At 41.0% G+C, this 72,089-nt stretch overlaps 1 protein-coding gene and 1 long non-coding RNA gene across 3 annotated transcripts; one reads left to right on the top strand and one right to left on the bottom strand.

The window, feature by feature from the left end:
* Window positions 1-17,789: 17,789 nt before the first annotated feature.
* On the bottom strand, window positions 17,790-46,493 carry insig2 (insulin induced gene 2). Of its 2 annotated transcripts, none has more exons than XM_068035123.1 (6): window positions 46,208-46,493; window positions 41,032-41,387; window positions 36,799-36,923; window positions 36,218-36,384; window positions 26,225-26,324; window positions 17,790-20,157 (listed from the first exon to the last, which is right to left on the bottom strand). In XM_068035123.1, exons 2-6 carry the CDS (start codon window positions 41,279-41,281, stop codon window positions 20,116-20,118), a joined length of 684 nt encoding a protein of 227 aa, XP_067891224.1. In that variant the 5' UTR covers window positions 41,282-41,387; window positions 46,208-46,493; the 3' UTR covers window positions 17,790-20,115. The 2 variants fall into 2 exon arrangements, with proteins under 2 accessions (XP_067891224.1, XP_067891225.1); XM_068035124.1 differs by having other exon boundaries at window positions 41,161-41,387.
* On the top strand, window positions 44,780-67,666 carry LOC137371959 (uncharacterized). The gene is made up of 3 exons (XR_010975321.1): window positions 44,780-44,880; window positions 47,442-47,731; window positions 67,030-67,666. It is a non-coding gene; the product is annotated as an uncharacterized lncRNA (long non-coding RNA).
* Window positions 67,667-72,089: the final 4,423 nt, after the last annotated feature.

The following is a 72,089-nucleotide window of genomic DNA, read 5'->3' as shown; positions in this document are numbered from 1 at the left end:
ACCCTTCATCAGAACTGGCAAAAGTTAGAAATGTAACAGTCTTTGAGCAAGTGAAAGGGTGGGGGGGGAAGAAGAACAAATGACTGTGATAGGATGGAGGAGAGAGAAATTAAAGACAGAGATGTCATGGAGCAGAATGCAAATAGTTGTAGCGAAAGACAAAGCATGAGTCCAGAGAGAGTGCTAAAGGCAAGATAATGAATAGCTCTGTACGAAAGCAAAAACATGAAAAATAAGATTAAAATTAACACATGATTCAAAATAAATAATTAAAAAATAAAATATATGAAAATAAACATGAAATAAAATAAAAATAATAAAACAAAAAATAATGGGCCTCATGGTCTGCAATAATTAAACTCAATATTGAGTCCAGAAGGCCGTAGAGTGCCTAATCGGAAGATGAGGTGCTGTTCCTTGAGCTTGCGTCGATGTCCACTGGAAAACTGCAGCAGGCCAAGGACAGAAACGTGCGCATGAGAACAAGGTGGTGAATTAAAATGGCAAGCAGCCCGGAAGCTCAGGATTATGCTTGCGGACCAAGAGGAGGTGTTCTGCAAAGCGGTCACCCAATCTGCATTTGGTCTCCCCAATGTAGAGCAGACAGCACTGAGCAACGAATACAGTATAGTAAATTGAAAGAAATGCAAGTAAATCGCTGCTTCACCTGGAAGTACTGTTTTGGGCCTCGGATAGTGAGGAGAAAGGAGGTAATTATTATTTTACATATTTTTTCTTTTTAAATTATTTTTTAACCGTGTGCTATTCTTAAACTTATTTTTCATGTTTTTGCTTTCGTACAGAGCTGTCATTATTCTGCCATTAGCATTCTCTCTTGTCTTTGTCTTTTGCTACAACTATTTAGTACTCCATTTGTATTCTGTTCATGACATCTCTGTCATTTAATCTCTCCCCCCTCCTTTCCTATCACAGTCCTTTGTTCTTGTTCTTCTTCTCCCCCTCCCCCTTTCACTTGCTCAAAGACTGTTACATTTCTAACTTTTGCCAGTTCTGAAGGGTCACAGCCCTGAAACATTAACTCTGTTTCTCTCTACACAGATGCTGCCAAACCTGCTGAGTATTTCTGGCACTTTCTGTTCTGATATCCTCCTGAGGTCCTGGATTCTCTTAGTGCGCTGTCTCCAGGGTGGAAAGACCACACTCCTGCTGCTGACCTCCTCGTCACTTCCATCCATGCCTGTTTGGTTGGAGTGGCTGTCCTCATGCTCCTGACCTTGGGGCAGCTCAGCTCACTGCAGTCCTTCAGATCCCACAGCAGGACTTCCAGGTAAGAGTGAGACATCTGGGGAGCAGCCTTCCCAGGACTCCTTTCCATTCCTGTGGTTGTGGCAGCCTCAAAATTCCAAACGTTCTGAGCCATTCTAACTGATGTCATGGTCTGTTTAATTAGAAATCCTTCCTTTCACAGACCCATCAGGTCATCATCCCCACCCCCCATGATTGGTTGGGGAATCTGGAGGTGGGATGGTAATGCTGTGGCTCGGTGAAAGATCACAGAATCACCGAATCACAGAATCGTTACAGTGCAGAAGGTGGCCATTCGGCCCATCCTGTCTGCACTGGCTCTCTGAAAGACCAATTCCCTCAGTTCCATTCCCCTGCCTTCTCCCCATAAACCTGCACATTCTTCCTTTTCATATAACTGTCACGGAACTGTTTCTTCTCCTCTGTTTAAAACAGTATGCCTTTCAGACTGTTTAAAAACAGTGTGCCTTTAAGACTGAGCACAGTGTGCCAGCAGCTGCACCTGTTTCCTAGGCCACAGCAGGAGAGACAGAAGGTAATATGGTGTACTCTAACTTTTAACTGTGGATAAAGACAGATTTCAACTGGATTTGGACTAGAGTCCAGCGAAGCACGCTCTGAAGGAAGAAGCTGTCTATTTCTCTTAGTAGAAAAACTACATTGAGTTACAGGCTTTGTTATTGCCTAAGGAGAGAAAAAAAATCCCTGGGAAAATAATATTTGCCTTCAAGATTGACTCTCTGTCATTTGTTTGTGTTTGCTGGAATTTTCAGTAAAGTTTCTACTGAAAAACTACCAATTTTCAAATCCAAATAGATCTGTGGCTATACTCCTTGTTGAAAGAACTGTGCGATGCCTGCTGCAACTGAAGTGCTTTGAATGCCTATCTATTAAAAGACTGTTTCGTCAAATTCACCTGGAAACTTCGAGTGGCATCTGATTGTTCCAATCTGGGACACCTCACCAACTAGAAACGTAACTCCAAAGGACTTACAACCCAGCTACTTATTTTATTCCTGAGAAATACTATTTTTTACAACCAGTGAACCATTGATGTTTGTCTGTGTGTGTGCATTAGGCTTAAGAGAAAATAAGAAGTTATAAAGTCTTTCAACATAAGTTTATCTTAATAGTGTTAAGATTTAATGTATTAATACATAGTTAATTTGTTGTTGTTCAAAGATACCTGGTTTGGTCTGTTTTATTCTGGAGGTTACTAAAGTGTTTTAATTTGGCTAATTTCTGGTAGGTGGGAAAATTTTAATAATATGCTGCGATCTGTGGAGTATTGGAACTGAATTGACAGTGCATTTCTCCCACCTTGATCGTAACATATGAATTGGGGGCTCACTTCTTCCGGGATAAACCCAACGCTGACAACGTTCAATTCTAAGTGCGGTGTAATAATTTGAAAGAGAATAATAAAAGGAACCAGGTTTCTAGTATATAAGGGTAAAGGCTGTATCATCAGAATAGCATTAGCAGTTGCAGTAGAGTTTCTGGCAAAGGAGTATGTGTCCCTCAGTGACTTGACAACTTTAACTAAGCATAAACTGAACAATTTGGCAGCAAAATTGGGGTTAGAATTGAAATCAGGTGTCAAAAACCAGTGTTAATTGACATAATAAACCAACATCTGGAATTGGAAGAAGAAGATAGTAAGTCAGAGAGTGATGCAGTGGAATTGGCTAGAATTCAGTTAGAAATGAAAAAACCTAGGCTGAAAAAGAATTAACTAAACTTGAACAAGAAAAAGAAACAGCAATAGCAATAAGAAAGCTTGAACTTCAGAAAGAAAATGAAAGAGAAGAGAGGGAATTTAGGTTAAATGAGATAGAACTAAGACAAAGGGGTAGTCTTGAATCCAGGGAAAGTTCTGGTCAGGAAGAATCTGAATTCAGCCTAGGACCCAGCAAAAAGCTGTTTAAATTCATACAAACTCTTCCAACGTTTGAGGAAAGGGGTATAGAGGCATTTTTCATCTTTTGAAAAAAATAGTCAAACAAATGAAATGGCCGAAGGAAAGCTGGGCACTGCTTATGCAAAGCAGGTTGATAGGCAGAACTCATGAAGTTTATGCCATGCTTCCCAAAGAGGCTTCTGTAGAGTATGAGATGGCAAAAAAGGCTATTCTCGCTGCATATGAGTTAGTCCCTGAAGCTTACCATCAGAAGTTTCGGAATTTACAGAGATTGGCTGTGCAGACATATGTAGAATTTGAGAGGGTGAAGCAAATTAATTTTGACCATTGGATATGGGCATTAAAGATGGAAAGCAAATATGAGAACCTTCAAGAATTGATTCTCTTGGAAGAGTTTAAAAATTCCATTCCATCAGTAGTGAAAACTCAGGTAGATAATCTGAAAGTTTTGAAAACTGGGCAAGCTGTGGAAATTGCTGATGATTTTGAGCTTGTGAATAAGCCAAAATCTTTTGTCTATCACCCCCATAAACCTGGGAAGGATAGAAAGTGGGAGAGTGAAAGGAAGGCACATAGCTGTGGACAAGAAGGAACAGCTGGGAATGCCCCAGGATCACCTCCTCAGGTCAAAAAGGGAGGTGCTGATGGTAGAAGTGAGGTTTGCAAGCCGAAGTGTTATCATTGTCACAAAATGGGTCATCTTCATTCAGAATGCTGGAAGTTGCGAGGTAAACCCACAGGACTTGTTGGGGTACACAAAGCTAATGCTGAGAAAATAGCTCTGACTGAGAGTACAGCAGACCAGGCTGTAGCTTTAAAAGCAGCAGTAAGACCAGATACAAAAACTAAAGTGAGTGTAGAGGTTAAGAATAAGATACCCAAAAGTTATAATGAGTTTTTGTCAAAGGGGAAAGTAACTCCATATCCTTTAAGTGAGGCAGGAAAACCTATAATTATACTCAGGGATACAGGAGCAACCCAAGCACTCTTGCTGGGGAAAGATATAACTTTTCCACCAGTGAATGTCTTGAATGCTAGAGTTTTAGTTAATGGAATTGGCAGGGAGTATATACCTGTACCTTTATATAAAATATGCCCAGAGAATGACTAAATATCTGGGATGGTAACTGTGGGAGTTGCCCACAGTTTGCCAGTAGAGGGAATTGACATACTCCTAGGAAATGATTTGGCCAGGTCAAAAGTATCAGTTTCTCCTATAATTACAGAGGAACCAAGTGAAGTTAGAGAAATGGAACAATTACAGGAACAAGTTCCAGGAATATTTCCTGCGTGTGTAGTCACCCGAGCAATGGGGAAACAGGTTCCATTGTCAGAGGTAAATGTGGCACCACAAACAAATAGCCAAGTATCTTAAACCTTATTTGGGGATTTAGATAATCCAAATGAGATATTTAACAGATCTTTTATAATTGCAGCACAGCAAGCTGATCCAGAGTTAGACAGAATGGCACAGACAGCTCTGAAAGAAGCTGAGGCAAAAGGAGTTTCAGAAGGCTATGATATGGAAAACGGGATTTTGAGGAGGAAATGGAGACTACCTCATAGACCTGTGGATGAAGACTGGATAGTTGTTGAACAGATAGTGGCACCACCTAAATATCGCCAGGGATTATTAAGATTAGCAGATGACATTCCTTTTGCAGGACATTGGGGGATTCAGAAGATTAAATTACATATGAGCCAACATTACTACTGGCCAGGTCTTAGAGGATGTGAGACAATTTTGTAGGACATGCCATACATGCAGAATTGTGGGAAAACCACAAACTACCATAAAACTGGCACCACTAGTTCCCATACCAGTGATTGAGGAACCATTTAGCAGGGTATTGGTAGTGTTACGACCAGGTGAGAAAGGTGTCTAGGGATCCCTCTCAGCCTCGACCACTTGGTCTTACTGTAACAGGGTTCAATTTTAAACACACCATGTTTTTAGCTCCCCTTGGTGAATCCATGCTCACCACTTTCCAATTATAGGGCAAAGAAACCAGCACAAATAGGTTTTTCTTCGGTTTAAAGAAGAAAAGTTGAAATTTATTAAACTTGAACTTAAACTCTAATTCGATTGATACCTATGGATACACGACCCATTCATGCTAGCATGCATATGCGATACACACATGCAAACAGAGACAGAAAAGAGCAGAAGAAAAATAAAGTGGAAAGGTTTGAGGCAATATCTGAAGGGTTTTTGTTACGGTTCTTCAAGCTCACTGTAGAGTCCTTGATTGTAGGTAGATCTTGCTTTTCGTTGGGTCCCAGTATTCTTCTTAAACCTTGTTTGCTGTAGGAGACTTTTCTCTCCTGGGATTCATGTGTCTTCAATGGATTCAGAGGCTTGTGAGAAAGAGATGGGAGCAGACAGGAGAGATCTTCTCAGTCCAGGAGCAAACAGACACTCTTTGAGTTCAAACTGTTTGCACAATTCAGAAAAACCCAGGTTGCCAAGTAGATTAATCATGTGACTAACTGGTCTGACCATGTCTTGGATCGCATCACCTTAGCAATCTCTGGAATGCTCCTCTTACACACAATATCTGGTGATCAAGGTCCATTGTGGGTTGAATGTGTCAGGGAATGGTCCTTTGTCCTTCCAAGTACTGTCTGTTAATATGCAAATGTCTTTTCCAGCCACAGCTGATCCATTTAAGAAGTCCTCCTCTCACTCCAGTAACAGTTTAATATTAATGTTCATGACAAAATTACTATGCCTCATCTTTGGCCTAGCATGGCACCTCCACACCCAGTGGAATGAAATGAGATTTGAGAAAAGCCGCATTTCATTAAAAGGGTCGAGAGAAAATATAAGATTCAGAAAAGACCCAAGCATTTCTCTTATTCATTCACAAATCCTAAAACTTATTAAAATTGCCCCTTTTTTGGCATCCCAATAAACATGTGGTTCTTTTTTGGGGAAATTTCTCTTCCGTTTGCCCATTTCCGTGGCTGCCGAGGGTCTTTGTTCCTGCTGAGGTAATTGTTGTTTCAGGAGAGTCAGTAGTGGGCGGGTCTATCCTGAACTCTCTTTCAGTGCTTTGCTGAGTTATGCAAAGACTTTTGACTTTGGGGGATGGGTGGTTTTCTTTTTTCTGACTGCGGCGGAGGATTCTTTGCTAATCTCCCCTTTGTCCTCTGGAAAACTCCTGCCTGCAGGTATTTGTGCAGACTCTACTGCACACCCCTGCGGCTCTTCGACTAGGTGAGGCATCACCCTCACGGTTTCAGTGCCCCCACTCCCCCCAGAGGTCTTTCTTTGTCTTGGCAGGTTCCTGTATATGCTGTTCGCAACTCTGGTGGGGTGCAGCTGGAGTGTGCATTTACGTAGGAGGATGTGGGGGTCTAACTTTTCAAATTTTCAGGGGTTGGCTGACCGGGCAGCTGGGGTTTTCATCTGGGATTCCTCCCAAAATTCCGTTCATCTGCCCTTTTGGTCACATTTTCTCTTTCCCTTTCTAAACTTTTGCCAGCATTGTGCCTGTCGGTCCCCATTTGTTCTCAGCGGGGGTCTCTTACAGTTCATCAGCCCTCTGCTGAAGGGTCATCCTAACACTGGTACAGGACTTAGGGGTGCAGGTTTCACTATAGGATGGGGTATTCCCTCAACCTGGCACATGTGGCAACTCCTGCAGTACTCCACCATATCTTTGTGGCGTTTGGCCAGTCAAACTGCTGTCTTATACAGGCTTTGGTCTTTCGTATACCGGCATGATCAACCACTGTTGTCTTGTGGGCCCTTCTTAATATTTCTCTCTGGTACATCTGCAGAACCACTAATTGGTGAACCACTGTCCACTCCTTGCTCTCAGGTCTGTGAGGAGAACTCCATTTACTCATCAGTACCCCATTTCTTTAAATAGTAGCAATCAGGGACTCCCTCTGCTTCACTTTCAGACTGGGCAGCCTGTGCTAACTCTCACAATACTGGGTTGGCTTGCTGAGCCTCAGCTAGGGAAAATCCATTTAATTCATTCCCTGGGTCTCCTAACTCACCAAAGAAAGTCTCAGATGGACAGAACTGGTCATCTGCCTGCAGTGCCAATTCAGTCTCCTCTGGGGGAGCTGGTTTCATCATGGCCTGATCCACTACACATTCAGGGAAACTGCAGGGGTTGTCTCCTGCCACTGCCCTGTCTCTCTGACCTCCTGCGGTCTTTCTTTCACTACTGGGGTGGCTACCACCTTCACCCCTGCCAGGTCATTACCTAGGAGCAGGTCAACCCCATCCACAGGCAAACTAGGGACAATCCCGACAGTCACCGGTCCCAAAACTAGGTCGCACTCCAGGTGCACCCAGTGTACAAGTACAGGCATACACTGCTCTCCCATACCATTCACCACCATTCTGATGTTCACTGCGCTCTCTGGGGGAAAGGTCATGCCTTTTCCCAGTAAAAGGGATCTAGTAGCCCCTGTCTCCCTGAGAATTACTATGGACTTGTTTGCTCCACTCGAGGGGTATGGGGTTACTTTCCCTTCAAACACAAAACCCTGATAACCTTCAAGAATCCTATTAAATGTTCCTGCACTTACAGCCGTAAGCTTCCTGGTCTCACTCTTACTGCAGTTTAAGCCACAGCTTGTTCTGCTGTGCTTTCCATCAGTGCCCCTTCTTCACTGAGCGGGTGTGCCCTGATTAACCCTACAGGGTTTCCCTTTAGTTTACAGCAGTCAGCTTTTAAATGCCCTGCTTTATTACAATGGAAGCAGACAGATCTCCGGGTTTCACTCTTGCTCACAGCACCTTCCTTTTTGGCCAGAGGAGGGCCCCCTGTGTCTCCTGCTTTCCTTTCTCTCCCAGGACTGCTTGGGCTTCTATCACCTTCCCACCCTTTGTCCCTTTCAGATTTGTGGAGGTGACTAGGAAAGGTTCTCCTCTAGGAAACCAACTTAGAAATTAAAGCAAACTCATCAGGCAGAATGGCTGCTTGCCAGGCTCTCTGGACCTGCTGCTCCTCTACATGGCTCTTTATGGAGAGTGGGAGAGAGTGTTTAAATTCCTCTAACAGAATTACTTCTCTGAGATTCTCATAGCTGAACTGTACTTTAAGATCCCACAGCCACTGGTCAAAAGCTAGCTGCTTACTTCTTTCAAACTCAATTAAGTTTGATTAGCTTGCTTCTTGAGGGTTCTAAACTTTTGGCGATCGGCTTCGGGTACTAATTCATATGCGCCGAGGTTAGCACTTTTTATTAGTTCATAATTTGCTGAACTCTCATCCGGCAACAAGGAATAAACCTCATGGGCTGTTTCAGTTAGCTTGCTTTGTAGTAAAAGAGGCCAGGCCTCAGCTGGCCATTTTAGCTGCCTTGCCAGTTTCTCAAAGGACACAAAAAATACTTCTACATCTTCCTCATTGAATTTTGGAATTAGTTGAGCGAGTTTTAACAATTCTGTACCCAGCCCTGAATTACACTCCTCCATATTGGCTATGCTTTCACTGGGGTTACTCTGTCGCACCCCCCCCCCCCACCCCCACCCCCCGTTAACTGAAGCCGCTGCAGCTCTCTCTCTTCATATTCCTTCTGGAATATTCTTTCTCTTTCCCTCTCCTGCCTTTCATTTTCTTCATTTTCCTTCTGAAGGCTCTCTCTTGCTACCTCTCCTGCCTCTCTCTTTCTCTTTCTTCTAATTCAAGTTTCCTTTGTTACAATTGTATCTTTGCTGATAATAACCTGTTGGAGTCTGCTTCTAACCCTGTTTCTGCTTCTTCAGGTTCAAGGGAAAAATGGTTGGCTACTAGTCTTAGGAGTTCAGACTTCCTAGCCTTGCCACGTACAGTGATCCCACACTGCTCAGCCATTTTCCTCAACTCCTCCACAGACAGTGCTTTTAACTTATCCCAAGTTACTTCACCCTGGCTTGGAGAGCTACTAGCTTCAGTTGCAGGCATGTTAATGTTCTATCACACACAACCACAAGAAAACCTGTATTGAAATCTTGCTCTTTTTTTGATTGGGAACAATTTGGCTTCCCACTTCCAATTTCTCTCATTTGTCTGTGGGTCAATTCCAGAGGTTAGCACCCAAATTTCTGTTACGACCAGGTGAGAAAGGTGTCTAGGGGTCCCTCTCAGCCTTCACCTGGTCTTACTGTAACAGGGTTCAATTTTAAACACACTGTGTTTTTAGCTCCCCCTTGGTGAATCCTCGTTCACCACTTTCCAAAGAAACCAGCATAAACAGATTTTTCTTAAGTTTAAAGAAGAAAAGTTGAAATTTATTAAACTTGAACTTATACTCTAATTCAGTTGGCACCTACGGCTACATAACGTGCCCACACTAGCATGCACATGTGATACACACATGCAAATAGAGACAGAAAAGAGAAGAAAAGTAAAGCGGAAAAGTTTGAGGCAATATCTGAAGGGTTTTTGTTATGGTTCTTTGAGCTCACTGTAGAATCCTTGATTGTAGGTAGATCTTGCTTTTCGTTGGGTCCCAGTATTCTTCTTAAACCTTGTTCGCTGTAGGAGACTTTTCTCTCTTGGGGTTCATGTGTCTTCAATGGATTCAGAGGCTTGTGAGAAAGAGATGGGAGCAGACAAGAGAGATTTTCTCAGTCCGGGAGAAAATAGATACTCTCGGAGTTCAAACTGTTTATACAATTCAGAAAAACCCAGGTTGCCAAGCAGGTTAGTCGTGTGACTAACTAGTCTGACCACATCTTGGATTGTATCACCTTAGCAGTCTCTGGAATGGTCCTCTTACACAATATCTGGTGATCAAGGTCCATTGTGGGTTGAATGTGTCAGGGAATGGTCCTTTGTCCTTCCAAGCACCTTCTGTTAATATGCAGATGCCTTTTGCAGCCACGGCTGATCTGTTTAAGTCCTTTCTTCACTCCAGTAACAGTTTTAAATCAATGTTCATGACAAAATTAATGTGCCTCATTCTTGGTAGGTGGGGGCTTAGCATGACAGTAGACTGTTATAGGACCCTTTCCAAAAACAAAAGCAGGACATCAATACATATTTACTACCATGGATGTGGCTACTCGATTGCTAGAGGCCATTCCTTTGAGGTCAATTACTGCTAAAATAGTAGTGGAAAAATTAATCCAATTTTTTACCAGGTATGGGTTACCACCTGAAGTTCAATCAGATCAAGGTTCTAATTTCGGGTCTAAGATATTTCGAGAAATCATGGATAATTTGGGCATCAGACAGTTGAAATCTTCAGCATATCACCCACAGTCACAGGGATCTTTAGAGAGGGACCACCAAACTCTCAAAATTAGATTAGAACTTAGTCACGAATATCCACATGACTGGGATAAAGGACCAGACTTGCCACTAGAGACTCACTGATTTACGGACATGAAATAAGATGTGCTCTAAAATTCATAAAAGACAGATTCTTGGAACAAAGGAATGGATCTTCGATACTGGACTATGTATCTGTGTCTGGGACAGGCTCACAAAAGCTTGTAGTGTGGCTCAGGAACCTTAAAGCATCCCAAGCCAATATGAAAAAATGAGCAGACAAGAATGCAAAGACCTTCAATTTTCAACCAGAGGATGAGGTATTGGTGTTGTTACTGTTACGGGGGAACCATTAAAAGCACGGCTCAGTGGCCCATATAAAGTGATTAAAAGAGTGGTTAAGGTAGATTACTTGATTCACACCCCTGATCACCGGAAGAACCGATTGTGTCACATCAATATGTTAAAGCAATATTATTGCAGAGAGGAGGATAAGCCAGTACAGGTATGTCAGGTAATCGGGACTGTTGAGAAGGAAAAGGATAGTGAGGATGAGGCAGAAGGGGGCCTAGACAATTCTCAGACTGAACCTTCAACTATCAAGTTAGTAAATACAGAATGGCTAGGTAAATTGGACGACATGCTTTTGCACTTAGAGGCAAAACAATTGAAGACCTAACCAGGATTTTCAGAACATTTAAAAGAGTCTGTAGGGATAAGCCAAGATGTACAACAGCTTATATACAGTGGCGCTTGAGATGGCTTGGCCATGTGAGCCGCATGGAAGATGGCAGGATCCCCAAAGACATGTTGTACAGCGAGCTCGCCACTGGTATCAGACCCACCGGCCGTCCATGTCTCCGCTTTAAAGACGTCTGCAAACACGACATGAAATCCTGTGACATTGATCACAAGTCGTTGGAGTCAGTTGCCAGTGTTCGCCAGAGCTGGCGGGCAGCCATTAAGATGGGGCTAAAGTGTGGCGAGTCGAAGAGACTTAGTAGTTGGCAGGAAAACAGACAGAGGCGCAAGGGGAGAGCCAACTGTGTAACAGCCCCGACAAACAAATTTCTCTGCAGCACCTGTGGAAGAGCCTGTCAGTCTAGAATTGGCCTTTATAGCCACTCCAGGCACTGCTTCACAAACCACTGACCACCTCCAGGCGCTTATCCATTGTCTCTCGAGATAAGGAGGCCAAAGAAGAGAAGACAACCTTAACCACACATGATGTGGATATAGGGGAATCCGTTCCTTTAAAGCAACATCCTTACCACTTAAGTCCGGACAACCAGGCCCAAGTAAAAGAAGAAATCCAATACATGCTGGAAAACTTGATCGAACCAAATCAGAGCAGCTGGAGTTGACCAATAGTTCCAGTACCTAAACCTAATAGGTCAACCCGTTTTTGTATAGACGACAGAAAAGTCAATACAGTAATGAAGGCAGACTCCTACCCAATTCCGCATTTAGAACATTGCATCGACAGAGTGGACAGTGCTAGATTTCTTACCAAGATCGATTTGTTAAAGGGATACTGGCAAGTTCCTTTGACTCCTCAAACCACAGAGATATCAACTTTTGTAACATCTGACAGTCTTTATCAGTGCCGAGTGATGCCATTTGGGCTTTTCAAAGATTAATGAATCAAGTGATAGCCAGTGTTCCCAACTGTGTAGTGTATGTCAATGATGTACTAATTTACAGTAACACTTGGCAAGAACACTGACACCAGCTAAAAATTATATTTAAAAAACTACAAGCAGTGGACTTAGTGATAAATCTGTAAAAAAGCGAATTCGGAAAAGCAAGAGTAACTTAACTCGGACACATAGTGGGGCAAGGACAAGTATTGCCAAAGACAGCAAAAGTACAAGCCTTAGTAGAATTCCCTTTCCCTAAATCTAAATGTGAAATAATAAGGTTTTTGGGGATGTACAGTTGCTACGGGAAATTTATACAGAATTTTAGTACTGTGGCTGCGCCATTAATCGATTTGCTCCAAAAAAAGAAAAACAAGTAGTATGGTCAGATGAATGCCAGGCAGTTTTTGAAAAGCTAAAGGCAATCTTAACTAATGAACCAGTGTTGGCTGCTCCAAATTTTGCTGAACCCTTTAAAATAGCGATCCATGCTCGCAACCTGGGGGTTGGTGCAGATCTATTGCAGGATGATGAATCGGGCATAGAGAAGCTAGTAGGGTACTTTTCAAGAAAACAAAATTGCCATAAAAAAAAAAGTATTCTGTGGAAAAAGAAACATTAGGACTTTTGCTGGCTCTCAAACATTTCGAAGTAGATGTCTGCCAAGACTATAAAGAAATACTAATATACACTGATGTAATGAAGACCCCATCTGCCAAGAATGAGGAATATTAATTTCGTCATATGAAACATTAATTTTAAACTGTTGCTGGACTGAAGAGATAAATTGTTTAAAGAGATCAGCAGTGGCTGGAAAAATTTGCATACTAAGAGACAGTTGCCTGGAGAGACAATAGAACGACGCCCTGATCTAATTAACTCAAATGGATTTTGATCACCAGACATAGAATGGGGAACAAACCAGCATTCCATTCCCACCCCTCCACTGCGGGTGTCTACTGACATGAAAGAAATCCACAAAATCACAGGGGTTTGTTAAAGAAACAACTAGGCACATGACTAACCTACGAGCCCAGGTTTCGTTTTGAACTGCTCACTGAACAGATTGGATCAGACTGCAACTGAACTTGAAGAAAGAACCTCTCTCCTGCCTGGCTTTCTCTCTCTCTCTCGAATTTCCAGATCCACGGCCGTCACTTAAACCTCGAGACAGAGAAGACTCCTAAATCGAAACAAGTTTGAAAGCGTGCACTGGACTCCAATAAAACAGAAAGAGTTACCTGCAAACAAAGACTCTACATGGAACTCAAAGGATAGTAAAATAAACCCCAGCTTTTGCTTCAAACTTTTCCCCTTTATTCTTTCTACTTTTCTGTCTCTATCTGCGTGTGTGTTTATCGCGTATGCATGCGAGTGTGGTCGTGTCGCATATTCGTAGTAGTTTTAACCGAATTAGAGTTTTAAGATTAATAAACTTCCACCTTTCTTGTTTAATACTAAGAAAACCTGTCTGGTTGATTTCTTTGCCTTACACTTGAAGAGCAGTGAACAAGGATTCACTGAGGCGGAGCTAAAAACACAGTGTTTTCAAAATTAAACCCTGTTACGGTTAATTATTTATTTATTTATTTAGAGATACTGCACTGAAACAGGCCCTTTGGCCCACTGAGTCTGTGCCAACCAAGAACTCTTCTTTGGCCTCCTTATCTCGAGAGACAATGGATAAGCGCCTGGAGGTGGTCAGTGGTGTGTGGAGCAGCGCCTGGAGTGGCTATAAAGGCCAATTCTAGAGTGAGATGCTCTTCCAACAGGTGCCACAGAAATATTTGTTTGTCGGGGCTGTTACACAGTTGGCTCTCCCCTTGCGCCTCTGTCTTTTTTCTTGCCAACTGCTAAGTCTCTTCGACTCGCCACACTTTAGCCCCGCCTTTATGGCTGCCCGCCAGCTCTGGCAAACGCTGGCAACTGACTGCCACGACTTGTGATCAATGTCGCAGGACTTCATGTCGCGTTTGCAGACGTCTTTAAAGCGGAGATATGGACGGCCGGTGGATCTGATACCAGTGGCGAGCTCGCTGTACAACATGTCTTTGGGGATCCTGCCATCTTCCATGTGGCTCACATGACCAAGCCATCTCAAGCGCCGTTGACTCAGTAGTGTGTATAAGCTGGGGATGTTGGCCGCCTCGAGGACTTCTGCGTTGGAGATACGGTCCTGCCACCTGATGCCAAGTATTCTCCGGAGGCAACGAAGATGGAACGAATTGAGACGTTGCTCTTGGCTATTTACACTAACCCTACAGTAATCCCCTATTCCCTGCATACACTAGGGGCGATTTATAATGGCCAATTTACCTATCACCTGCAAGTCTTTGGCGGTGGGAGGAAACCGGAGCACCCGGCGGAAACCCACGCGGTCAAAGGGAGAACTTGCAAACTCCGCACAGGCAGTACCCAGAATTGAACCCGGGTCCCTGGAGCTGTGAGGCTGCGGTGCTAACCACTGCGCCAGGCAAAGGCTGAGAGGGAACCCCCTAGACCCCTTTCTCACCTGGTCGTAACACTGACCACAACCCATTATCGTTTGTGGAAAAATTTAAAAACCAAAATGCTAGAATATTTATATGGAGATTGTTATTATAGCCTCATCATTTGAAAATTGTACATATTTCGGGGAAAAACAATGTTATCACCAATGCTTTGTCATGAATTTAATCATGTTAAGTTACATGAATGGCAATGTTACAAAGAAAATTCTGTAAATTATCAGCAGAGTGAATGGGGCCATGAACGTGAAAAAGTGTTTCTTTTCAATTTCTATTTTTTGCATTGTGATGAAACGCATTTTAAAGAATGGATTTTCATTTTGCCAAGGGCGGAGGTGTCAAAGCAAGAACAAAGAAAATTACAGCACAGGAACAGGCCCTTCGGCCCTCCAAGCCTGCGCCAATCCAGATCCTCTATCTAAACATGTCGCCTATTTTCTAAGGGTCTGTATCTCTTTGCTTCCTGCCCATTCATGTATCTGTCTAGATACATCTTAAAAGAAGCTACCGTGCCCGCGTCTACCACCTCCACTGGCAACGTGTTCCAGGCACCCACCACCCTCTGCGTAAAGAACTTTCCACGCATATCCCCCCCTAAACTTTTCCCCTCTCACTTTGAACTCGTGACCCCTAGTAATTGAATCCCCCACTCTGGGGAAAAAACTTCTTGCTATCTACCCTGTCTATACCTCTCATGATTTTGTACACGGAACTTTTTCTCCTCTGTTTAAAAACAGTGTGCCTTTAAGATTGAGCATAGTGTGCCAGCAGCTGTACCATATTTCCTAAGCCACAGCAGGAGAGGGTTACATGGTGTACTGTAACTTTTAACTGTGGATAAAGACAGACTTCAACCGGTTTGAACTAGAGTCCAGTGAAGCATGCTCTGAAGGAAGAAGCTGTCTATTTTGCTTAGTAGAAAAACTAAATTGAGTTACAGGCTTTGTTATTGCCTAAGGAGAGAAAACAAAATCCTGGGAAAAGAACATTTGCCTTCAAGATTGACACACTGTCATTTGTTTGTGTTTGCTGGAATTCTCAGTAAAGTTTCTCCTGAAATACTACCAATTTTAAAATCAAATACATCAGTGGCTATACTCCTTGTTAAAAGAACTGTGACACGCCTGCTGCAACCAAAGTGCTGTGAATGCCTATCTAATAGAAGACTTTCGTCAAATTCACCTGGAGACTTCGAGTGGCATCTGATTGTTCCAGTCTGGGTCACCTCACCAACCAGGAACGTAACTCACCAGGACTTACAACCCAGCTACTTATTTTGTTCCGAAGGAATACTATTTTTTCAAACCAGTTAACCATTGATTTTTGAATTGGTATGTGTGCATTAGGATTGAGAGAAAATAAGTTATAAAGACTTTTGACACATGTTTATCTTAGTGTTACTAATTAGTTTAATAGTTAATTTGTTGTTTTAAGATATCTGGTTTAGTCTGTTCCATTTAGGGGGTTACTGAAGTGTTTTAATTTGGCTAATTTCCAGTAGATGGGAAAACTTTAATATGCTGCGACCTGTGGAGTATTGGGACAGAATTGACAGTGCATTACTCCTGCCTCGGTTGTAACATAACTATCCAATTCCCTTTTGAATGCTTCAGTTGAACCTGCCTCCACCACGTTCACAGGCAGCATATTCCAGACCTTAACTACTCGCTGCCTGAAAAAGTTTTCCTCATGTCACTTTTGCTTCTCTGACCAAATACTTCAAATCTGTGCCCACTCGTTCACGATCCTTTCACAAGTGGGACCAGTTTCTCTCCGTCTACTTGCTCCAGACCCCTCATGATTTTGAATTACTCTATCAAATCACTTTTCAGCCTTCTCTTCTCCAAAGAAAACAGTCCAAACTTCTCCAGTCTATCTTCATAACTGAAACTCCTTATCTCTGGAACCATTTTAGTGAATCTTTTCTGTACTCTCTCCAACGCCCTCATGTCTTTCCTCAAGTGCAGCACCCAGAACTGGACACAGTACTCCAGCTGAAGCCGAACCAACGTCTTATACAAGTTCAACATAACTTCATTGCTCTTGTACTCTATGCCCCTATTAATAAAGCCCAGGATACTGTCTGCTTTATTAACTGCTCTCTCAACCTGTCCTGCCACCTTCAATGACTGATGCACATATGCACCTAGGTCCCTCTGCTCCTGCACCCCCTTTAGAATTGTACCCTTCATTTTATATTGTCTCTCCATGTTCTTCCTACCAAAATGAATCACTTCACATTTCTCTGCATTGAACTTCATCTGCCACCTGCCTGCTCATTCCACCAAGTTGTCTATGTCCTTTTGAAGTTCTACACTACCCTTCTCACAGTTCGCAATGCTTCCAAGTTCCGTACCATCTGCAAACTTTGAAATTGTGCCCTGTACACCAAGGTCTAGGTCATTAATATATATCAGGAAAAGCAAGGGTCCCAACACTAATCCTTGAGGAACTCCACTACAAACCTTCCCGCAGCCCGAAAAACATCCATTAACCACTACTCTTTATTTCCTGTCACTCAGCCAATTTTGTATCCATGTTGCTATTGTCCCTTTTATTCCATGAGCTACAAGTTTGCTCACAAGTCTGTTCAGTGGCACTGTATCAAGCACCTTTTGAATGCCCATGTACACTGCATCAACAGCAATACCCTCATCAACCCTCTTTGTTACCTCCTCAAAAACTCCAGCAAGTTAGTTAAATATGATTTGCCCTTAAGAAATCCATAATGATCCTCAGCAATTCCCACTCCAGCTATCAATGGTTTCCTGACCCATATATGGTCCCACCATTTGGTCAGGAACTATGTTGGGATCAATTCTTGGCAAATACTGAGTTTGCTGATCTCACCAAGGAAAGCAATGGGGACACAAGTTGTCTCCGTGTGAATGAACCAGGAAAAGCACAGGGAAAACAAAAATTCAGTCAGAAATTTCACTCATGATTGGAAATTGTGAGAATGTCACTTTGGTAAAGTACTGGAGGCCTGCTAATGCTTTTAAAATTTGTACCGCAGCATGAATTAGTGCTGCCAGAAGAGAGATGTATATAGAATTAAAAGATACTGGGCGATTTGGTAATATGGAGGCAAATGGAAAGTCTGATGATGAATAGAGATTGAAGATTAGTCTCTGTACCCTCACCAGCATTATTAATGAAGTCAAACCTTAAGGCATGACCGTGTCTGTAATGTAAGCCAATACTACTACAAAACACAAAAATTTCTCCACACTTGCAGTATAAACTTTTATTGTGAAAAATATGACACCATTTTTTTTTTTTAAGTGATCAGAGTTTCCCCACAACTTCTATAACCAATGTAATATTACACTATAGCTATTACAGAATCCCTAGCTCTTTTTGCATACTGGTAAATAAAACTAAAAAAAACTAAAACACTGTTGAAGCATTTGCTGGTTATTATTTCACAGAGAACAAAAATACATACAAAATGCTTCAATATTTGTACCCTATATTCTACTTCAATTGATGAAATAAAATCCTAGCAGTCATAAATGATTACATGTTAAATAGCACATTGTAAAATTCCCACTTGCTCAGTGTTTCATTTAGCAAAATTTGATGGGCGTAACTTGTTAAAATTAACTATTTTGAAAAACTGCTGACCTAAAAAGTGAGTATGGGAAGGAAGCGCACTGCAGAACTGTGGCGACCTATTTGATCCCAAGTTAAAATGAATATATGTACTGCATTAATGTATCTGAAATCATATCAATTTTTACTTCAAAATTTGGTAATTGCCACAATGCAGGTTAAATGCACCAAAGTCATAGAGTTACAGCACTGAAACAGGCCCTTCGGCCCACTGAGTCTGTGCTGACCAACAACCATCCATTTATACTAATCCTACATTAATCCCATATTCCCTACCACATCCCCACCATTCTCCTACCACCTACCTACACTAGGGGCAATTTACAATGGCCAATTTACTTATCAACCTGCTGTGGGAGGAAACCAGAGCACCCGCCGGAAACCCATGCGGTTACAGGTAGAACTTGCAAACTCCACACAGGCAGTACCCAGAACTGAACACGGGTCGCTGCAGCTGTGAGGGTGCGGTGCTAACCACTGTGATTCTTATTTGTTGCAAATATAGCAAAATTACCATTTATAGATATGTAGGGATATCATTTATGTAGAGAATAATATACAGTTAAGAGTAAACAACAATGCCGGGCGTGTTTGAACTCATTCCACAATCCCATAGAAGTAGAAAGCTTTCCTGCTTGAATTTTGTCACTTGACCTTAATTTTCTATAATCACTGCCAATGACTATTGAAAGCATGTATAACTGGAAAAATTTTTAAAAATAAAATGTGTAATTTTGTCACAGGACTGGAGCAGGCAGCTTTACTGAAATATTTATTTTATTGGAAAATTCAGTATATATTTAATCAGAATAAATTAGTCTAAAATGCTCAAGAGGCCAAATGATTTTACCACACTTACGACTAAATGCCTTTGTTTGGAATGGACTGAAGGTTCCATGAAAGAAAAGCCTAAAATTGATAAATAAGAACAATTTGCATCATCATTCCTACACAAATGTCTTATTTCAACTGACAGATGTTAATTTAACATTCTTCTATACAAGATATCCTCACCACAAAATAAGATCTTATATTCTAAACAAAACACGTACAGTAGTACGCATTCTTAAATTTTGCCAGTCAACTGAAAATGCAGATCAGTCTTAGATATGCTGAAGGAGATATCTAAGTCCTGCTACAATAGTTAATCACAGAGCTCACAATGATTTGAAGTATCAATAGATAGTATATTGCTTCAAAAACATTACATGTTAGTGCAGATATATATCGGTAGAAGCAGTTTCATGCATCTGTAAATACTCTATTTCTATTGCTACAAGCAGGATTCCAAAAATGGGGATGAGCCAAAACTTCAGATATTACATTCCCTGTAAGGCAGCACCATGAAATATTACCCTTATACAAAATATATTCTAAGAAAGAAAAATACTAATTTCACACTTCATTCAAATAGTGTTGAATCTTCTGAACTTTAAAGATTTATAAACACATACATGCAAGCTGACACTGAGAAAAACTGCACAACTGCAACTTTAAGGTATTTAAAAATTGAGCTAGCTAAATAATTGCAGGATACTGTCCAATGACTATCTTAAATGAAGTATAAAATCTGAAACTTTTGTTCATCCAGATTAAAACAGAGCAATGAAATTATATACTTCTTTGGCACCACACATCTGTAGATAGGTTCCAAAATCTTTCCATGGGAATAAAATGAATGTTCTCCATGTACTAAGACTGAACCCACAGTTGCATATAGATGTATGGTCTTGCAAGTGTATTACCTAAACAATAATGCTCGAACAACACATTTTATACCAAGAGCAATCACAGATTGCATTTCATGTACAGAGTGAAAATAAAACTGCAGTTTCTGCAATTTTACAGCCGGAACCCTTATTTACAGCTTTTTACATTCATTTGGCATATCGTCCTTATTTCCAATTGTCTATCTGAAATCTTCAAATTTGCACAATATTACTTCAATCTTGATGCGGTTTCTCCGGTATAACTTTACACTCATACTGTAATCAGAAAATATAAAGAGATTATGGTTTGTAGGTTGCAGTACACGCGAAGAATGTTAATGACAAATATTTTGTTGTTTCTACACTCAAACTCATCCATAAACTAAATTGGAATATTAAAGCATAAAGCAAGAAAATTGGCAGAGTGACATAATCCCTTCCATAGATTCTACAACCTGCACTATTGTGGATTCTACTTCAACCATTTAATTTCCTGAAGAACCTCTATGCAAATAATCCAATTACAAAAATGAATGAAAAGTGCAGGAACGCATAGTATTTATCTTTCCTCACATTTCCACTTTCAAATCTGATCTGCTAGTCTCCCCAAAGAGAATCGCTTCAATCTATCCCACGCCACCGCCAACCCCTTTAGGGATTTGTGCTCTGTATGATAGGATGTGGCAAGTGGTCTTCCCCAGGGAAACTGGGGTCTCAGTTTTTCACCAATACTATTAGTGACTTGGATGAAGGAATCGAGAGTTTCTTTATCCAAGCTTGCTTAAGATGACACTAAGTTAGGAGGCACAGCATCTTCATGTCCAGTAAGATACAAAGAAACAATGACAGACCAGGTGAGTGAGCAAAACTATAGCAGATGCAAGTCATTGTAGGAAAGTGTGGGGTTATTCATTTTGAGAAAGACAGATCGAAATATTTTCTTAAATGTGAAAGGTTAAGAGCTATGGAGAAGCAATGGAATCTAAGTGTCCGTATACACAAATCACTAATAATACAAAAAGTAATTAAAAAGATTAATGTAATGTTGGCCTTTATCTCAAGGGATTGGAATTCAAAAATGGTCAGACCCCATCTGAAATCACAGGAAATATATTGTGGCCTTGGAAGGGGTACAATGCATATCTACCAGAACACTAGGAGTTAAATTATCAGGGCAGATTGCCTAAACTTGGTTTGTATTTGCTTAAGTTTAGGAGGTTGAGGGAAAGTATAAATGAGCTATTTAAAATGATAAAGCGATTCAGTAGGGTAGAAACAGAGAAACTATTTATTCTGATGCTGCAACCAAAATTAACAGGCCATAATAAAATTAAGAGCCAGAACATTCAGGAGTGGAACTCACTCCTTCAAAGGGCTGTGAATGCTGTGTCAATTGAAATTTTCAAGCTGAAGACCAATAAGCTTTTGTTAGATCTATCCAGCCTTCAATTTAATTTTCATTCACAGCTTTTGTTGAGTATCCACATGTCCACTGTTCTGGTGGTGTAGGTGGCGGGGGGGTGGGGGTTCGGGGGGCAGGGTAGGAATTCTAACACCTTCTCCCTTGAGGGGAGTTAATTTTAAACATATGACCTAGATGTTCAAGTATGACTTCCGTTTACATCAGGGGCGGGCAAGCTTTTCGACCTGAGGGCCACATCTGGGTATTGAAATTGTATGGAGAGCCATATACCTCATGGCACATTTTAAAAGAGATGCTACAAAATGCATCTGTAATCTGTTCCACATTTGTTAGCCAACACATTCCCAGTTTTCAATTTCCTCAAAGCACAAAACCCTAAAACCATACACTCTTCACTTTCTATTACATTCATCATCCTTCTTCTAAAAATCTAAACCTCAGCTGCACCTCTGGCAGGAACAGAAGATGCTTATTCAACTCTAATTTTGTGTAAACAACTAATCATTGAAATGCCCATCTCAAAATGTTAAATAAATCTTTGATGGCTCCCAGAGCATCACTTACTCACATGCCATCCAAAACAGCATTTGATGTTTTAATCTAATCAAGTATTTGAATTTATGGGTACTTAAATGCTATTTGCTGAGAAGGGTATTTAATCACTTGAATTCTGGAAAACACTGCCAAACATTTCATACTGCTACAGTATTTAGAAATACACCTCCAGCAATGTCAACTTAAGCATCAATTTTCATACTAATTGGATTTTTGACTTATTCATTATATTTACAGCACTTTAGAAAATGACTGCACATAAAATTGAAGTTTTTAAATAAATTCACATTACCTTACTAATAGGCCCATTTATGCATCATCATCAAGCAAAGCCAGGTTTTGATCTTTGAGGCCTAAAATTGGATGTCTGTAAGTAAACCCTTGCCCTCCCCATGTAATTCCTAATGAAATCAGACTAAATTGTCTATAAATTATTATAATGCAGACCATCAGTACCAGTCCAGCCCTGAATCACCTCCAGGCCATTTCCCTCTACAAACTACACCAAGTCAGCAAAAACCAGGGGGTTTACTTACATTCAGCTGCTCTCATTGCTCCTCCATGTGCAGTTAGTCCTCTCAAGAACTGCCTGATTTGGCTCTCGCCCAACCTCAGATTATACTACACCCACAGAGTAACATAAGAACATAAAAAATAGGAACAGGAGTGGACCATACGGCCCCTCAAGCCTGCTCCGCCATTCAATACAATCATGGCTGATCTTCAGCCTCAACTCCACTTTCCTACCTGATCCCCGCATTCCTCAATTCTGAGGAACCAAAAATCTGTCTATCTCAGCCTTCAACATATTCAACAATTGAGCATTCACAACCTCTGGGATAGAGAATTCTAAAGATTCACAACCCTTTGAGTGAAAAAATTTCTCCACATTTCAGTCCTAAACTAAAACATTCTACTTGACAGAAATATAACCAAGAACCACATGCCCTCAAAAGGAAGACATAAAAAATCTCAAAGCACTAACCACTGAAGAGCAGAGAAGTTCTGGCCAATATTTATCCCACACCCATTCTATTTGTTCAACCTTGCTATGCGCAGATTTGCTGATGAATTTCCTACATTACAACTGTGCTTCAAAAAGTACTTCATTGGCTGTAAAGTGCAATGGGGTGTCCTGAGGTATGATAGTGCTCATAATTCTCACCATTGCTATGTATTATGCAGGTAGTGACCATGTGGCCTAATGGAGGCACACTCAGAGGGCTGTGGGAGGGTTGTGTCAGATTTTAGAGCTCTTTTGTCCATGAACAGCAACTGGGTGGCTGGAGAGGAACTCAGAGGGCAACATTCCTCAGATGAATTCAATCAGGAGACAAATTTTGTTGTACCCCAAACTATGTGCCCACAGAAATTGTACGAACAACTGGGCAGACCTTGACTGGAAACAGTGAGAAGCTTGTGGGAATGGGTTGGGGCTGCAGCACAATAGGGTATGCAGGCAATGACTCAAAAATAATTCAATCTTTTCTCCATCTCATTTAGGAGCTTCAATGGGAAGGCAAAGCAGCTTCCTTCCCCACAGTCCTCAAGCACAGTCTCCTTGGATAATATCCCAAGATCATATCCTGTTACCATTACAATGGACCGTGTTCTACTTCCCAAAACTTAGGGAGTCTCAGCCCCAACCCTTGCAACTTTTATTCTCACTTCTAACAAAATTTGTCCCGATTAAATTCATCCTGGAAATGTTGCCCTCTGAGGGGCCCAGCATTCCGAGTTTCTCTGCAGCCACCCAGTTGTTGTTGATCAACAAAATGAGCCCTAAAATCAGTTTCTAAGAGGAAATGTAAAGCCTTTTACTGAGTTTCAGGGTTGCAGATTGAAAGGCTGCACTTATCAGAGAAGCTCCCAGTCTCTGAACTGTGGGAATTTACTGGAGATGCTGAACAAAGACACAATCCCAAGGACAGGCTCTTAGACTCCAACAAACGCCTGCCTCCAGCTACTGATCATCGGCTAACTTACCTGAAACTACTTCCAGTGGTCAACCAGTCTTTTTTTTATTCATCCATGGGATGTGGGCATCGCTGGCTAGGACAGCATTTATTGCCCATTCCTAATTTCCTTTGAGGTGGTGATGGTGAGCTACCTTCTTGAACAGCCGCAGTCCATGTGGGTTAGGTGCAGCCACAGCACTTTTAGGAAGGGAGTTCCAGGATTTTGAGTCCCAGCGACAGTGAAGGAACGGCGATAAAGTTCCAAGTCAGGATAGTGTGTGGCTGGGAGAGGAACTTGCAGGTGGTGGTGTTCCCATGCATCTGCTGCCCTTGTCCTTCTAGGCGGTGGAGGTCGCAGGTTTGAAAGGTGCTGTCTAAGCAGCCTTGGTGCGTTGCTGCAGTGTATCTTGCAGATGGTACACACTGCTGCCACTGTGCGTCAGTGGTGGAGGGAGTGAATGTTCATGAATGGGGTGCCAATCAAGCAGGCTGCTTTGCCCTGGATGGTGTCGAGCTTCTTGAGTGTTGTTGGAACTGCACCCTTCCAGGCAAGTGGAGAGTATTCCATCACAATCCTGACTTGTGCCTTATAGATGGTGGACAGGCTTTGGGGAGTCAGAAGGTGAGTTACTCGCCACAGGATTCCTAGCCTCTGACCTGCTCTTGTCGCCACTGTATATGTATGGCTACTCCAGTTCAGTTTCTGGTTAATGGTAACGCCAGGATATTGATAGTGGGGGGTTCAGTGATCATAATGCCATTGAATGTCAAGGGGAGATGGTCAGATTCTCTCCGGGAGATGGTCACTGCCTGGCACTTGTGTGGTGTGAATGTTACTTACCACTTATCAGCCCAAGCCAGGATATTGTCCAGATTTTGCAGCATTTCTACACACACTGCTTCAGTCTCTGAACATTGTGTAATCATCAGCAAACATCCCCACTTCTGACCTTATGATTGAAGGAAGGTCATTGATGAAGCAGTTGAAGAAGGTTGGGCCTAGGACACTACCCTGAGGAACTCCTGCAGTGATGTTCTGGAGCTAAGATGATTGACCTTCGACAACCACAACCATCTTCCTTTGCACTAGGTATGACTCCAACTGGCAGAGAGTTTTCCCCGATTCCCACTGACTCCAGCTTTGCTAGGGCTCCTTGATGCCAGACTCGGTCAAATGTTACCTTGACGTCAAAGGCAGTCACTCTCACCTCACCTCTGGAGTCCAGCTCTTTTGTCCATATTTGAACCATGGCTGTGATGAGGTCAGGAGCTGAGTGGCCCTGGCGGAACCCAAACTGAGCGTCACTGAGCAGGTTGTTGCTAAGCTAGTACCACTTGATAGCACTGTCGACGACACCTTCCATCGGTCTTTCAAAAGTTTGAACCAGGGAACCCCAAGAATTGGTCAATATTTGCATGGTGTCCCTGGAAGTCCATCACAGAAAAATGTTTAAAATGGACTGTCTTAATCACCCAGGCCACTCTTCCTTGAATCTTTGCCAATGCGCTGATGTCCTTTTGAAGACAAGAGGGAAAAATTCATTGGCGCAGCGCCACTTCAAGTGAAGCTATACAGACTACATCGATTCCCCAGGGACATATAGCGCCACGGAACCAATGCCAGCACGGCCCGCATGGCATTCATCAATGATATCAATGAGGAAACCCGCACTGGTTACACAGGGACTCTATGTGAACGAATCTTTCCCCCTCGTAACCAAAACTACATATAATATTCCAAATCTAGCTTCATCAGATCTATCCAAGGCAAGAACAACTAACTTTTAACTTGTAATTGAAAGTTGTGCAAATTGGTTTCTGTGCTTGCCTAAAAGTATTCCATTGGCTATGAAATGCTTTGGCTTAGACTGATAATGTAAATAGTACCATATCACTGCAAGTCCAGATTGATGGAGAAAACCAACATTTAAAGGTAAAAAAAAAAATCTCTTTACTGTTCTTGGTAGTTATACATTTTTTTTTTTTAAATTTAGCCCATAACAACTGACAATTCACACTATTCCACAGACTGCCTGTAGGATACACAGGTGCAGTACAAACACTATATCATTTATTCCAGCTGTTTGGGACGGAGGTTAGAGCAGTTCTAACGGCTGTGTATATTCATTAACTGCATTTCAATTATAAAGGAAAGGCAGAAATATTACAAATGCTGCAGAAAATAGAAAGCATTTGTCCAGTAAGATGGAAACTCACTCATTTCGCATGGAAGACATTTTTCTGAGGTTTCATACTGCACAGATTTTATTTTAGAACAATAAAAATCAAATATATTCCGTCTTTAAAATGGTTGAGGATCAAATTTTATAAATAATTTTTATCTAGGAATTTGGGAAGGAAGCAGAAAATAAATCAACATGTAAAAAGAGCATGCCTGTTTACTTACCATTGCTAACTGACGTCCTATATTTCCCATTGTTATTCCACCAGCAAAAAATATACAAGGTAACCAAGAGCGCACATAAAGGAAGTCTGGAGATGTATATCTGTAAAACAAGGTGTAAGATGAAATTCATTTCCCAATATATAGATATCCAAACTAACTCCAAACTCTAATGCAAAATTATATAAAACGTATTAGTGCACTGGTAGTTTAAGTTTCTGCTTTTGATAAATAAGCTCAATTCCAAATTTACTGATAAAGACTGTATCTAATAAAAAAAAAACCCGCACAAACAAAAAACAGCAATCTGTCAACCAGGAAGCATTCCATAACAAATATTGACTTTACACTGAATTCAGGCTATGCTGACAGTTAAAAATATAAACACATTTACATAGGATACCACTGAAATAGGTCATTGTTGTGGGTGCATCTAAACATTGAGATAGCATAGAGCTGAACTGCTAAAGGACTATTGCAGCTTTGAAACCAAGAAAAATATTTCAATTATTTAGTATTTGCTTCATTATGCAATAAATCAAGAAAATTTTCATCTAATTGTGAAGAATTAGTGTGCATCTGAACCAAATAGATGCAACAGGTCCCAGATTCAATGCTCAAGGTATGCAAATTTATCTGCTTAATTCAGCTATTTTCAGATTTTCCTTCAGTTTTCTATTTCTTCGTAGATTAGTTCTTTACCTATTTCTGTACTTGTCTCACTATGAAATCGTAATGCCCTAAAAATGTAAAAAATATTTAACTTCAGGTATCGCTTGGTTCTCAGAAAATTTGCACCTTATTCGCTAATTTTCAATCTTGGATTTTGATTTTATTTCAAACTGTAATGCAATGCCTGGTTGTGCAGATTTAGTTTGCTTTAGCCAGGGTAACAATACTAAATTTGTTTTGTTCACTGATTTCTTGAGAATTTGTTTTGCATTTGCAGGATACTTGCACTTCTCTCTGCCCTGCTCCTCCCTCAAGAACTTAAAGAGCTTTTGTACAGCTGTAGCTGTACAAAACTCTGGTGAGACCGCACCTGGAGTATTGCGTGCAGTTCTGGGAAGGATGTGGAAGCTATGGAAAGGGTGCAGAGGAGATTTACGAGGATGTTGCCTGGTATGGAGGGAAGGTCTTACGAGGAAAGGCTGAGGGACTTGAGGTTGTTTTTGTTGGAGAGAAGGAGGAGGAGAGGTGACTTAATAGAGACATATAAGATAATCAGAGGGTTAGATAGGGTGGATAGTGAGAGTCTTTTTCCTCGGATGGTGATGGCAAACACGAGGGGACATAGCTTTAAGTTGAGGGGTGATAGATATAGGACAGATGTCAGAGGTAGTTTCTTTACTCAGAGAGTAGTAGGGGCGTGGAACGCCCTGCCTGCAGCAGTAGTAGACTCGCCAACTTTAAGGGCATTTAAGTGGTCATTGGATAGACATATGGATGAAAATGGAATAGTGTAGGTCAGATGGTTTCACAGGTCGGCGCAACATCGAGGGCCGAAGGGCCTGTACTGCGCTGTAATGTTCTAATTCTAATTCTAAAAAATAATTTCCTTATTTCTCTCTTGCTCAACTGATTGGAAAAAATAGTTATCAGGATGTTTATTGTCTTTAATGATTGGCAAACAATGCACCAATCAAAACAATATATGCAAGTCTACACTAAGAAACTGCTATACAAATTCAAGTTAAAATATGGTATTAATAAATTGAGACAATATGCACACAATATTATATATTTCCACAGAACGGCCCAGATTTTGCTGTGTTAATGACAGCAAAACTGTCAGCATTCACTGTCATTACGCCACTGAAACTGACAGCAACTTTGAGAGTCTGCCCGCGAATAATGCAGATTTGCAGAAGTTGATGTCAGTCGGCCTGCTCTCCTCCATAGGGTGAGCTGTGGAGGTTCCCATCACCTGCAATCTCCACTGAAATCATGATTTGGCGAAAACTTCCACCAATACGTTGTTAATCTTGCTGTAAAAACCCTTGAAAAAGCTACATCTTACGGAAAGAGGTGTAACTGTGTTCTTTAACGGCATACAAATTTCAGAAGTACTGCTAAATGTACTTATTGACCCTGAATAGGAAACGTTATATTTTTTTGGTTGTCAAATTTCTCCCTAATGAAAAACCCACATATTACTTTAATTTTTTTTTTTAATTTCTGTAAATTCTTTTATCTTTATTTTAGTTTCTATCTTAATCCAATTTTAAAAAAAATTCTTTCATGGGATGTGGGCGTCACCAACAAAGCCAGCATTTATTCCCAATTGCCCGTGAGGGGAGATGCCTTCTTGAAACCTGCCGCTCATATAGTATAGGCACACCCACAGTGCCGTTAAGTAGGGAGTTCCAGGATTTCTACCATGCGCCTCCTGCCCTTGTCCTTCGAGGCAGTGGACGTCACGGCTTTGGAAGGTGCTGTCCAAGGAGCCTTGGCGAGTTGCTGCAGTGCATCTTGCAGGTGGTACATACTGTCGCCATGGTGCGCCGGTGGTGGAGGCAGTGAATGTTTGAGGTGGTAGATAGGTGTCAATCAAGCAGGCTGCTTTGTCCTGGATGGTGTCAACTTTCATGAATGTTGTTGGAGCTGCACCTATCCTGGCAAGTGGAGGATATGCTATCAAAATCTCGACTTGTACCTTGTAAATGGTGGCAAAGCTTTGGGAGTCACTTGCCACAGAATAGTTAGCCTCTGACTTGCTGCCACAGTATTTATATAGCTGGTATAGTTAAGTTTCTGGTATTTGGAAGCAAAGACAAACAGCCATCTACTCCTAGCCCTTTTCTGATGTCACTGTTGAACTATTCACTAGCTTGAATGGAAGACCTCCAAAATTAATTTCTCTCCCTTAGCTTACTACTGTTTCCCCTATGATACAGGGCATATCAAGATCCTAGTATTGTCTGGCACCTGCATTCTCAGAGTATGCACAGCATCACTTTTCAGATATTATTTCAGAAAAAGGAGTAAAAATATTGTTTTGTCTGTGGATTCTTTCTTGCCAAATGTGATATGCTGATTTTGCTCTGGTTCTGTATTTTTGATCGGTCATTACAAACTGTTTAAATAATGAATGGCCTTTAAATCTTATCATGTAATGACTATAGCACTGCTGTTTTACAACTATTTATGCATATGATAAAACAGAATAAATGTAGATTTATCTAAATTTTGGAGTATGCTGCTGCCATAGAACCTAAAACATGGAATTTTAAGATAAGTGTTGTGCCTGGTAGCTTTTAACAATGGCAATAGTTTTCTATGCTGTTGCTGTAGCACAATAGCCATCAGCAAGTTTTTACTTCAATATAGATTAATAATACACAACACTTTAAAAAAAACTTCTTCCAGAAGCTAGGCTCCGAAACACTTTAGAACCAATGTTCTCATTATGAAACAGACAAAATTGATGGCAGACGACCAGCTGGAGCATCAAGCCTGTCCCATACCACGATGGTTAGAGCACTTTGATGAGACACTTCCAAAGCCACACAATCTCCTGGGAGGGGCAAAAAAGACACACAGAAAAAAACACATGGCAAATAAAGGGGAAAAAAATACACTGGAAAATTCCTTCCCAATCCCCTCTGGCAATCAAAACCAGTCCAGGAGACCACATGGAACAACTGTTAGTTATAACCTTAGAAACAAAAAAAATTTACTGCACAGTAGGGCACCATCAAAAGACTCTTACTTTTTGTATACGATCAATGTAATTATTCAGTCCTATCATTAAGCGAGCTCGCCACTGGTATCAGACCCACCGGCCGTCCATGTCTCCGTTATAAAGACGTCTGCAAACGCGACATGAAATCGTGTGACATTGATCACAAGTCGTGGGAGTCAGTTGCCAGCATTCGCCAGAGCTGGCGGGCAGCCATAAAGACAGGGCTAAATTGTGGCGAGTCGAAGAGACTTAGTAGTTGGCAGGAAAAAAGACAGAGGCGCAAGGGGAGAGCCAACTGTGCAACAGCCCCAACAAACAAATTTCTCTGCAGCACCTGTGGAAGAGCCTGTCACTCCAGAATTGGCCTTTATAGCCACTCCAGGCGCTGCTTCACAAACCACTGACCACCTCCAGGCGCGTATCCATTGTCTCTCGAGATAAGGAGGCCCAAAAGAATCATTAAAAGTAATGAAGTGCAATCTTTTTAGAAATACCATTTATTGCATTGAACCCCATGATACTTTAGATCAAAAATTATTTTCGATATTCCATGGGGGCATATCAAAGTTATGTAAATGTTATTTTACTACATGGACAGTTTTGTAATCTTACTGTTATGGGAATGAGCAAACAGTAAAGAAAGTGGTAAATATTTTAAATATGCGAACAAAGTAGGTTCTGGGTCTATTCATTTCACACTAAATTTTTTATCTGCACGTTTTTGGTTCGAAAAATGAGTGAGGAGTTTTTCAAAAAAATATTAGCATAACTCTCCTTTACTCATTCGGTTACCCAAGGCCAGTTTTCTTTTTTCACTTTTTTCTTAATGGACAGAATTTTCATTGAAATTGGCAACCCAAACTTTGAAGTTTTACTCTCCTGCAGTCAAAAAACTTCAAAGTTTCCAAATTCTGTTCTTCATCATCAAAGGTAATGATGCAATTAAACTATCCCTGCAATGATAAGCTGTAAAGCCCCATAATAACAAATTATAAAATTGTAGCTTTGCAGGTAAAATGGTAGCAGTATAAAATACATCTTTTATAAAGGCAAGGTGATAACGGTACCTTTTTATTGAATACTTTATTGGGGAATAAGCAATAAGATCTTACACAATGCATGATGACATACGCCACAACTTGCACAATCACATCACTAATACAATGCATATACATCTGGGGACCTGATTTTCAGCACTAAATTCTAGAAAGGCGGCAACTTGAGGCAAATTCTTGAAACACTGTGGTCACTGGGAATAAGCAAAGTAAAGGATGATACTCTCAAATTTAATTCTTGGATCTCAGTAATCTTTTTAAAATCCGTTTGGCTAATTACAATCAATTGGAAATTAAGCACGCTCATAAATTATTGAGCCATTACTTCTGCAGAAAGTGGTATAAGTAATAGAATGCAAGTGATAACTTTCTATTTCTACCTCACCTCATAGATGCAAAACATAGCACCAACATCTTTTAGATCACACAATTTATTTTCCGTTGGTAAGTTTGGCCAATACAAATAATTATTTCTAAACTGTCGAGGAAAGGGTATCTCTATTGTCCAAAACATTTTGGTAAATTTGTGCCTCTTTGAGTTAAACTAGATTAGACATAATTGCTAACTACCTTTTACTTTGCGAGCAGTTACGTTCCACATAAATAGTTAAAGAAAATTCAATACAGTTCACAGAAAGTTGACAAAACAAAACTACTCCATGTCTGGACATTACTTAATGATACCTTAATGTTTCTATTAAGCTAACAATGGAGTTCAGTCACTCAGCAATTTTCTATGTAACAGTTTAACATTTCCTAGTTAATCAGTTGCCTGATTTCTTGAGGTTTAGGGATGTTAAAATACTTTTACCAATTTTCTCTGAATTGACGCTTTTTTGAGCTCTAAATTCCCACGGCCCCCAAAGTTTTGATGCTAAAAGAAAAATCTGCAAAACATTTAAAAATCTGAGTGCTTTTTTAAATAAAAATCAATTTAAAAAAACTACTTTAAAAGGTCTTTAAAAATAATGCAGCATTAAGAGAGAAGGGCAGATAGAAAGAAATTTAGCAGTGAGAAATACCACAAATCACTAACTAGAGCAAAGTTTGAGTGATGTATGAATGTCCCCAAAACTTGAGCGCATTAAACCTACAGCTATCTTTATAAAGTTATACAGCACAGAAACAGGCCCTTCAGCCCATCGTGTCTGTTACCGGCCATCAAGCACCTAACTATTCTAATCCCATTATGTTAGCATTTATAGCCTACACTGTATATTACAGAATATTAAGTGAGAATAGTGAACGGTTGTTTTCAGACTGGACGAAGGTATACAGTGGTGTTTCCCCCAAGGGTCGGTTCCACTGTTTTTCTTGATTTATATTAATGACCTAGACGTGGGTGTGCAGAACACAATTTCAAAATTTGTGGATGACGCAAAACTTGGAAGTATTGTTAACTGTAAGGAGGTTAGCGATAGACTTCAAGAGGACATGGACAGAACACAAGAACTAGGAGCAAAAGTAGACCATATGCGTCACTGAGCCAGCTCTGCCATTCAATATGATCTTAGGCTTCAAATCCACTTGCCTGCCCGCTCGCTATATCCCTCGATTCCGAAAGACCAAGAATCTGTCTATCCTAGCCTTCAACAATGGTGCGTCCACAATCCTTTAGGGTAGAGAATTCCAAAGATTCACAACCCTTTGAGTGAAACAATTTCGCCTCACCAGAGTCATAAATGATTGGCCCCTTATCCTGAGACTGTACCCCCGTGTTTTAGATTCCCCAACCAGCGGAAATAATCTCTCAGCACCTACCCTATCCAGCCCCTTCAGAATCTCATATGTTTCAATGAGATTGCCTCTCATTCTTCTAAACGCCAGAAAATATAGGCCCAATTTACCTTGTTTCACATCGTAGGACAACTCCCTCATCCCAGGGACCAAGTTAGTGAACCTTCGCTGTACCGCCTCCAATTCAAGTATATCCTTTCTTAAATATGGAGACCAAAACTGCACACAGTACTCCAGATGTGGTCTCACCAAAATCCTGTACAATTGTAGCAATTATTCCTTATTCTTGTTACTACAATCCCCTTGCAATAAAGGCCAACATGCCATTTGTCTTCCTAATTGCTTGCCAATCTGCATGCTAACTTTTTGCCTTCCTTGTATGAGCACACCCAAGTCTCTTTGGACAGCAACACTTACCAGTTTCACACCTTTTAAAAAATATTCTTCTTTTATATTCTTACAACCAAAGTGAAAAACCTCATACTTCCCTACATTATACTCCATCTGCCATCTTGTTGCCCACTCACTCAACCTGTCTATATCTCTTTGCAGCCTCTGTGTCCTCCCCACAGCTTACCTAGCTTTGTATCATCATCAAATTTAGATACATTACTCTCTGTCTCTTCATTCAAGTCATTAATATAGATTGTAACTGCTGCGGCCCCAGCACTGATCCTTCCAACACTCTACTATTCGCTGCCTGCCAACTTGAAAATGCCCGTTTATGCCCACTCTTTGCTTCCTAGCTGTTAACCAATCCTCTATCCGTGCTAATATATTACCCTCAGCTCCATGAGCCCTTATCTTGCCTATTAACCTTTTGTATGCACCTTATTGAATGCCTTTGGGAAATCCTTTTGGAGAGGCTGGTGGAATGGGCAGAAACATGGCATATGAAATTTAATGCAGAGAAGTGTAAAATGATACATTTTTGTAGGAAGAACGAGAAGCGGCAACATAAATGAAGGATACCGTCATGCAGGCCCCCACCTGCCAAGGATGCGGCATTATTAATTTTGGCACATGGCCATTAAATTTCGAATTGTTGCTGGGAAGAAGAGAAGGCCTGTGACAAGGGGTTGCTAGGCCCTGGCTGGAAAGACATTCTTGCATATCAACAGACAGTGCGTGGAACAAAGGAGCTATCCCCTGCTCCAATACAATCCACAAACAGACGTGGGCAAATCAGTTAGTCACATGACTAACCTGCTTGGCAGTCTGCATTTTTTCTTAAATTGTAGAGAGAGTGTTTGAACTGGTAGAAATCTGTTTGCTCCTGGATTGAAAAAACCTCTCCTGGCTGGCTTGCCACAGCCTCTCCTGTCTGCTCCCATCACTTTCTCACAGATCTCCAAAACCCAATGATGACACATGAACCCCAAGAGAGAAAAGTCTCCTAAGTGAACAAGGTTTAAGAATAATACTGGGCCCCAACAAAAAGTAAGAACTACCTACAATCAAGGACTTTACAGTGAGCTCAAAGAACCGTAACAACTCCTCTTCAGATATTGCCTCAAACCTTTCCACTTTTTTTTCCTGCTCTTTTCTGTCTCTATTTGCATGTATCGCGTATGCATGCTAGCTTGGGCGCGTCATGTATCCATAGGCGTCAACCGAATTAGAGTTTAAGTTTAATAAATTTCACTTTTCTTCTTTAAACCTGAGAAAGCCTGTTGTGCTGGTTTCTTTGCCTTATAATTGGAAAGCGGTGAACAAGGATTCACCAAGTGGGAGCTAAAAACACAGTTTGTTTAAAATTAAACCTGGTTGTAGCAAGATCAGGTGAAGGCTAAAAGGGAACCCTAGACATCTTTCTCACCTGGTCATAACAATACAATTCTAAAAGAGGTGCAGGAGTTGAGGGATCGGGGGGGGGGGGGGGGGGCGGGGGGGGGGTGGGGGGGAGGAGATTATATGTACACAAATCGTTGAAGGTGGCAGGGCAGGTTGAGAAAGTGCTTACAAAAGCATACAGGATCCTGGGCTTTATCAATAGGGGCATGGAGTACAAAAGCAAGGAAGTTATGGTGAACCTCTATAAAATACTAGTTCCGTCTCAACTGGAGTATTGTACCCAATTCTGAGCACTACACTTTAGGAAGGATGTGAAGGCATTGCAGAGGGTGCAGAAAAGATTTATGAGAATTGTTACAAGGATGAGAGACTTCAGTCACATGGATAGACTGGTGAAGCTGGTGTTGTTCTTAGAGAAGAAATGGTTGAGAGGAGATCTGATAGAGGTGTTCAAAATCATGAGGGGCTTGTACAGAGTAGATAGGGAGAAACTGTTCCCTTTGGCAGAAGGGTCAAGAATCAGAGGACACCAATTTAGCACGAAAGGCAAAAGAACCAAAGGCAACATGAGGATAAACATTTTTTTAAATGCAGCATGTGGTTACGATCTGGAATGCACTGTCTAAGAGTGTGGTGGAGGCAGATTCAATTGTGGCTTTCAAAAGGGAACTGGATATAAACTGCAGTGCTACGGGAAAGGATGGGGAAGTGGGATGGCTGAGTTGCTTTTGCAGAGAGCCGGCATGGCCATGGCGGGCTGAATGTCCTCCTTCTGTGCTGTAACCGTTCTATGATTGTATCATAAGATGGTATTCTCATCTCTCCCAGGTAGTTCAAGATAATATCCTTCTCCTCAGTTCAAGTTAGCACTTTTCTCTCTCTTTCGCCTGTTTAAAGTGACACCTCTCCCCTCCCGACCCCAAGTAAGGAGTGGATCAGGTAGGATCGTAATAGCCCTCCATATCAAATAGCTGTAACACTTACTGTACCATCACCCAACTGTACCTACCTCAGCTGATTCACCTTCATCACTCAGAAACTCAATTACTTCAATGGTCTCCCATGTTCACCACTCCATAAACTCCAGCTCTTCCAAAACTCTGTAGGCCATACCCCATACCGTATTGCTGTCTTCATCCAATTAGTCCGTCCTTGAAATCTACCTTTCTGACCAAGCTTTTAGACATCCCTCCTAATATCCTCCTGTGGCTCAGTGTTTAATTTTTCTTTACACCACAATGAAGCACTGTAGGACACTTTCTACATTAAATGCACTATATAAATTCAAGTTTATGTTGTTGCTGGTCAGAAGAGCACATTACTACACATATTCCAGTCCTTTGCCCAGATTCAATCATTCCAGGAAGAAGTTTGGAAAGGTCCAGAGATCAAAACAGGCCTCATGACCTCTGCAAACAGAGATCTGCATCTGCCTACTGGAAAATGAGCAATGAGCATGTACATTAAAGATTTTTGTTTTTAAATGCTCAAGTGTAAACTAGCATCTATGACATATAAAAGGTTTGGCTGAACATTACAATATTTAACCAAAAATGCTCCTTATTTAGGTTTTAAGGAAAACAACTGGAGTTGTCCATTTACAATACAATTTAGTTTTATACAATAGTCAACAACAGACAAAAGAAATGTTAACCAAGTTGATGCCCTTTGTGTGAAAAGCACTGAAACTGTTCCAATCAGATAAATCTTCTATTTTGTACTTACTGGTAAACACCATTGTAGACTAAAAGCTGAGTGACCAACGTAGCAAGAAAAGCAATTCCTATTCCCAGTCCAAAGCCACTTCGAGATCTATCAAAGGTCCACCACAATCCAATGGAAAGCGCTGCTAATGTAAGGGACAGCTGCATATTGTTGGCAAAGTCCACCTTCTATGAGAGACTTGTTAAGGTTCAAAGACAAAGACAGCATGTAACACAATTTTTTTGTTAAGAAAAATCTGTTAAGTCACTTATCCCAAATATAATATTGTTTTTGTGGTTTTATCAAAAATCTCACAAAAGCTTTTTATCACAAACCATGTTTCCATCTTATGATAAAGTGTAATTTTGTAGAAGCAACGTTTTGAATAACTTCTACACGGAAATTCATCTCAAATTTCTGAGCAGCCTATTCTAACTTTGAAGATAATTATTTTTTGCAATGAGTTCATAGTGTCTAATTTGTTTAGTTTCTTGACGTGTACAGACTCAAATATTTCAACTAAGAATGCAGGATATTTTTCTAAGATGAATTTTAAAAAACAAATCTGTATTTTGAAGTTTGTTAAACAAAGATAAGGATACAGCACTAGCATGGTTTATGCCCACAAAGACTGCCACACAACGCATTACACTGGACCATTCCCTCTTGAATTTGTGCGGTTCTCCCAGATGGCTGTCAATGCATGGGTAAAGCAAACCGATCACAGCTGCAGGAACAGAAAAACAGCATTGATTTATATGACCTAAAATAGCTTTTTTTTGCATACAAGGCCTTCAGGTTACTTCAGTTCAACAGCATTGTTATTTTCTGCGGTTTTTTTTTAGACAGTCGTTTCAGTAAGCATAAACTCAGCTAACATAATACAATATATAATTTATAAAAATTATTTAACACTGCCAAGTTGATGACTCTTTCCAGCCAAGTTACTCAGATAACATTTATCAAAGTTTAAGATTTCAAATGTCATAGACAGACAACTGTACTGTCAAAAAAACAATTTACTGCACATTATGGGAAAAGGTAGTATTGCATTTTTTCCAGCTTGCTTTCTCTCACTCATTTTTATAAATTATGTCTTCCAACTAAAATGTTCCCTGTCCCGCCTCAAATCAACCAGCATCACATTTCTTTGTTAAGGATGAACCAATGATAAACATCTGTCACATCACTAATGCCAGTTGCACTGAAAAGGTGGATTGCCACTGGTTCACTTTTTTCCTTTCCATCCCTGGGGAAACCCATCATCTCATTCAAGTACATCACTAAAGCAGGAACTCAGGTACTATCATTCTACAAACCAACAGTCAGCACTACTAGACTGCTGTACCTTTTTAAAGCATCCTGCTACAAAGGACAGCTAAAGGCTTACAGCATACTTTAAAAACTTATATAGAATTATGAATCAGTTGTGCAACTTTCAAAATCCCCAAAATATTTATTTTTATATTCATAATTCTGTTTAAACTGTAAAAAAAATTAAAATTGCACGTTTTTCTCATTTAAGTTTAAATGCAGCTGTAGAATTATAAGTTCTTTTACTGCTTTGCATATTTTGTTAAGCTACAATTTAAACAAATTATTTAAAGCAGATTGTAATCTCATGCACACTACAACAAAATCACTGTCATAAAATATTTTACTGAGTGTCGCAAAATGTGGTGGTAATAGATCACAGGACAAATTCCAAATAACTATTTCCATACATGCTTGATGAACTAATATTGTGGTGCAACATAATATATTAGCCCAGAATGTTGGTAATTTTAAATGTGGAAAAATGAACCAGGATTTTTTTTTAACAAAACTACAAATTGATTTATGCTTCAATATATTTGCAGTCTCAACCATTTATATCGTGCAAGTTACACAGGGGTCTGGTCAAATGAATAAATGCGGGAATCCACATGACAAAAAACTGTGGTTTGACAAATGTTATCACCTAACCACTTTTCTTTTTACTTTTGGCATTTATGTTATCAGATGTGGAGTGATGTGATCAACAGCTCTCATCTTTATAGTGCCCTTCCCCTTTAAATGGAACATGCACATCTTCTTTAGGTGCAGCAAAGCAGAGATATTTGTAAAGGGAAAACCTATTTAAATACTAACTGACCCCATAACATAATTATAAAAAATGTTTTTTTTTTCCCACTCTACTGTCTTCAAACACCTGTCAATAGCCAAATATAGTTACTGACAGGTGTTCAAACGTCAGGCTAAAGAACAGCAGAGGTTTATGGGGTCAGTCAGCAGCACAAATGCTCTGTTCTCGCAACACATTTCATTAAGGTTATTTGTAAGAAGTTTCTTTTTAAACATGATTTTATGTGCTGCTTTGAACATAGGAAGATGGGAACAGGAGTAGGCCATTCAGCCTCTCGAGCCTGTCCCGCCATTCAATGAGATCATGGCTGATCCGTGGCCTAACTCCAAATACCTGCCTTTGGCCCATATCCCTTCATATCTTTGCTTAACAAAAATCTATCTATCTCAGATTTAAAATTAACAACTGTTCTAGCTTCAACTGCTGTTTGTGGGAGAGAGTTCCAAACCTCTACCACCCTTTGCGTGAAGAAGTGCTTCCTAACATCGCTCCTGAACGGTCTGGTCCTAATTTTTAGACTAGGCCCCCAAATTTTAGAATCTCCAACCAGTGAAAATAGTTTATCTTTATCTAGCCCTGTCTTTTCTTGTTAATAGCTTGAAGACTTTGATCAGATCACCCCTTAACCTTCTAAATTCTAGCGAAAACAGGCCTAATTTGTGTAATCTCTCCTCGTAACTTAACCCCTGTAGTCCAGGTATCATTCTTGTAAACCTACATTGCATCCCTCCAAGGCCAATATATCCTTCCTAAGGTGTGGTGCCCAGAAATGCTCACAGTACTCCAAGTCGGGTCTAACCAGAGTTTTGTACAGCTGCAGCATAACCTCTGTGTCTTTATACTCCAATCCTCTGGATATAAAGCCTAGCATTCCATTAGCCTTTTTGATTATTTTCTGCACTTGCTCGTGGCATTTTAAAGATCTATGCCCCTGAACCCCCAAGTCTCTTTGGACATCACTGTGCTTAACCTCTTCCCATTTAGAAAGTATCCTATTCAATCCATTTTTGGTCCAAAATGGATAACCTCACACTTGCCCGCATTGAAATCCATCTGCCACAGTTTTGCCCACTCATCTAGTCTGTCAATATCTCTTTGCAATTTTATGCTATCATCTAGACTGTCTACAATGCCGCCTAACTTTGTATCATCAGCGAATTTGGATATATGACTTACTATGCCATCATCCAAGTCGTTAATGAATAATGTGAATAATTGAGGCCCCAACACAGATCCCTGTGAGACACCACTAGTTACATCCTGCCAACCGGAGTACTTACCCATTATCCCCACTCTCTGTCGCCTACCACTCAACCAACTTTCTAACCATGTCAATAATTTGCCCTCAACTCCATGGGCTTCTACCTTAGTTAACAGTCTCTTATGTGGGACTTTATCAAATGCCTTCTGGAAGTCCATATAAATAACATCCATAGACATTCCCCTGTCCACTACTTTAGTCACCTCTTCAAAAAATTCAATGAGATTTGTCAGGCATGACCTTCCCGTCATGAATCCATGCTGGCTGTCCCTGATTAACTGAAATTTTTCTAGGTGTTCAGTCACCCTATCCTTGATTATAGACTCCAGCAACTTCCCCACCACAGATGTCAGGCTAACTGGTCTGTAATTTCCTTGGTTCCCCCTTTCACCCTTCTTAAAAAGTGGAGTGACGTGCAACTTTCCAATCCAGAGGGACCACTCCTGAATCTAGGGAACTCTGAAAGACTATAGTTAGGGCATCTACAATGTGTTCCCCTACTTCCTTTAACACCCTCGGATGGAAACCATTAGGTCCTGGGGATTTCTCACTCTTTAGTTCCAAAACTTTCCTTGTTACTGACGATTTACTTACGTTAATTGTATTAAGTCCCTATCCCCTATTAATTTTTTCGGGACTTCCAGCAAGTTATCCTACTTTTCAACCTTAAATACTGAGGCAAAGTAATTGTTCAACATGTCTGCCATTTCCCCATTATCAATGACAATATCTCCATTTTCAGCTTTTAGTGGGCCTACATTGCTGTTGACCACCTTTTCCCTTTATGTAACTATAAAATTTCTTCTTATTGATTTTGATGTCCCTTGCAAGTTTCCTTTCATAATCTCTTTTAGTAGCTCTTATAAGCTGCTTTGTGATCCTTTGCTGGTAGGTAAAATTTCCAATTAACTTAATGTGTGGAGGTCAGGGAACTTTGCACAACAAATTTCAACATCACATATCAAATCATACAATCATATGGACGGCAATAGCCCAATAACAAGGGCAGAGCACAATAACAAGAACAGAGTAACAATATTTTTCTTGCAGCCCTTACATATAACCAAAACTAGTTAACAGTGCCTTATAAAGGTAGGTAAAAATAAAAACTATACAGATCTATAAGCTTACAGTTAAAGTAAAGGAAGGCAATTTGTCAACAGCTACTTAAAAAAAAATCCTGGCATTATTCTGCTCTAGACTTCAAAAGGTCTCACATAACTGGCATGTCGAAATTCAACTGCTCACAATAGACACTATTATGTTGCCCTTCATTTTCTTGGGGACAGTGATCATGAAATGACTTGATGGCTCAAAATGCTGAAACGCCTGTTCTGATACAATAAGTTTTGTTAAAGTGAAACTGATTTGCTCAGACAACCTTTGTTAACACTACAGGTGCTTCCTAAAATACAATATCACAAAGCAGAACACATTGCGATTACTTACCCGATGCTGTTCCACAACATGGTGGAACCCACCAAGCAGAAGAGAAAATGCTGGCAATCACATCAGGAGGAAAAAGGGTAACATTTCTTTGTATCTGTAATAAGTTCAATACAAGTGCTAAGAACACACCAATAGAAAACAGGACCACTCCGCGAATAAGCAAGTTCATGTTCTGGTTTGTGATGGCAGAAAGATACAGGCCATGTCTGATCTGCACAGTTGTAGTTTTGTTTCTTTCCTCCTCTGCCATTTAGATACGGGTATTTGAGTATCTGTTTGTCACAGATGTTGGCTGTAGGAGTGTACCTCTACTTAGCTGGATCTATGTTCGCCCTTTAATACACATTGCGTGCAACCTACAAAGAATTGAGAGACAACATGCTATATAATTACTACAGTAAGCAATCTATGACAGATTAAACAAAACAAGGATTATTTCTTCCTCTTAACTAGCAAACTAACTTTTGAGTTCTAGAACACTTGAGATGAAAAATACAATAAACTTTAATGCTGGTGGTGAGCAGAGAGGTCATTATATTGCCAGCAAGAGGCCGAACCCCATACTGATGGTCGGGACACATTTTCATTCAACTGGCAAGCTACTGGCACATTCTGAGGGCTGACAGACAGCCTGCCATTCTGATGGGAGGAGGGATGTGGGTGGCAAATCTGGAAGACCAGCCACAGAACATGGGCCTGGCGCAAGAGATTACAGACAGGTGAGGGTGATTTAGAGCATTAGTGAAGGGGATGGAGTGATTAGCAGTGAGATGTGGAAATGAGCAATTATGCTCATCCAGTTTCTCAAAAAGTGCTAACTTTTTGTTTGTGGTTGCTCCCAGAGCGGTTTCCAGCAGTCCCTTTTTTGGGACATTGATTCTGGTCGTTTTCTGCTCCATGCAGTGGACAATTCCAACACACAGCAGGTATTTTAGAATTAGAACATTACAGCGCAGTACAGGCCCTTCGGCCCTCGATGTTGCGCCGACCTGTGAAACCATCTGACCTACACTATTCCATTTTCATCCATATGTCTATCCAATGACCACTTAAATGCCCTTAAAGTTGGCGAATCAACTACTGCTGCAGGCAGGGCGTTCCACGCCCTTACTACTCTCTGAGTAAAGAAACTACCTCTGACATCTGTCCTATATCTATCACCCCTCAACTTGAAGCTATGTCCCCTCGTGTTTGCCATCACCATCCGAGGAAAAAGACGCTCACTATCCACCCTATCTAACCCTCTGATTATCTTATATGTCTCTATTAAGTCACCTCTCCTCCTCCTTCTCTCCAACGAAAACAACCTCAAGTCCCTCAGCCTTTCCTCGTAAGACCTTCCCTCCATACCAGGCAACATCCTAGTAAATCTCCTCTGCACCCTTTCCATAGCTTCCACATCCTTCCTATAATGCGGTGACCAGAACTGCACGCAATACTCCAGGTGCGGTCTCACCAGAGTTTTGTACAGCTGCACTAAAATGACACTGACAACTCAACTTTGTTACAGGGCCCTGCTGTGCAACGATAAATGAGACGCCGGCCTGTTCCCAAAGGAAGCCTGAATTGAGGCCTATTCAAAAATGGCAGGATTATGTTTTAAATTGTAGAACGTCTTTAATGACAGATTAATTGATCTGCAGCAATGATTCAGGAACAATTCTAGACTCTTCATTCGTAAATGCAATTATTTGCCCTTCGCAGTATGAAATAAAGTGTCTTTATTTCAAAGATATCTGAAGCAAATTATTGACAGTTCCGAGTGGTTCTTGTTAAAGATCTTTATTTGCTCAAACTTTTTCGGAATTCTGCCCAAATTCTGTATGTCCACGCAATCTCTTTCTTCCTTCCTTCCTTTCAAGAGCAGAATGGATTCCAGGGAAATGGCCAAGATCAAAAACTTTAGACCTCAAGTCTAAATAAATATTTTTGACATTATAACAATCTTTTTCTTAAAAAACATTCTGCTCATGCAAATTTCATATCCACTGATATCAGACCTTCATTCAACTGCCAACTGAAACATGGAGAGAAGCAAATATACTAATATAATACAGAGATCTGGAAAGGACAAAAGTGACAACTTCCAAGCATACAATCCTAATCTAAGGAATGTTACATTTTCTAAGATAATAAATTTTGAAAAAAATCTTATTTCACACTTATAAAATTGAGATTGCTAGAGAACCTGAAATTCAATATTGTAAAAAGTTCTCAACATTGTTAGCAGGTTTAGTTCATGTATTGGTGCCAATATATGAAAATTAAACTTTTAAGATGCTATACTTTAATGCTGTGCCAATACATTTCTCAAGTGACATTTAATCTTTCCTGTTCTAGTGAAAAGATGCCCAGTTTCTCCACACTCTACTTATAACTGAACACTCTCACATCTTAGATATCACACTGTATGTCGCTTCTGCACCAGAGTACTACTGAGGGACTGCTGCACTGTTAAAGGTGCCATCTTTCAGATGAGATGATAAATCGAGATCCCGTTTGCGCTCTCTGGCTGCCATAGAAGATCCCACTGCACTATTCAAAGAAGAACAGGCAAGCTCACCCGATGCCCTGGCCAACATTTATCCTTCAATCAAAACCAAAATCCTAAATATTTGAACACAGGAGCAAATATGAAAGGACATTGAAATGTACTGTGATTTTTAAACTATGATATATTTATTTGAACAGTTTCAAAATATGACCTCAGTAAGCTTTGTAAAGAAAATATTTGCACGCATACTATCAGTTTGGTTACCACAATCTTAGGTATGCATGCCAAACAGTTATAGAATTAGGTCATAAGAAATGTTTATTTCCATTAATGCCTTAAATAAGACAAAAGCTTGCATGGCCGTTGAAAAACTTAATAGAACTTTTAATCTGCTAAACTTATTCTTTCAATGTTAGCTTTCAAAATTACATCCATTCTTTCTGTAATTGTGCTGTTCTTTAGAATGGAATATTATTTCATGAATGTCTTACAGAATCCTTGATGAAATGTATATATGGATAATTATTTCAGTATAGCAGTTAGTCGTAACTAATTCCAAATAGTAATTTCAGTCCTACTGAAAAATAGTAACAATTTAAAATATTTTATACTGAAGTAACATTTCATATTTCGCATTCATTATATTGCCTGGTATTCCACTGTTGGTAAAAATGTTATCATTGTAGTAATAGTCACATGACAGTATACGCCATTTGATGCTTGCTGTTACTGGTGTAGACTTTGCAGTAGCAAAACAGTCATGGTTCGCTGTCATTGCTCCTCTGAAACTAACAGCAACTTGGAGTCCAAACATGAGCATTTAAATGCAGAAATCCAGAAGCTGCTGTCAGTAATTCTACACTTCTACACAGGGTGCATTGTTGAAATTTCTCCAGACTGCAATCCACCAGAAACCACTTAGCTGATGAGGACTTGGGTTTTTAATGGCATACTAGGTTCACAACAATCTCAATGGCTTGAAAGAAACTAATTTTATATTTGCAGAATGTCAAATTTCTCCATTATGATAAAAGATTCATATTTTTAATTTAAATCTATGATATTTCAGCAGCCACTTTAAAGCCATTTGTATGCCCCAATCATTTATTTCACTCTCTGTAAAATTCTCATTAAAAGTGAAAAATGTAGTGCATTTTACTTCCTGGTTTGCTAACTGAGAATATTTCAATGTGACTGGGTGATTACTCCCCCCCCCCCCCGGGGGCTCAGCTCCCACAGCACTGCCCTAGTGCTTTCTCGATGCTCTGTTCTCCCTGGGCTCCTGCACTCTCCGTGCTGTCAAGGATAGATAAATTCTGCAGAGAGAAGCAAGCACACCCATCTCACTGTTATCGGTAAGTAAATATCAGTTTTCCTAAAAGCATCATTAAAACACTCTTTAAATGCAACACTTTCATATTATGAGTATCACATAGCATTATAATTTAGATGGAGGTCCACGATTATTAATCCATTTGAAAAGGGAACCCACAATCAGGAGTTCTGACAAAAGGTCATCAACCTGAAACATTAACTCGGTTTCTCTCTCCAAAGATGCTGCCTGACCCGCTAAGTATTTGCAGCATTTTCGTTTTTTAGTTCAATCGTGTAGTTTTAGTGACATTTGTAATGTGCTTGGGCTTTACTAACATGGTCTACATCACTGACTCTATGTTTGAATTGTTTGAAATAATACAACAGATGTAATATGAGGTTTGTTTACACTCCTCTGAATTTAATTACATTCTGGATAGTTAGAGCATCAAAGTAGGCTAGCCAACCAGCTATATTACCTTATTTTATATCACAACTATGAACTGATTGTGTTTTGTTTCAATAAATCCTTTAGATTTGTGAAACAATCATTTGCATTTAAATAACACATTCTCAACAGCATCCCAAAGCAGTTCACACCTTTGCAATCATTATCATGTAGATAAACACACTAGCCATTTTGCATGCAGCAACAAGTCACAAACATCAATGAGACAAGTGAACAGTTACACTGCTTTTTTGGGTATTGGCCAGGACGCTCAGAAAACTATTTACTCCTCTTCAAATATTACCCTTAATATCCACCTGAACTGGCAGGCTTGGTTTGATATTTCATCTGAAGGATAGCCCCTTTGATAATGCAGCACTCCTTCTGCACTGCGTTGGAGTTTCAGGTTAGATTAGATTATGAGCTATGGTTGAGCTGCCATCACTTGGAGGTTTACTTCTTGATAGCCTTGGGAGGCCCAACATCTACCCTTCCTATTAATCAACAGCTGCAACACAACCTTTGCTCTGATGACTTTGTTCTTGCGGTATATAGTGTCAGAGTCTCGAAATCAGTATCACAGCCTACAACATGAATGTTATTTTCAAGTACCATAGTGAGTAGATTAATAAAACAATACAAGCTTGAACAGTGTCAGCTGTATATGAAGCAGTTGCTGCTGTCGGGTCTGACTGCTGTGAAAGATTTAGTTAACACAGATGTGAAATAAACCCAAAGGTGTTCAGTAGGTTTGCTGTCTGAATATTTGAGACCACCTCGCCTCAATGGGAAGGGCACACAGGATACTTCAGAGCACATTCACTTAAACCCTGATTGGGGCACCTGAACAGCTACAGTTTTAATAGTAAAAACAATAAACTAAGCGGAATAAAAATGGGTTACATGTTAACCCAAAGTACCTGGGCCCAGTGCCCTCACAGCAGCCAAAACATCTCCTGCTGGATCCAACCAGGCAGCGCCGTAGGCCACACGCAGCCTGGTTCCTCCGAATAACTTCAACCAGACTCCTACCCAAGTCGAATCGAGCCGCCCGCCACTCTCTGATACCGCGGACCCGGTGGGAATAGTTCCACTCTGACCGGGTGGATACAAGCCGCTCAACCTCTCCCGGTCGCCGCAACTATCCACCAAACCGCATCACTACTCAGCAGCAAACGGAAGCGCTCGAGCAGTGCGGAAAGTCTGCGTGCGCGCACCCGGTATACGCGCGGAATCGCGCGCGCGCGCACCCGGTATACGCCCGTGTTCGCGGGATCACCTGCGCGCTCCCGGCATACACACGGGGAGAGGAGGCGGCCGTTCAGCCCCTCGAACTTGTTCTGGTATTCAATTAATCATGGTTCACCTCCATTTACCCGCCTTGGCTCTGTAACCCTTAATGCTCTTGCCCAACAAAAGTAATAGGGATACTATGAAAGCAAACACTGTCTAGAATTAAGGATGTCCTAAAATGGTGTCATTTTTCTAATTTTTTTGTAGTAATTTTTGAGCAATGAATGATTTTTTCCAATTATAAAAAATAACCCACGCACATCCGGCAAACCTAGTAAACTAGCATAAACCAGCCAACAGTTTTAGAAAAAAAATGACATTGCGCCCGACATGCCAACCTTCAGTGCTGACAGGCATTGTAATAGGAGCCAACAGGCAGTGTGCCAGCTTTTTCTAATGAAAACCAGTGCAGTTTGGGTCAAATAACCCTCAGTGCTATTCCTGACCAAATCTGACTGCTATCACAGCATATTGAGCCCCTCTCCTCTCATTACTACACCCAGCACTTTGTATGTTGCAGACAGGAACTCTTTCAAGAACAGGGTTCTCGCCTAGAGAATACAAAGGATGGCCTGGAGTTTCTCACCCAAAATTGCACTTGTTTTGCTGATTTTAAATTGTGCCCATGTATCCTCACAATTTAACTAGAATATGCCTAAATATTAAAATAGCTGTGAATCCACATGCTAACCAAGTGTAGTTGAAACGTAATTGGATTAAAGCCCAATGGGGCCTCAGAGTGCTAAGGTGCTATAAAAGTAACAAAAAACCTTCAGAATGAAGCTGGAGAGTGAAAAGTAAGCAACACATAACTTTCTGTCCTGCAAATTTTTCAATTAATTTATTGCAATTGTTCTGTAGAGTTTGAATATTCTCAAACTCACTTCTCACAGATGATCATTACTGAATCACAGGAGAAGGCTGCCAGAAAGAGGGCTTTCAATTTTGTTGACAAAGACCTACAGGCCTTCTGGGATGAGGTAGGAGAGAGGCATGATCACCTGATCAATTATCCAACATTCCAGCCCTCAAATGGGGCCAGGATGCAAACATGGGCTGAGATTGCAGAGCCATTGAGTGCCTTGTCAATGGTGTCCAGAACGGAGAAGCAGTGATGAAAGGAGTTGAACAACCCGGCTATGATAAGCAAGGTAAGAACCTCAAAGTCACAACTGTCTCCCACATCCTATGTGGTCGCCACATTCAGGCAGAACCTGCTGATTAGTGACTTGTTGATGAGTCACAGCTTTCACGTTCTTGCTGAGGTCTTTCAGGATTTCATGGGATCATCATTCCATTTGGCAGGGTGCTGGCTGGGGTCCGTAGATCAAGACGGTATTGCTAGGTCGGCTCATGTGGATTGATTGGCATCTCTATGGGTGGCAGCACTATCCTGGGCTTCAGCTTTACAGCAGCAGGCACATTGCCAGCTGCATGAGGCAGCTCAGGGTATCAGTCCTGTGATGCAGGTGGCAGCATCCCTGTTCCAGTAGCAGATGGAACCACAGGCCTACTACTCATCAGACTGGCATCCCACCACTATGCCCTAACTTTCCAACCCATCCACAGTAACTGGTAGACAGCACAGGGTGGAAACTGGCTGACGTGCTTATCTGAGCTCAAAGGCCTTGAAGGAGTAGAGGGAATTTTAAGCATGCCTCTACAACCTCTTCTTTTTCTTCCTTTGTTGTCAAGGTGGAGAAGCTGTTGAGCTGCGAGATATTTACTATCTTGCCATTTCTCACATTTAAAAAGATACAGGTTTAAAAATGTTAAATTTTCATTAAAATTTTTGAAAGTTATCAAAATTTTGCCCCGAACAATCAAAATGTTTAGATTGTTTGAAATCAGGTTTTCAGCTGTTAGAAAGTTTGATCTTGTTTATATTTTTGCAAATTTTTTTCAAATTTCTGTACAGTTTTACATTTAAATTAAAACCTTTTGTTATTTAAATGTAATAGAAGATTTTTTTGAAAAATATAACAGATTTAAAATTTTTATTGTAATGTTCTATTTGTTAGCAATTTGCAATTTAACAATTTTGTAATGAAATGTTGTTTGAATTTGAAGAGAGTTGCATTGAGTCTTCTAATTGTGACTGCTGTGGGTGAGGAGCTCATTAGATGAAAGCCTGCACCACAAGCTGCACTCTGATAGTCCTGCTCTCTGAAGAAAATGCGCAGCTTCCCTTTGCTGAGATTCTGCAGCACGAGCTGCAGACAGTAAGTCTTGTTATCAAATACCAATCCACAGGACCCACCCCTGAGCATGGATGCTATTCCTGAACTTCGCACAATGTAAGCATCGCAGCAAGCACTCATGTGCTACGTGTTAACATGCAGCAAGTGCAGCCAGGCTATCTACACACACACAGAAAGAGCTTCCACTCTGTCAATGTAGTTTTGCAAGTTCTGAAGTGTCATGTGCATTCTGTCAATTGCTCCAAACACTCTGGGAAAGGCAACAATTCTATAGAAGCTTGCTGCCCTCTGCCTTTGCTCCACTGCAGACAGTCCAAATTTGCTGAACTCTCTAGCCCTGTAGAACAAAGCATAAATCACCTATTGAATGCTGTCCCTTACTGCTCCTTGAATGATCCAGCACAGGTCCCCCATGGATACCTAGAAGAATTCAAACCTATAAAAGTTGAGGCAGTGATCACCTTCATATTCACTGTGAGGCCTCTGCAGCATGTGGCCAGAGGCTTCAGATCATCTGAAACGAAGTCGTGTAGTCAATGGCACAAGTGACACACAGTCAGCACCTCAGATATCTCCTGGAATATCAGTCAAGGGCTTTATACTCTGTGGATAGAGTTACCTACGAATGGAGTGCACTCTCCTCCAGTGGTTCTTCACTCTTTGGACATTTTGCCTATGGTTCTCTCCTTCCTCCTCCACCACCATAACAAAAATCAGAATTATCGTCCTAATATTAGCCATCTTTCTTTATTTTTCCATGAATAGCTTATGTAATGGCTTCCTGCAGCAGAAAACGATGATGGTGATGTCAAATCTCTCCCGGCCAATGGTTCTGTGCTTGCTTCATGTGGCTAAGGATCGCTGTGCACCTGCAAATCTAGACGCAATGTTAGCAGATCCCTAAACAAGCATAAATAGAGGATACTTGTATTTGAGAGCGCGGCCATTTGTTGTGGGCGAAGATTCATTCAGACGTAGGGTTTGATGGTCAGATGCAAAAGTTCAAAGATTCTTGGGGATATTGCATTTTTGTGTATAACTCATGCACAAAATTCTGCAATCTTTTAAACCACATAATTTGTTTGCGCTCAGATTGCACATCTTTCTGGCCACAAGTGTGAAGAAAACTCCAGACTGATTTATTTGTGGTCAACATGATCTTTGCAGCGCATCAAATTCAAAAAAAGTCCTGTGAACAGAACAAGGACCATGGTTTTTGTTGAGCTGAACAAGGCCTTCGACACAGCAAACCGTGAAGGCCTATGGAAGGTGCTGCACAAATATGGCTGCCCTGAAAAGATGATCAGGGTCATCTACTCATTTCATGACAGCTTGATGGCCAGCATGATGCAGAATACTGCCTTATCAGATGCTTTTCCTCTCACCAATGGCACCAAACAAGTCTGCGTAATGGCTCCAGTTCTGTTTCCCATCATTTTTTCGGCCATGCTCTTGTACACACTCAAAGATCTTGACGTGGGAGTACACATTCAGTTCAGGACAGATGGCAACCTCTTCAATCTGCAAAGGCTGAAGGCTCGCACAAAGATCAAAGAACAGCTACTAAGCGAACTCTTGTTTGCCAATGACTGTGCGCTCAAAGCACGCACTTCGGAGGACATCCAGCTGCTTGTCGACTGCTTTGCCCAAGCCTCAGAACCCATCAGCCTTACAATAGGTCTGAAAAAGGCAGAGGTCTTGCACCAACCTGCCCCTGGTCATAAATCCCACCATGGCAAAAGGTGGAATTTGAATTCAATTAATAAATCTACAATTAAAAAGCTAGTCTAATGATGGCCATGAAACCATTGTCAATTGTTGTAAAAACCCATCTGGTTCACTAATGTCCCAGAGGGAGGGAAATCTGCTGTCCTTACTTGGTCTGGCCTACATGTGACTCCAGACCCACAGCAATGTGGTTGACTCTTAAATGCCCTATGAAATGGCCGAGCAAGCCAGTCAGTTGTATCAAACTGCTACAAAGTCAATAAGGAATGAAACCGGATGGACCACCCGGCATCGACCTAGGCACCAGAAACGAAAATGGCCAAACCAGCCCTGTCAACCCTGCAAAGTTCTCCTTCCTAACATCTAGGGTCTTGTGCCAAAGTTGGGAGAACTGTCCCACAGGCTAGTCAAGCAGAAGCCTGACAAAGTCATACTCATGGAATCATACCATGGAATGTCCCAGACACCTCCATCACCATCCCCAGGTATGTCCTGTCCCACCAGCAGGACTGGCCCAGCAGAGGTACAGGCACTGTGGTATACAGTCGGGAGGGAGTTGCCCTGGGAGTCCTCAACATTGGCTCCGGATCCCATGAAGGCTCATGGCATCAGGTCAAACATGGGCAAGGAAACCTCCTGCTGATTATCACGTACCGCACCCCTCTCCCCCCCCCCACCCCCCTCAGCTGACGAATCAGAATTCCTCCATGTTAAACACCACTTGGAGGAAGCACTGAGGGTGGCAAGGGTGCAGAATGTACTCTGGTGAGGGACTTCAATGTCCATCACCAAGAGTGGCTCAGTACTGCTGACCGAGCTGGCTGAGTCCTAAAGGACATAGATGCTAGACTGGGTCTACAGCGGGTGGTGAGGGAACCAACAAGAGGGAAAAACATACTTGACCTCGTCCTCACCAATCTGCCTGTCGCAGATGCATTTGTCCATGACCACCGCACAGTCCTTGTGGAGACTTATTCCCATCTTCACACTGAGGATACCCTCCATCGTGTTGTGTGGCACTACCACCGTACTAAATGGGATAGCTTTCGAACAGATCTAGCAATGCAAAACTGAGCATCCATGTGTCGCTGTAGGCCATCAGCAGCAGCAGAATTGTACTCAATCAGAATCTGTAACCTCATGACCTGACATATCCCCTACTCTACCATTACCACCAAGCTGGGGGATCAACCCTGGTTCAATGAAGAGTGCAGGAGGGCATGCCTGGAGCAGCACCAGGGTTACCTCAACCTGGTGAAATTACAACCCAGGACTACTTGCATGCCAAACAGTGTAAACAGCATGCAATAGGCAGAGCTAAGCTATCCCACAACCAACGGATCAGATCTAAGCTCTGAAGCCCTGCCACATCCAGTCGTGAATGGTGCTGGACAATTAAACAGCAGAAGGTGGCTCCACAAATATCCCCATCCACAATGATGGGGGAGCCCAGCACAGCAGTGCAGAAGACAAGGCTGAAGCATTTGCAACAATCTTCAGCCAGAAGTGCCGACTGGATGAACCATCTCGGCCTCCTCCTAAAGTCCCCAGCATCACAGATGCCAATCTTCAGCCAATTCGATTCACTCCACGTGATATCAAGAAACGACTGAAGGCACTGGATACTGCAAAGGCTATGGGCCCTGACAATATTCCGGCAATAGCACTGAATACCTGCGCTCCAGAACTTGCTGCACCTCTATTCAAGCTGTTCCAGTACAGCTACAACACTGGTATCTACCCAGAAATGTGGAAAATTACCCAAGTATGTCCTGTACACAAAAAGCAAGACAAATCCAACCTCAGCAATTACTGTCTAGTCTCGATCATCAGTAAAGTGATGGAAGGTGTCGTCGACAGTGCTATCAAGTGGCACTTGTTTAGCAATAACCTGCTCAATGACGCTCAGTTTGGGTTCCACCAGGGCCACTCAGCTCCTGACCTCATTACAGCCTTGGTTCAAACATGGACAAAAGAGCTGAACTCAAGAGGTGAGGTGAGAGTGACTGCCCTTGACATCAAGGCAGCATTTGACCAAGTATAGCATCAAGATGCGCTAACAAAACCGGAGTCAACGGGAATCTGCTGTTTGGAGCCATACCTAACACAGACAAAGCTGGTTGTGGTTGTTGAAGGTCAATCATCTCAGCTCCAGAACATCACTGCAAGAGTTCCTCAGGGTAGTATCCTAGGCCCAACCATCTTCAGCTGCTTCCTCAATGACCTTCCTTCAATCATAAGGTCAGGAATAGGGATGCTTGCTGTTGATTGCACAATATTCAGCACCATTCGTGACTCCTCAGATACTGAAGTAGTCCATGTAGAAATGCAGCAAGACCTGGACAATATCCAAACTTGGGCTGTTATGTGGCAAGTAACATTTGTGCCACACAAGTGCCAGGCAATGACCATCTCAAACAAGAGAGATCTAACCATCTCCCCTTGACATTCAATGGCATTACAATCGCTGAATCCCCCACTATCAACATCCTGGGGGTTATTATTGACCAGAAACTGAACTGGAGTGGCCATATAAATACCATAGCTACAAGAGCAGGTCAGAGGCTAGGGATTCTGCGACGAGTGACTCGCCTCCTGACTCCCCAAAGCCTATCCACCATCTACAAGGCACAAGTCAGGGGTGTGATGGAATACTCTCCACTTGCCTGGATGGGTGCAGCTCCAACACCACCCAAGAAGTTCTACACCATCCAGGACAAAGCAGTCCACTTGATTGGCAGTGGCAGCAGTGTGTACCATCTACAAGAGGCACTGCAGCAATGCACCAAGGCTCCTTAGACATCACCTTCCAAACCCACGATCTCTACCACCTAGAAGGACAAGGGAAGCAGATGTATGGGAACACCACCACCTGCAAGTTCCCCTCCAAACCACACACCATCCTGTCTTGGAACTATATTGCCTTTCCTTCACTGTCGCTGGGTCAGAATCCTAGAACTCCCTTTCTAACAGCACTGTGGGTGTACCTACCCCACATGGTCTGCAGCTGTTCAAGGGCAATTAGGGATGGGCAATAAATGTTGGCCTAGCCAGCGACGCCCACATCTCATGAATGAATTAAAAAAATCTCCAAGGCCCCATAATCATAATCAACAATAGACCCCTCAACTCAGGTTAGAAGTTCTGCGCTCTTAGGAGTATCCTCTCCAATGTTGTCCAACTCCTGGCCGATGGCATCAAGAGCCAACAAGATAACAACAGCAAATGTTACAGACACCAATAGTGAGTACGATATATTTTATGAATAAGTCACATAAGAAACCAGTTAACAAAGAATATGCAAACCTCACAATTCGCATACACATTACCCGTGTCTAGCCAAGGTGATCAGTCTCGGACTAGTCAGTTCTGTCACTGAATCCCTGACTCAGGGTTCCTCATTCAAGTGTTGGTCCCCGGGGTTCTCGCTCGCGATCATCCCGTGAGTCCAACCTTTATACCCTTGTCTACGTGACTTGTCTGGACTTGTCTCCTCTGTCCGAAACGACCCCAACTCCCTCTTGCATGACCAACCGTCTCCTGATTCAATTATCACCTTTCTTTAAAATTGTTAACCCACTAGAACATTCTAAACTATGTTAATCATGTACTGCAAAGCTGGCTAGGTAAAATAGATAAGCTTTACGTTGAGATACGCAAAACTAATGCTAAGTTCACTCTCAACACCAACAACACCATGTTGGATGATGAAATCGCCCATCAGCTGCCAAAAGGAAGCTCAGAATTCGGCAGGCTCACCCACAGGCTTTGGAGAGAGCATGGAGTCCGTCTCAAAACAAAGATCAAAGTCTGCCAGGCAGTGGTTTTCACATCACTACTTTATGGCTGTTGGACAACCTACCTGCGTCATATTAGGCAACTAGATGCACTCCACCATCACTGCTTTAGATTTATCTGCAACATCAAGAGGCAGGACAAAATCCCTAACACCAAAGTTCTTGTAAGCTGCCGAATGCCTGATATCGACAGCCTGCTCATCGGAGCTCAGCTTCACTGGGTCTGCTATGTGGCTTGCATGGAGGATTCCTGCATACCAAAGGCAGTATGCTACAGTGAACTGTTTACGGGAACCCACGACATAAAACATCCCGAACTTGGATACAAAGACATTCTGAAAGCCAATCTCAGAGCAAGTTGGACCCCACTACATTGGATAAAAACAACCATGGACAGATACAAATGGAGAAGTCTCTGTCATCAAGCAATCTCAACATTTGAGGAGTGCAGAGTCAGGTCCCTACAGGACAAGTGAGCATGCCACAAACCCATTGCCTTCACCCACCCCTCCAACAGTGTAATATTTGGATTTGGATCTTCAAATTAAGATTTGGTTTAACATTACCTAGGAGACGACACCAACCTAGACGGTGAACAACCAGTCTCCTTGCTGAACACTCGTCTGTCGAGAAGCCATCATCACCATGGGTGGAAAGGCTGAAAGATTAAAAATATCAGAAGCCTTTGTAAATGCTACCAATATTTTTGTCCCCTTATGTGGCTAATAGCCTTTAGCTGGTTGCATCCCTTTAATCTTATCCATCACCGTACTCAATCCGGCGAGCTCCCAACACCAGGCCAAATGTGGATTAGGAGCTCACAAGAACACAAGATGTAGGGGCAGAAGTAGACTATATGGCCCATTGAGCCTGCTCCATCATTCAAAACGGTCATGGCTGATATTGGGCTTCAATTCCACTTTCCTGCCTGTTCCCCATATCCCTTGATTTCCTGCGAGACCAAATATCTATCTATCCCAGCCTTAAATGTATTCAATGATGGAGCATTCTCTCGGGTAGAGAATTCCAAAGATTCCCAACCCTTTGAGTGTAGTAATTTCTCCTCCTCTCAGTCCTGAATGATCGGCCCCTTATCCTGAGACTGTGTCCCCATATTCTAGATTCCCTGACCAGTGGGAACAATCTCTCAGCTTCTACCCTATCAAGCCCTTTCAGAATCTTGTATGTCTCAATCAGATCGCCTCTCATTCTTCTAAACTCCAGAGAATATAAGCCCAGTTTACTCAGCCTCTCATCATAGGACAACCCCCTCATCCCAGGGACCAGTTTAGTAAGTCTTCGCTGCATTGCTTCCAGTGCAAGTATATCCTTTCCTAAATGTGGAGACCAAAACTGCACACAGTATTCCAGGTGCAGTCTCACCAAAGCCCTGTACAATTTTAGTAAGATTTCTTTATTCCTGTACTCCAATCCCCTTGCAATAAAGGCCAACATGCCATTTGCTTTCCTAATAGCCTGCTGCACCTGTATGTTAACTTTGTGCGTTCCTTGTACGAGTGCCCCCAGTCTCTCTGAACATCAACACTTACCGGTTTCACACCTTTTAAAAAATATTCTGCTTTTCTATTTTTACGACCAAAGTGAACAACTTCACACTTCCCTACATTATACTCCATTTGCCATCTTGTTGCTCACTCACTTAACCTGTCTATATCTCTTTACATCCTCCCTGCAGCTCGCCCACATTAAGTAAGTGAAGCTGACCCCCTTCCCCCAAAACAAGGTGGCATCAGCATATTTATGGCTGGACAAGTGCTAATGATGTCCCAATCCAACTAATACCTGACAGAGGACCAATTTGAAAATCTAAGCTACTACCTCTTGAATGGGACATCGTACAAATCATTTACTGAGGCTTTTGCTCTTTTTGATGGGTACAAGTAAAAGGTATGAGGCCTCTGACTATACACCCTAAGGTATTGTTTGGAATTCTTGTCAGTTGAGATTCTTGGGATTCTGAACCTCTATCAGGAACTCTACTAATAAGTCACAAATTCAGTCATACTGAGCATTTTTTCTTGCATTTATTCACACTTCATGCAATGTTGACCCATAAAACACCACTCAGCTTTTCATTAGATGAGTTCACTGTTTCGTTGTGAACAGGACAGACAAAGCAGTTTATAGGTTTCTGGGAAGCAGATTCCTTTGAAAGAGGAGGGAATGAATTGACAGGTAGATATAGTTTGTCACCAGCAGAAAACATTTTTGTTTAATTAAATCAGAAAGCACCTCAAGTTACAGGACATCCTGCCACTACTGAGGGCAAGAACAAGAAAAATCATTAATTTCAGAGAGAGGAAGGAAGAAACAGAAAAAAATACTGAAGCAAAGGAATGAAGGCAAGGAAACAGGCAGAGCATAACAATAACAGAAATAAAGCAAAGGACATAATCATGCCAGAAAGAACATGAAAGAAAGAAATAATTAAACCAAAGTTTTTATATACTTTTTAGTACAGAGCAAATGTACTTTATTCATACTAATAAAGTTAATATTTGCAGTGCTGAAGTCTTCAAATTAAATTTCTATTAACTCGGGGACAAGAGACGTGCAGGTGGAGGCCGAGGATGATGGCAAACAATCCCAACCTCAGCAGCTTTAGGCCTGAGAGACTTGAACTCCTGAGAGTTATCTGCATAGATTTCACCAGTCTCCCGGCCAAAACCAGTAGGAAGTGGTTGCTGCATGACCATGCAACGTTCAGGGAACATTGGTGGGGGGGGGGGTGGGGTAAGTCCGGAGCAGGGGAGGTCTAAACTTTTCTTGTGGGACCTGGATGATCATTCCTGCTTTTCCTGGCTCCACAAGGAAAATTAAAAACAAAGGAAAACGATTTCTCTTTTTGGGACCCCTCTGGGCTCGACTCCTCTTCCAGCTAGGTTGGCCTGACAGTGGACTCCCAAGACTCCGGTTAAAATTTTAGTCGGGACCCCAATGATGTAATCGCAGACCAATATGCATATTTAAGGAAGGACCTTGATGGCTTTCTGCAGTTTTCCCTCTCATCTACTCAGAAGAGCAGGTTAAAGCCATAACCTGAGGGAAAACAGTGGAACGTTGACGGTTAAGATCCACTAGTGATTTTAACTGCTTGCCCACCCAGTTTCTGCCCTCACCAGCAACCATAACTCACTTGCAGCCTTTAAATGAAGCCCAAACCAAAAATATATCAAACTTCCCGATTCTGGCTTTGGGGGAGCAGCATGGCTGCTCAGCCAACTTCATGCTCTTTTCAGATGGAAGTCAGAGATTACTCCATTGCCTCCTTTTCAAAGGCTCCAGATTAAACTCACTGATTTGAAAAGGGAAGACAAGAAAATAACTCTGAAATGATGACCAAGAATTCATAAATTAAATAACTATCTATTAAATTCAATAGGAGCTACCAATTAAATGTGTATTTGAAAAATCACAGTGAATGTCTTTATCTGAATTAAATGGCTTGAATCACCCCCTCCACTAAACTGCCTGGCAACCAATGAATGGTTGTCAGACAGTATATTAAGTTAACCTGGGATATGATTTCTGTGAGTAAAACTGTTTTTTAAGACTTTATGTACATGATAGAATTGAAGCCAGCACCAAGTTAAAACTTAAATAAAATGCTTAATTTATTACTGTATCTTAATATAAAACTGATGCAGAAAAATATGGTGCATATTAAAAGCCTATTTTTGATAAATGGAGTAAAGAAAAGCTAATGACTGCAGTGATAGAATAAAAGAGCATTTGGCTCATCAGTGTCACACCTTCTGCAGACCATGTACAATCTACCTTATCAAGGATTCTCGTCCATCCATTTAATCTTTCAAAAGAATATTCTGCATAACAACTCAAAACTCCAAAGGTAATCAAGCAAAACTCCAGAATATTCATCCTCATATCTCTGCCAACATTGAAATTGTTCATATATAGAGTACCACTTTTTAGTTGAAATTAACTCTAATATTTGAGCACTGTGCACAGCAACAAATTTGAAAATGTTACAGATTGTTAATTTTCACATAATGCTTCATTAAGAACAGGTCACCTACAAAATCTTTCATCACTATTACAGATTTTAAGACAAATTGGGACTTTTAAAAGATCTATCCATGCATAGACTTTTAAACTTTAATTTTTTTAACTAATGACTGTAATTTTATTTAAATTTTAGCAAATTTCTAGTGCCATGTGATGGTATACTATTGCACTGCATCACAGAGTGATAGAATGTAGATGATTGAGTCTTTTATCTTTACCATCAGGAAGAGGTAAAGGGATACAGTGAATCAGAAAACAGGTTCCCTGGAAAAAGGACAAGTTATGTCTTTTTTCTTAATACTTCCTATCTATTTTCTAATGAGTCACCCAAGGCTACTTCTAAGAACTACATATACTCCCACACACTTTTCAATAACTGATTAGAAAATTATATTGATGACAACTTGTGCATATGGTTGATCATTGAGTCACCAACATCATTGACTTTGAAACACAACCACTTTGCTAACTTCCACAGCATTTCTATAATTTATCAGTTGGTTTCCTTTGGCATTGTTCACAGGGTTAAGTAGACCTCATCAGCTAACACCTCTGACTCAGCCTGTTTATAAATTGAACATCAGGTTGTCCAGGGATCTGGAATTTAAGCAGCCAATCAATTTAAGCAGCTAATCAAGTCAACTTTCAAATAGTCTTGTCCTTTTAAAAATTCATAGTTATTTCAATTTACTTTGTTGAACATTCAGTTAAACTTAAACTTTAATTGTGATGTGGTACTGCTGTGAAAGTTAATACAGTGTTATATACATAGCTGGTAGAAATAAATAGAAAACTAGAAGTTCAATCCTTACTTATACAAGGCCTCAATCTGAATACATCTGGAATACCGTACTCAGTTTTGGTCCATATTTTAAGGGCAGTCATGTGGATGGGCAGTAGGCCTACTTTGTTGCTAACTCACCAATGGGAGGATAATCCAGTGCAAGGTATTGACTTATTCTCAGGGAAGTCCTGAATTATCTTGTTTAGCTTCTGATAATTAAGCTTCATGAATGGCTTGTTCTGATTGGCATGACATTTTGGTTCAGATAAATTTTAAACTCTTTATTGGTTGGTTGAGATGTTTACTTGGTCTAATAGATATCAGTAGTTATAGTGAAGAATTGTATTGTTTTCAACTGTATTCAAACTAGTCCATCTTCTGTTATCTGTGAGAGTGTGTAAGAACACCTGGAGGTTCAATCTTCTTGTGCGCTATTAGATCACAATACTTGCTGGGATTTACTTTCTGTTCCAGCGCTATACCTATTGGGCACTTTTCATCCTTGCAAGATTTCACTACTGTACTCACTATGTAATAAATAATTTTCCATCCAAATGTCATCACATCCTCCTCAATTATATACTTCTGAAGGGAAAATAAGCAAAAATAATAAGGATCTGGAGAAAGGCAAAAATTGGGGATAATAAATGAGCTATAAAAGAGGAATCAGGGAGATAAAAACAAATAGAGCAGGATTGGGAGAAAATATAAAAGGTGATTAATCGAGAAAAAATGAACAAAGGAATCAGTGGGAGAGAAGATTAATAGGGAGAAGGACAGGATGTGAACAGTATGATGGATCCAAAGAGGAAACAGAAGAAAAGTGGTGCAAATAAAACTGAAATAAAACAAAATCTGAAGATAAGGAAAATCAACAACTTTTTAATGCATTTAATGTCTGAAAACATTCACCTGTGCTTTACAAAAGGGTCAGGGGACTGAAGGCAGAAGACGAAGAGAAGTTTTGGGAGATAAAGCATAATCAAAGAAGTAATTTTTTCAGGAAGTTCTTAAACATAGGGAGAGAGATAGCAATGCAAAGGAATTTGGAAAGAGATTTCTGGAGTGCAGGGTCATCATGGTTGCAATCTTTGCCACTGATGGTGAAATGGAGAGAGAGAAGAAATTTATATCTAGCCAGAACTAAAAGAGAGATATTGAGCACTGGAAGGTTAAGCGGAAGCAGATTGCATAAGTAGGAAGGATATGTGGCCACAGAAGAATTTGAAGATGAGGATTTCAAAGTTGATGTGCTGGAAGACAGGCAGCTAGTGGAGAACAGGAATGATGGAGCATGTGACTTTGTATGAGAGAGAAAATGAGTGGCAAGTTCTGCAAAAATTGCAGTTACTGCAAGGTACAGCTGAGAGGTCTGTAAAGAAAGAATTGGAGACATTAAGGCCGAAGGAGGTAAAGTTGTGGATGATGCTTTTGATGACAGTGGGGATAAAGTAGGTGATATTCCAAAGATAGAAGTAGGCAGTCTTGATGATGGACCAGATGTGGGATTTGGAATTCAGGGTCAAGCAAGACACCAAAGTTCTATACCATCAAGTTCAACCAGAGTAATAGATGGGAAAGGGAAGAGAATCAGAACGTGAGGAATTCAGTTTCCATTCAGAACCAAGCAGGATGGCTTCAAGCTTGCCAAATGTAAGCTGGACAAATTTCGGAAGTCATCCATAGCTTGCAATCAAATAGCAGAGAAACAGTAATGGAGTCAAGGGTGTGGTGAAGAAGTAAAGTTGGATGCCTTCAGAATACATATGAGTGCTGACCCATAAAGCCATCATGCAAATGAACTGCACATAAATGAGGATCAGGAGGTGAAGAGACTTTGAAGGCAGGGAAGACGAATCCACTTGTGATTAGCGAAGTCTACACTTACTCCTTTAATCTTACATGTCCCAGCTGCTGACAACCCAATTTTCCTGCTCAGATCTTTCCAGCCAACATTATCAAACTGGCTCTGTCTTCAGTCACTATTACTATCTCCATGGAAATTACCATAATCGACCTCTCCTTGAAAAATTCAACCTTAACGTTTTCATTCCCTCCCTAAAACTTATTTCCATCTTACTCTTTCTTTCCAAATTCCTGGACTGCTTTGTTATCCTGCAACATCATTCCCACCTTTCTCACCACTCCAGAACCTCCAACCTGGCTTCAACCCTGAGACAACACTGGTCAAAACCATAAGCAACTATGATTCTTTATTTTTCTTCATTCTTGTTATCTCCTCAGTGCTTTTTACACTGTTTATTGCACCATCCTTCATTAGATTCTACTCAACATTCCTCTTCCAATGGACTGTTGCTTTCTTTACTCCACTTGTGTCAGTTGCAAGGAAGATATTCCACTTTTGATTTTCCACAGAGGTGCAATCCCACTAGAAGTATGATAAGCAGGATTTCTATCAGCTCAGTGTTGGGAGTGATAAATGCTACTGTAGTTTCTGGAGTCAGCATGATTTGTATAAATTGGATGATTTCCAGACATTGGAAACACCTATTTGGGAGCCTGTTCATTTGGAAATAAGGTGCTGCTGCAGGATTTACACATCTACACAGCTAAAAAGTCAGCCATCCTTGGAAGACTTTTTTGCTAGCAACCACAACGATCTGCTAAATAGAGGTTCTGAAAAGTCTGCTGCAGGATAGTCTGCTAATATAAATGTTGAAGTGCTCCTGCAGGAGGCTAGGGACAGGAAGGAATGGACTTACGGGGGGCCCTTATGAGTCAGTGCAGAGTCAGTGGAGGGAGATAGCCAGATTGTGACCTCAAAGTCCGGCAAGAAAGAGGAGTCAGCACACCTTCTAAGAAAGTACTCTTAATAAGGATGACTGCCACTTACAGTGACCTCCCCTCACAACCATTAAAATGTTTACAATCAATATCTAAGATGTAGCAAGGTGGTCTTTATACTTCAGCTGGAAATGTTCCTTCACTTATTATGCTTATACTTCCCTATATGCAATAAACCATACTAAAAGCCTCATATTGCTTGAGGCATGCAACTGTTAACCCTTCTATTATGGGCTGCACGTGGACTCTTAGGTTTTATTGCATCTCATGTTATCCAAAGGAATTGTCACCTTTTGCATTCTTTTTAAAAGGAAAACACAACCCATAACAGCTGTTTAGTGACAGATAATGGACCCTCAAACTTGAGAACATATCCTGGAGAGGGACTATCAAAGATGTTGGAGACAGGAAATACGAGTGTAGGTTCCAACTGATGGTTCATCAAGACATTTTGAATTTGAGTTTTGAAACCCCAAAAGAGCCTTTTTTTTAGAACTATCCCAAATGATTCTAATGGAATACATATCGAATATATTCCCAAAAAGCTCTTTAATGGTTAAAATTGACATTAGTGAGATAAACTAGTCTTAAAGAAAACATTACATTCATTTCTATAAAAATATATTTTCAGTCTACAATTGCAAAGTATTATTCTTCTAAATGTTTATCATTGTCTATTTAAAGAAAAACTGTTTTGTATTAATTAATTTATTATCCATATTTTATACATGGCTTATCTTAATTGATATTTCATTTTGTTATTTACACCATTTTATATTTTTATTCTTTCTCTGTGTGCACATCATAGAAGAATTATTAAAATGCATTTATGGAATCCAGTCATATATAGCTGTATGTAAAACCCCAAGAGCTCGTCAAGTGCTGGGCTGCCAATCAACAGCATAATCTCTCATTTACCTTTCCACAATCAGACCAATTTTATATTTAGCACAGATGAATGAAAACTCTCAATTTCACTTCATTTGTCATGTTAGTCAAAATCAAACCATGATTTCATTGCATCTTCACTTTTTAAATCACTTGTTTACTGAGGGCTGCTATGCTGTTGTGTCTAATTAGCCGACAATTACTTTGTTATTACTGCATGTAATTATCTTTTCTGTAGAAAGAATGCAGCTGACCAGAGTAATAAAACTGTCTGCCCTGCTTCCAAACCCATCCACTACAGCCAATGAAAATCTTTTCCTTAGAGAAAAACAAGAGATTGACACAGACTGCTGGGACAGACCCAAGAGGCCTGTTTCTCAATAATGCTGCTATCCAAAATACAGCAAAGGACGAGCAACCTTGACACAATGCGAAACAGATGTTATACTTTTGTTAATATGATACATTTAGCATCCTCATTTTTCTAAATTAATAGCCCAATCATTTTGATATTTTATTACATATAATAATTATCTTTAACAAAAGCATCTAGAATAAGTATGCAGCATAGCACAAATGGCCAGCAATCCTTTTGGTACATAGAAGTGTAAATATTATTATCCTTATTCAATATAGACAGATAACAACGTATATTTTCAATTACCAATGTTATCTATAATTCACGCACTTAGAAAAATAAATCACTCAATACAGAGTTAGAACATATAAAAAATAATTTATATGTCAATGGGAAAAATATTGCATATCCAAGGAGTAGTCACAAGATGTCCTATACCTTCAGTGCTTTTGCCACTATCATTTTAATTAGTCTTTCACCCGCAATATATTGCTGTGATTATGATCGAGGAATCCACAACATAATGGTGAAAAAATGGACATCTTTTAAAATAAGACCTAGATCATGTTTTTTAAAAGAATAACAAATGTTTGGAAATGAGTTTAGGGCTGTCATTCAATTCAATGAAATGCTTATGATTTCATCAAATGCTTCAGTTTTACTCTCACTATTTCAATCCCAAACTAAACTAATTGATAGAATAATTGCACTGTAACTCACTATAAGACATGTATTATCCAATGCATTTTAGATTAGGCATATACAATTTTTCACATCATATATTTCTAGGTGTGATCCCATTTGCATATGGAAACTATTACTGTCTATAATAAAACCTAATTTTTATTAAATTGTTGCATGACATGCATATTTTATATTATAGTCAAAATGAATAAGTGTGCAGCCTCTGGCAGATGAATTACTTACAGGAAAATATACACCAGATGTTACTTCCTTCAAATATCTTAAACGTAAAAATGAAAGCCACATGTAATCTATTAGCAACTTTTTAAATGAAATTGTACAGCCTCTTACTAAGGCAACCAGTAAAAGCACTGTGTAATAAATTTCAATTATCCTTATCAGGTATCAGAATGGAATGAGCATGTGAAAAATGTGCATCACAGAGCTTGGAATGTATCTCCTTTCTGACTCAGCACTTGAATATGGTTTACCCTATAACCCAATCATCCCTTATGAGATTGTAAGAATAATCCAATAGCTGTCCCTGCAGATACCATTTAAAAAATGCACAGCATGATTTGCAGTCAAGCAGAATATTCTGGAGTGTGGTATCCAGCATCTGGTTTCAACTAAAGGTAGTGGATTACAATGAAAATGTTGCCATCTAGTGGTCACTCTTTAGCCATCCAGCTTAACAATCATAGTTCAGTAACCTTTCGATTACATAGAATTAGACTTGAAATTGTCACTAGCTTCATCAGATGACTGCTTAACAGGTTCATGTGGTGTTCACCTACCGTTTTAACACAACACAATAACTTTTATCAACTATAATAAAAGCAAAATACTGCGGACGCTGGAAATCCGAAACAAAAACAAGAAATGCTGGAACCACTCAGCAGGTCTGGCAGCATCTGTGAAAAGAGAAGCAGAGTTAACGTTTCGGGTCAGTGACCCTTCTTCGGAACTGAAAAATATTAGAAAAGTCACAGGTTATAAGCAAGTGAGGTGGGGGTGGGGCAAGAGATAACAAAGGAGAAGGTGTAGATTGGACAAGGCCACATAGCTGACCAAAAGGTCATGGAGCAAAGGCAAACAATATGTTAATGGTGTGTTGAAAGACAAAGCATTAGTACAGATTAGGTGTTAACGGACTGAATATTGAACAGCAACAAGTGCAAACCTGAAAAAAAAACAGTGGGTAAGCAAACTGAACAAACTAAGATGAAATGAAATAAATGCAACAAAAAAGATTGTAAAAAATGTAAAAAAGAAAAAAAGAAAAAATAACTAAAAATGAAAGTAACTTTTATCAACTGTTCTGCCGACAATCATTTTCAGGGTACTATGTTGATGATACATACGAACATAGGAATTAGGAGCAGAAGTAGGCCATTCGGTCCCTATAGCCTGCTCTGCCAATCATTAAGATCATGGCTGACGTGTTAATGTCTCGAATTCCACACTCCCATCAACCCCCGATAACCTTTGATTCCCTTGCCTAACAAGAATCTATCTACTTCCGCCTTAAAAATATTCCATGACCCCACCTCCACAACCTTCTGAGGCGGAGTTTCAAAGTCGCACAACACTCAGAGAAAAAATTTCTCCTCATCTCTACTAAAAGGGCAACTCCTAATTTTAAAACAGTTCTCCCTAGTTCTGGATTCACTCACAAGAGGAAACATCCTTCCCACATCCACCTTGTCAAGACCGTTCAGGATCTTATATACTTCAATCAAGTCTCCCCTCACTCTTCTAAACTCCACTGAAAACAAGTCCAGTCTGTCCAACCTTTCCTCATAAGACAACCCACTCATTCTGGGTATCAATGTAGTAAACCTCCTCTGAACTGCCTCCAATGCATTTACACCCTTCCTTAAATAAGAAGACCAAAAGTGCACACAGTATTCGAGATGTGGTCTCACCAATGCCCTGTATAACTGAAGCATAACATCCTTACTTTTATTTTCAATTCCTCTCGTAATAAAGGATAGCATTCCATTAGCCTTCTTTATTACTTGCTGTACCCGCATACTAACGTTTTGTGATTCATGCACTAGAACACCTAGATCCCTCTGCACCCTGGATTTCTGCAGTCATTCTCCATTTAACTAATACTCTGCTTTTTAATTCTTCCTGCCAAAGTGAACAACTTCACATTTTCCGACATTATACTCCATCTGCCAGATTTTTGCCCACTCACTCAACCTATCTATATCGGTCTGCAACCTCCTTAAGTCCTCTTCACAACACAATTTCCTACCTATCTTTGTGTCATCTGCAAATTTAGCTACCATGCCACTGCTTCCCTCATCTAAGTCATTGATATATATTGTAAAAAGTTGAGGCCCCAGCACAGAACCCTGTGGGACTCCACTCATCACATCCTGCCAATCAGAAAAGGACCCATTTATGCATACTCTCTGTTTTCTGCCAGCCAGCCAATCTTCTATCCATGCCAATATTTTACCCCTTACACCATGAGCTCCTACTTTGCGCAATAATCTTTTATGTGGCACCTTGTCAAATGCCTTCTGGAAATCCAAGTACAGTACGTCAACTGGCTCCCCTTTATCCACAGCACATGTTACTCCTTCAAAGAACGCTAATAAATTGTTTAAACATGATTTCCCTTTCACAAAACCATGCTGACTATTCCCAATTGCCTTGAGTTTTTCTCAGTGCCCAGCTATAACCTCCGTAATGATCGATTCTAACACCTTCCCATGACAGACGTCAAGCTAACTGACCTCTTGTTACCTGTTTGCTGCCTCCCCCACTTTTTGAACAGAGGGATTTGTTATGCAGACCCCCACCTGCCAAGAATGAGGCATATTAATTTTGTCATATGAACATTGATTTTAAACTGTTGCTAGAGTGAAGAAATGATTTGTTTGACGATCACCAGACACTGGGCTGGAAGGACATTTGCTTAATAAGAGACGCTGCTTGTGGAGACAAAGGACTATTCCCTGATCCAATTAACCCACATGGATTTTGATCACCAGACATTGAAGGTGTAAGGAAATGCATTCCAGGGCCTGCTAAGATAATACAATCCACAAACCTCACAGGAGAGACTGTTCCAAATAAGGAGCAAGTCACATGAATAATCTGCTGGGTAACCTGGGGTTTTTTGAATTGTGCCACACAGAAAGGAACAGAAGGCAGTTTTGCAACTGAAGCTGAAACAAGGACTCCTCTCTCCTGGCTGTCTCTCTCGCTTTCTCCAAGCCACCGGACCCACGAAAGACACGTACACCTCAAGACAGAAAAGACTCCAACATCGAAACAAGTTGAAGTGTGAACTGGGCCCCAACAAATACGGCTTACCAGCAACCAAAGACTCCACACTGAACTCAAAGGACAGTAAATAACGAACAGATATTGCCTCAAACTTTTCCCCTTTATTCTTTTCTACTTTTTCTGCCTCTATCTGCGCATGTGTTTATCGTAGAGGTGTGCAAAGGAAACCCGACACGAGCCTGAATTCTGGACACGGAAGTCCGACCCCACTCAACCCGAACCCGACATATGTTCTCAGGACCCATCAGGGTCGGGTCAGATGGCAGGCCTTTACATCAGTACATGGAGAAAGGCCTGCCACCCGACCTGACCTTGACGGGATCCGACGGCATGTGTCGGGTTCGGGTTGGGTCGGGCTTCCGGGTCCAGCATTCGGACTTGGGTTGGGCTTCCTTTGCACACCTCTAGTTTATCGCGTATGCCTGCTACCGTGGGCACGTCGCAGATTCGTAATCATTAACCTGATCAGAGTTTAAGATTAATAAACTTCTACCTTTCTTGTTTAAATCTAAGAAAACCTGTCTTGATTGATTTCTTTGCCTTACAATTGGAAAGCGGGGAACAAGGATTCACTGAAGGGGGAACTAGAAACACGGTGTCTCTAAAATTAAACCCTGTTACAGTTAAACCAGGCAAAGGCTGAGAGGGAATCCCTAGACCCCTTCTCAGCTGGTTGTAACAGGTTATATTTGCTACTTTCCAGTCTGATGGAACCTTTCCAGAATCTAACAAATTTTGAAAAATTAAGATCAATGCATCTACTACCTCATTAGCCACCTCTTTTAAGACCCAGGATGAAGCCCATCAGGACTCGGGGACTTGTCAGCCCGCAACTCCAACAGTTTGCTCAGTACCCTTCCCTGGTGATTGTAATTTCACCAAGTTCCTCTCTTCCTTCCATCTCCTGATTTATAGCTATTACTGGAATTTTTTTTGTATCCTCTATAGTGAAGACAGAAGCAAAATATTTGTTCATTTCCATATTATCTACCATTAACTCCCCATTCTAACTCTCGAGAGGGCTAATACACACTTTACTTACTCTTTCATTTTTAAATATCTGTAGAAACTCTTGCTATCCATTTTTATATTTCTAGCTAGCTTCCTCTCATACTCATCATTGCGCAATTATATGTTTTTTCTTTAAGTTTGATGCTTTCCTTAACTTCTTTAGTTAACCACGGATGTTGTGTCTTCCCCTTAGAATTTTTCTTTATAGCAGGAATATACTTATCCTGAGTATTCTGAAATATCCCCTTAAATGTCTGCCACTGCTTCTCTATTGATCTATCTCCTAGCCTAGTAACACAGTTCACTTCAGCTAGCTCAGCTTTCATGCCCACATAGTTGCCTTTATTTAAGTTTAAAATACTAGTCTTAGACCCACTCTTTTCTCTTTCAAACCGGATATAAAATTCAATCATATTGTGGTCGCTGCTACCTAGAGGTGCCTTTACTCTGAGGTCATTAATTAATCCTGTCACATTACACAATACCAAGTCTAATATAATCTGTTCTCTGGTTGGTTCCAATGATGATAATCTATTAAACTTTAATTGGCAAATACCCATCTAAAAGGTTTGGTAGCAAATGTATAAAATCCTCACTTTATTATAAAATGTCACAAAAATGAAAATGGAAATAAAGTTAATAACTAGTAATTAAGTAAGTTGGCTCTGATTTATTTTGTCAGAGTAAGTTCTCAGAATTGTGAGGTCATATTGCTTTACTTACATTTTGAAAGAGTGGATTTGTACAAAATATGTAAACGTATTAAACAAATAATTATGGTTATGTTTGTCTACACAGAAATATATGAAGCAAAACAGAAAATATTGAGAACACTCTAAATATTGTGTGAACTTCATATCAACTGCTAAGGATATATGAAATATAGGATATTTTAGGAATGGGAACAGATCCATTAAACCTGTCTTTTTTTGATTGATCTCAATCCCACATTCCTATATCCATTTACTCATCCTTTTTCCATAAACATTTCTAGTTGACTATTTGTATCCATTTATAATATTTACTTAATTGAGGTTCTGTGGCAATTTCTTTTTTTTTTATTCGTTCATGGGATGTTGGCGTCGCTGGCTAAGCCAGCATTTATTACCCATCCATAATTGCCCTTGAGAAGGTGGAGGTGAACTGCCTTCTTGAACCGCTGCAGTCCTTAGGGTGTAGGCATATTTCTAGTGCTGTTAGGAAGGGAGTTCCAGGATTTTGACCCAGTGACAGTGAAAGAACAGCAATATAGTTCCAAGTCAGTATGGTGTGTGGCTTGGAGGGGAACTTGTAGGTGGTGGTGTTCCCATGCATCTACTGCCCTTGCCCTTCTAGGTGGTAGAGGTCGCAGGTTTGGAAGCTGCTGTCGATGGAGGCTTGGTGAGTTGCTGCGTGCATCTTGTAGATGGTAGACACTGCTGCCACGTGCGTCAATGGTGAAGGGAATTAATGTTGAAGGTGATGGATGAGGTGCCAATCAAGCAGGCTGCTTTGTCCTGGATGGTGTCGAGCTTCTTGAGTGTTGGAGCTACACCCATCCAGGCAAGTGGAGAGTATTCCATCACACTTCTGATTTGTGCCTTGTAGGTGGTGGACAGGCTTTGGGGAGTCAGGAGGTGAGTTACTCGCTGCAGAATTCCCAGTCTCTGACCTGCTCTTGTAGCCACAGTATGTGGCTGATCCAGTTCAGTTTCTGGTAAAATGGTAACACCCAGGATGTTGATGGTGGTGGATTCAGCGATGATAATGTCATTGAACATCAAGGGAAGATGGTTAGATTCTCTCTTGTTTGAGATGTCATTGCCTTGTGCTTGTGTGTCGCAAATGTTATTTGCCACTTATCAGCCCAAGCCTGGCTGTTGTCCAGGTCTTGCTGCAAATGGACATGGGCTGCTTCATTATCTGAGGAGTTATGAATGGTGCTGAACATTGTGCAATCATCAGTGAACATCCCCACTTCTGACCTTATGATGGAGGGAAGGTCATTGATGAAGCAGCTGAAGATGGTTGGGCCTAGGACACTGCCCTGTGGAACTCCTGCACTGATGTCCTGGGACTGAGATGATTGACCTCCAAAAACCACATGCTTCTTCCTTTGTACTAAGTATGGCTCCAACCAGCGGAGAGTTTTCCCCCTGATTCCCATTGACTCCAGTTTTGCTAAGGCTCCTTGTTGCCATACTCGGTCAAATGCTGCCTTGAAGTCAAGGGCAGTCACTCTCACCTCATCTCTGGAATTCAGCCTTTTGTCCATGTTTGTACCAAGGCTGTAATGGGGTCAGGAGATGAGTAGCCCTGGCGGAACCCAAACTGAGTGTCAGCGAGCAGGCTATTGCTAAGCAAGTGCCGCTTGATAGCACTCTCGATGACCCCTTCCATCAGTTTGATGATCGAGTATAGACTGATAGGGCGGTAATTGGCCAGGTTGGATTTGTCCTGCTTTTTGTGTAGGACATACTTGGGCAATTTTCCACATTGCTGGGTAGATGCCAGTGTTGTAGCTGTACTGGAACAGCTTGGCTAGGGGCGCAACTATTTCTGGAACACAAGTCTTCAGTACTATTGCTGGAATGTTGTCTGGGCCCATAGCCTTTGCAGTATCCAGTGCCTTCATTGTTTCTTGATATCACGTGGAGTGAATCAGATTGGCTGAAGACTGGCATCTGTGATGCTGGGGACCTCAGGAGGAGGCCAAGATGGATCATCCACTTGGCACTCCTGGCTGAAGAGAAATGCAAATGCTTCGGCCTTGTCTTTTGCACTGATGTGCTGGGCTCCCCCATCGTTGAGGATGGGGATATTTGTGGAGCCTCCTCCTCCTGTTAGTTGTTTAATTGTCCACCACCATTCACGACTGGATGTTGCAGGACTGCAGAGCTTAGATCTGATCCGTTGGTTGTGGGGTCACTTTGCTTTGTCTATCACATGCTGTTCCGCTGTTTGGCATGCAAGTAGTCCTGCGTTGTAGCTTCACCAGGCTGACACCTCATTTTTAGGTATGCCTGGTGCTGCTCCCGGCATGCCCTCCTGCACTCTTCATTGAATGAGAAACTGTTTGAAACAGTTCTGTTCTGATCTACTCATGTTTTTCTAATATTTAAATAATGACTCTTGTTTCTTTTCAAACTCAGGTCAGTGTGGGCGATTTGGGCTGGATTTATTTGGAGCCAGAGGTGCAATCATGCACTTCGTTCAGAAGTACAGCGCAATTGGAGGGGGATGAGGCATAGTCCAGATACATCAGATTTCAAATCTGGCCGTTAGTTCCCAAGAGGGCCTGGGACAGGCAGAACCTCCATCCATCTCAAAGTATACAGCAGTACTTTGCTATAAAGTGTGAATAATCTGGTGCACTGGTCTTCAGCACTATAGCCAGAATTTTGGCAGGGCCCCACAGCCTTTACTGTGTCCAGTGATCTCAGTCCATCTGAATGAATAAATCAAATTGGCTGTATTCTGTCATCTGTGATGGTAGGACCTTGGAATGAGGTCAAGTAGGATCATCCACCTACCAGGGGTTCTCAAGCTTTTTGCTTCTGAAGCCCTCCTCCCATATTATAAAAATTCCACAGACCACCTCCATTAACACAACACAAGCATTTTTTCTGTATAAAAATTAGTTATACAATTAATCATATATTATTTTTGTTTTATTTACTTAACGTAAAAAATGTTTCTGGCAGTAGGCACTAGAGCAAGGTTCAAGTGAGGGGAATGGGAACCAGATTGAGCTTCGAGTGAGGGGTATAATGACATGTTGCAGCTGCAAGTCTGCTTGTGTCTGCGTGAATGGTAAAGCCCAGTTATTGGCTGCTGTCTGAATCGAATGATCATGGCATTCAAGTGCAGGTTTAAAAATTAATTCGAGAGAGAGTGGCATAGGCAATTGCACAAGGC

Source organism: Heterodontus francisci, chromosome 7, assembly GCF_036365525.1.
Source record: "Heterodontus francisci isolate sHetFra1 chromosome 7, sHetFra1.hap1, whole genome shotgun sequence".
Classification (NCBI taxonomy): Eukaryota; Metazoa; Chordata; class Chondrichthyes; order Heterodontiformes; family Heterodontidae; genus Heterodontus; species Heterodontus francisci.
The sequence above is the reverse complement of the archived record's forward strand: the minus strand, read 5'-3'. Positions and strand labels throughout refer to the sequence as shown.

What these genes read in the sequence shown, in the direction of transcription:
- insig2 (XM_068035123.1), bottom strand. Translation starts at nt 41,281, where the DNA reads ATGGCAGAGGAGGAAAGAAACAAAACTACAACTGTGCAGATCAGACAT. An exon ending in GCATAAACCATGCTAGTGCT is followed by an intron (nt 36,385 to 36,798) that starts GTATCCTTATCT and finishes AGTCTCTCATAG; the next exon opens with AAGGTGGACTTTGCCAACAA. An exon ending in GTCTACAATGGTGTTTACCA is followed by an intron (nt 26,325 to 36,217) that starts GTAAGTACAAAA and finishes CTTGTTTTACAG; the next exon opens with ATATACATCTCCAGACTTCC.